This window comes from Bicyclus anynana, chromosome 5, assembly GCF_947172395.1.
Source record: "Bicyclus anynana chromosome 5, ilBicAnyn1.1, whole genome shotgun sequence".
NCBI classification, from domain to species: Eukaryota; Metazoa; Arthropoda; class Insecta; order Lepidoptera; family Nymphalidae; genus Bicyclus; species Bicyclus anynana.
In genome coordinates, this window is record NC_069087.1 from 12,703,978 (window position 1) to 12,776,066 (window position 72,089).

The following is a 72,089-nucleotide window of genomic DNA, read 5'->3' on the forward strand; positions in this document are numbered from 1 at the left end:
AGGATTTACCGACTGGTTAGATATAGATAAGTTATGTTGTCTTAGAATCGTGCGAAAATATAGGTAAGTACGTACCTACCATAATAAATTAGGTAAGAAAGAAAAATGAGAATTAGGCAATAAATTAATCATACCTATCACTTTCTATGAATAGGTAGGTATATTATGTACCTATACCTTAATCTGTGGGTATAACTAAAAATAATCTAAAGCGGTTAATAAATTTTTACATCATACTTACGTACTAAGTTCCTACACTAACTTATATACTTACGTGTCTATCAAAAAAGAAGAATTTGTTTAATTACTTTCCTAATTATGGGACAGAAGGCATCACAACATAGCATTCGTTATCACTTTTCAACACGAGCGCAAGTAAGTAGGTGCCTAATGATATTATTGTTCAATGCTTTTGCTTATTCCAAAAGAAAATCCCGCCGCGTACGCTCGCGTGCAAGACTAACGTTCACCGCCAATTGCATTGCATTCACATCGCATTGTTGAATGTTCTCGCGTGTTGTGTTCGGAATAAATATAAGCATTGCTCAGCGAATACATATAAACAGCCAACCATGTGTGGATAGGACGTGAGCACTGCTGTTAATAGTGTACCCAAACTGGGAAAGCGTGTGGATAATTTCAATTTGAGTGCCAGTGTTTTGAATACCAGCAATGCCGGGCCACGTGAACAGTCCATACTGGGCGGCAGTGGATTTCGACAGCGAAGGGGATGAAGAAAAGACTCCTCCACCAAGTAATCGAGTGTATTTAGATCCGTGGGATAACGATGCTTTCGGGATGTTGCAGGGAGAGTCTCCGGACTCCAGTCAAGAGCAAATGAATTCCTTCGCCGGGGAGCCGGTTAGCGCCAGCTTCTACTATGTGCCAACTAAGACTTATGATTCCGGAGAGGAGCCGAAACCGCACAAGCGCAGTTCGTACGCAGAGGATGTGACAGCAGAGTATCCTGTTTACGGGCGGAGGATGTCCAGACACATTCCTGATTACAACGATATGCCAGCTTATGCTCACAGACCAATGCGTGAGTAACCTACCTACATAAATCTTAATGTACAGGGTGCTGGGGGAGTATTTCCCCTTCTGTGAGGTTATATTCTTTACCGATAATTAATTAAAAATGTTCAAGAAACATGTGTTATAAAATTAATATTTTCGGGGTAGGTAAATAATATTTCTTTTTAAAGATAATATATATAAACCTCTGTATGCTATTCGAAGGGCCTAGGTTCGAATCCGGTCCTTGGTTTCCAACTTTTCAGTTATGTGCATTTTAAAAAATTAAATTACGTGTTTCAAACGGTGAAGCGAAAACATCGTGAGGAAACCTGCATACCTGAGAATTTTCATAATTCTCTACGTGTATGAAGTCTGCATTTGGTCCGCATTGGGCCAGCGTCGCGGACTATTAGCCTAACCCCTCTCATTTTGAGAGGAGACTCGTGCTCAACAGTGAGCCGAATATGGGTTGTTCATAATGAGACAACCCATAAAATCCTTCTTGTCTAAGAGACTAAATCTTAATATATAAATGCGAAAGATCATTCATCACGAAATCTCGAAAACCACTGGGCGATATAAAGATAAAATTTGTCAGTGAGGTAGTTTATAATAGGTATCCACTAAGAATGGATATGGCAAAAGGGTCGAATTAAGGAGGTCCAAGAGCGAACGAAGTCGCGGGCGTTCGCTAGTTTGTTATACTTTTAACGGTTGAGGTTCTGGAATCTGGACCCTTAAAACCTCTTAACGCCAAAGTCACCATAGTCTAAACTCAATACTACCGTACCTACTTACTTAGGGTAGGAGAAATAAAAAAAAATTATAAAATTGCGAAGGTCTGGCTAACACAGGCTCAGGAAGTATAGTCTGGAAAATTCGTTGATGACACTCCCTTGATATGCGGACGACGGGGGGAAAGACTGTGCGAAAGACTATACCATAGTGGGTCCAAGTTCCATTGATTTAATTTGATTTCATCCTACTAAATTCGGATTAGATATTCAGCGCAGGAATACGAGTAGATACCTATCTAATTATTTCCTTGTCTAACCTATATCTATATTATAAGCTATTCATTTCTGGCTATAAATAACCTATATAATAAAAAATCGTCATGGCCTATAGCTTAGCTAAAAACCATCAGCCAAAGACGTAAATACCAGGAGATCTAGCGTTCCGGAACGATGCTTTGTAGCAGCTAATTAGATATACGAGTTTAATGTCAATTAGGTAGTTTCATTAAACTTTTCTTTGGAAAGAAAAATTAATAACTGATAAATATTTGAACGTTTCACATAACAGTTACAGAGCCAAAGCTAAGACTTCTTATATCTGTGACTTAAACGATGCTAAATAAACATAGCTTGGCAAATTCGTTCGTAACACCCGACTGGTCGGGAGGGAGGTAGCGATGCCCCGCGCGCACGACTTCATACCCGCGCAGTCGTTCCCTCTGCCCCGCGCGCTCGACTTCACACCTGCACAGTCCTTCCCCTCGTCGCCCGCATATCATGGGAGTGTTATCAACGAACTTGTCAAGCTATAATAATAAATAGAAACCCCTAAACCTTTACGCCTGCCAGTAAATAACCATTTTATAACCCTATTAACGGTTTGGAACATTACAGTCTAATTTACTTAATTATTATTATAAGAGCCTTAATAAAATTCTTTATTTACGAGCTAGTCATAAAGAAGCGACTAATATTATACACCTAAAGAGTTTGTTTGTTTGGTTGAACGCGCTAATCTCAGGAACTACTGGTCCGATTTGAAAAATTCTTTCTGTGTTAGATAGCCCATTTATCAAGGCAGGCTATAGGCTATATATTATACCCGTATTCCTACGGGAACGGGAACCACGCGGGTGACACCGCGTGGCGTCAGCTAGTATATTTATAACATGAAAAAAATTATGATGAAATTTTATGGAGTGATTTATGGTTTAGACGTGCACTTCAGAGATGCAGAATTATTGTAATGCCTACTTTACCTACTCGTTAAGCACCTACCTGTTTTGGAGAAGGATTTTACTTAATACGGGTTGGTCCAACTCGTATTAAGTAAAATCCTTCTCCATTCTAATCTAAACAATTCCTAACAAGGAACCTATAAGTATATCTAGTATAAACCTAGGTTTCTTGATAGGAATTGTTTAGATGACGAAAACAGAAACTAAGAAAAAAAAATCGTAAACTTTGTAGTTACCTAGTACAATTTACGAGAAAATTACAAAACTGATAATGCCGTAGGTACATTATCCAATAATTCCAGTAATTTTATGAAAATGAAATAGGTAAGAACCTACTCACCTACTCGCATTACGCGTTTATTGCGTCAACAAAATTTCATTAGTAAGATTTATAATAAACATAAAAATTCACGTACCTAAGCACATTATTAATATTATAATAACGAATAAATCGCACCTTTACGATTATAAAGACCTAATGCAAGTAAAGTTTTTGGAAAACAGTATTTTATGATATGCATCTGTAAAAAAATCGTATTTTTTTACAGATGCATATCATAAAATACTGTTTATATTGCCATCCATTTTCTGTAAAATGTTGTGTTTTAATAAACTTTTGTAATTAATAATAGATAATAATGGTTAATAATAGTTTGTCCAGGAATTTTTGAGGCAACTCAAGCTTTATAAAAAAATTCTTAAGAGAGTTTGAGCTCGAGTCTCCTCTCAGAGTTAGAGGGGTTAGGCCAATAGTTCACCACGCTGGCCCAATGCGGATTGGCAGACTTCACACACGCAGAGAATTAAGAAAATTCTCTGGTATGCAGGTTTCCTCACGATGTTTTTCCTTCACTGTTTGAGACACATGATATTTAATTTCTTAAAATACACACAACTGAAAAGTTGGAGGTGCATGCCCCGGACCGGATTCGAACCCACACCCTCCGGAATTGGAGGCAGAGGTCATATCCACTGGGCTTTCAGTGTTAGATAGCCCATTTATCGAGGAAGGCTATAGGCTATATATAATCCCCGTATACCTACGGGAACGTGAACTACGCGGGTGAAAGCGCGCGGCATCAGCTACTATTTAATATTACGACCCAAGTTCTTGTGACCCATAGCCAACCATATTGACCACACGTGGACCAATGAGGCAGCAAGTGTGTACCCATACATTAACTTTACTGATACTTGTTTAATGTATATCAAGCGATTTAGCGTTCCGGTACGATGTCGTGTAGAAACCGAAAGGAGTGTGAATTTTCATCCTCCTCCTCTTTCAAGTTAGCCCGCTTCCATCTTAGACTGCATCATCACTTACCATCAGGTGAGATTTTAGTCAAGGGCTAACTTGTCAAGAATAAAAAAAAAAAAATCTACTGTAAGTTGTTTTATGTTACAGCGGAACGAAGAAGGTCAATGTACATCGAGGAGCCAGTATACGTGCCGATGGTGAACCCTATGGTATACGAAAGTCTCTACGGGCCAGTGCCGATGCCCAATCCGTATATACAACCTCCGAGGCCGAGGGTGTCGCTTCAACACCAGCCTGACTACGTAATGGCGAATGGTTACGGCAAGCAACGGAGACAATCCAGGTACGAGCTTGATATACGAGTACATACATCAATAACACATTTTTATAAATTTATTTTCTCTTTTTTAATTTTCAAAAAAAAGGAGAAGGAGGTTAGTTCTCAATTCGACGCGTCTGTTCTTTTTTTTATATGTTTGTTACCTCATAACTTCGTCATTTCTGAACCAATTTTTAAAATTATTTTTTGTTTGAAAGAGTATACTTTCAGATTGGTCATATTTAATTTTCATGAAAATCAGTGCAGTAATTTTGTGTTAAAATGAACATAACGAAATTGCCCGTACCTACTCTGGCGCTTTCATTACATAAGCTAGGATACACTTAAAACGGAAAAATTAAATCTTTTTTTAAAAAAATACAATCGACTTCAAAATCACAAAATAAACTAAAAAGCGGAAAATAACATCGTATGTGCTACCTTGTGATCATTTTGAAGGCGGTGTCAACACAGTGATGCGTTAACTCAAGCCGTTTAAATCATGAAGTTTTAGGATTATCAGACAGATTGGGTTTATAGTGCTCATTTAATCTACGGAACCCAAAAGCGCGTGGCCGGACACGTTCTTGGCCGGTTTTTATTTTTTATATCTTTTTGCCGTTCAAAACTTCAAATCAATGAACTGGTCGGACTGGTGTGAAAATATTAGATATAGATATAAACAGCTGGATATGTTTAATGCAATAATTTATTCTGCGCAAGTAGCTATGACTTGTGCCAGACAGTTATGCGCCAACAGTTTATATTTGTGTAGGTACCTACCTATATTTGCAATTTCACTTTTGTAAACTCAACGTTTTACTGTGGTATTGCGCAGTGTTTTATTTTGTTCTATGCCTTGGGACATCCTAATTCAGTATTTTTTTAACCGACTTCAAAAAAAGGAGGAAGTTCTCAATGCGACGCGTATGTTTTTTTATGTTTGTTACCTCATAACTTCGTCATTTTTGAACCGATTTTGAAAATTCTTTTTTTGTTTGTAAGAGTACACTTCCAAATTGGTACCATATATTTTTTATGAAAATCGGTTCAGTAATTTTGTGTTAAAATTAAAATAACCGAAATTGCTCCTACTGTGGCGCTTTCAATCACTATGCAAGGACACACTAAAAACAGAAAATAAAATCAACATATGTAACAAAAAAGTTGAACCGACTTCAAAATTACAAACATGAACTAAAAGGCGAACAATAACATTGTATAGTGCTACTTTTTGATCACTTTGAAGGCGGTGCCAACACAGTGATGCATTTGCATGTTTGTGATTTTGAAGTCGGTTCGACTTTTTTGTTAAAAAGATTTTATTAGTAAGATTTGTAGATCATAGTTTAATTTGAAAATTTTCAAACCTGTTAGGTAGTAAATATTTGCAGGTCAACCTACAAACCTTTGAAAAAGGAAACTAATATCATGAAACTATTTATTGTTGCAAGTACCTAACCAAAAAATCTACTTAGGATTATGAAATAAAGAATCAAAAAAAATATTACAGGATGCATACGAAACGTATCTGACGGCTGCGGACTGAATTTAGAATTAATTGAAATAAATTATAGTATGCGCATTATCATCTGAGTCGTCCGGTCATAAAAGTCAAAAAAGATAGGAATGTGCAGCGCGCCTACCTGCGCACCCTAATTATCGATAAACGGCTACCTGCGCACGTGCTAATGATGAGTCAATAATGATTTGGACGATTCTGATTGGTCGGTTTCTAATGTAATTGCATTGCGTATTTTTTTTGCTATAAATGTGTTTACTGCAATTAAATAAATACATTCATGTGTTACTCGTTGCGCACTATGGATACTAATATATAATAAATTTGGCAGAAGACGAAGATTCTGATGATGAAGACTCAGATGAAGATTAATTTTATTTAGTTAATAATTATATAATATGAAATATGTATTATATTAAATCAAATATTGTTAATTTTTTTAATTTTGTGAACAAGATACGATAATAAACTTTACTTATCGATAATATGTCTTTCATTGTTACACCCTTCACTAGACGGCTCCATAAGACCCATAAGTGCAAGCGAGATAGATATAGAGAAATGATTTATGGCCCTAAGACTCAGTTGTTAATGCTATTATACTAATATAATTAATAATTATACTAATAGCATTAACAACTGAGTCTTAGGGCCATAAATCATTTCTCTATATCTATCTCGCTTGCACTTATGGGTCTTATGGAGCCGTCTAGTGAAGGGTGTAACAATGAAAGACATATTATCGATAAGTAAAGTTTATTATCGTATCTTGTTCACAAAATTAAAAAAATTAACAATATTTGATTTAATATAATACATATTTCATATTATATAATTATTAACTAAATAAAATTAATCTTCATCTGAGTCTTCATCATCAGAATCTTCGTCTTCTGCCAAATTTATTATATATTAGTATCCATAGTGCGCAACGAGTAACACATGAATGTATTTATTTAATTGCAGTAAACACATTTATAGCAAAAAAAATACGCAATGCAATTACATTAGAAACCGACCAATCAGAATCGTCCAAATCATTATTGACTCATCATTAGCACGTGCGCAGGTAGCCGTTTATCGATAATTAGGGTGCGCAGGTAGGCGCGCTGCACATTCCTATCTTTTTTGACTTTTATGACCGGACGACTCAGATGATAATGCGCATACTATAGTATAGAAGATCTGTTGCATACTCAGACTAATTACATAAGGACCTGCCTCGCTAGACGTTATTTTCAAAGTATATGATCAATGATCTAATGCGATTATAAAAACTGTCTATGAAACGATGTTTCATAGTTGTAATCGTGTTCGTCGGCTAAAGAGCTCCGTGAAAATACCTTTTTGTGTATTTGAATAATGTAAAATACAGTTAAAAAACTTCTAGTTTAGTATCAGAATTATAAAACCTAATCTAAGCTCGTTTTCCTGGCAAAGTGACAGACAAATCTGTTTGTGAATTTGGGTGCGATATTAGTTCTTATGTAATTAGTCTCAGGCTGCACACCTACTAACAAAATATGATATAGTACTGTACCAACGAGTCTCAACATATCCTCCTCAAGATTATATCTATCACTCAAAAGCACGCAATCGCGCTAAATGCTAATGCAATCTCCATAATTATTTAAGCTACCCACATGCATCGAGTTTCTAATATTTGTCGCGGTCGAGGTAAAACGATATCTTAATATGACTCAAGATTATTTATTCAACCACGCAATTGTAATTAATCTGCAGGAGCTGAACGGTAAAACATTTATACATACAATTTTTAAAACTAGGTACCGCATTTATATCCATTTTGTACATTAAGATCACGCAACTCTTGATTTAGTAAATTCAAACAATAAGTATCGAGTTAATGTTTTTTTTTTAAATTTCCATAATACTGATGATTTAGGGAAGTGTACTATTGGAAAACTAATTGTTAGTACTTAATAAAATAAATTACATTCTCCAGTCCAGATCGTTAGATGAAATTATAATTAAAAGAGAATTGGCTGCCAAATATGATTGCTAGGCACTTAGTACTATGTTATATACGAAACATAATAATCGATTTTGAAGCCAAAATGTTTTTATTTTTTTTTGTCTGTCTGTCCGTCCGTGATTTTTGTTGGCCGGGCATCACGCTGAAACTACTTAATGAAATCAAATTAAATTTAGCACGATTTGAGAGCAGAATACAAAGAAGGTTATAGGATAGGTAGGTACTTTTTGTCGCGAAAATAAAATCAAAATGGGGTGAAATAGGGGTTGAAAGTTTGTATGGAAAGTCCAAATGTAACTTTTCAAGTTACATAAAAATTAGTATCTGTTCTACCAAAAAATACTAAAAATAAGGCATTATACATTCAAGACTTTTCAAGATTCTACCCCTGACGGGTTGAAAAGGGGTTGAAGAGTTAGTGGGCTATTTGTTACCTGTATAAAAAAAACATTCAAAAATATACATAGAAGGGGGTGAAATAAGAGTTCAAAGTTTACGTTAAGTTTCATGCGGACGAAGTCGCGGGAGTTTGCTACTATTATATTATAAAAGCTAAAGTTCACGAAATATCGAAAACAGCTTGACTAAAAAAATTAAATTTGACAGGGAGATAGTTCGTAGTTGGTAGGCGTGGCGGTCGTAGTCGCGGGCGTCCGCTAGTATATTATGATCCTATCCTACGTCACGTGCAATCTTTATACCTAAGTTTTATAGATAGCACGAAATATAATATTTGTCGTAAGCGTTAGCTTTTAGCGTTGCCTGTTCTGTGGTCGTAAGTAAGTAACTAGCATAAATTATTTTTAGCATTTTTTAGCTATTGACCGCGAATTCTTCCGCTATAGGCTTTACAAGTTCTTACGCTGCATACGAGTAGCTTATCGTAACAAGGAACAAACAAAATTAACAGTTTTATACAGTAAGTCAGTAATGCCTAATTATAATTAGTATGAGGTACAAGATGACGTACCTACTTTAAATTTAACTCCTCTTAAAAAAATATCTAATCTATAAAGCTAAAGAGTAATTTAGTAGTTTTTACAACTACTCTGTTCTTAAATTTTCATCTTAATAGTGCTAATATCTTGAAAATCTTTATATTTGTAACAAAAAATAATTTAAATGATGAACCCATTTAAATGATAAATTTTAAATTAATTTTTGATTATTTTTTTAAATTATGTAATTACAAGTACATACTTAATAAAGAATGTCGTTTAATTTGAGAGCATTATTAAACCGCAAAATTTTGCAACCAATTTGTTACTTGTATTTTGTGCGGTGTGCCACTAATCATTTCTATGCGTTTTACTCCATTGATTGTATCGCACATCTGTTTGTTTATGTCTAATAATAGGTAATTAACTTTTTATTTACTTTTACTTACTAAATTGAACGCAAAGTTCCCATTCTCAGCAAAACCTCGCGGCGAGGCGTTCCGCGGAAAACATAAAACAGTAGAAAAACGCAAACCATCGTGGTCGGGCTAGCAACCACCTATACATGAGTTTCTTTGTACCGCAGTGAAATGTTACAACACTTAGAGGGACAGTCCATAAGACCAAGTTAGCAAACAAAACAAGACGTGTTTGGAACCCTCATAACTTTAATTTAAAGTTTTTGATGACTGTAGTTATCACCAAGAATCATTACATAACCAGATGTTTCGTTTGAAAAGTGCTTATAAACTAAGCCTAGTTAAAGCCCAGTTCAATAAATGACTTTTGACTTTAAAACAGCGGCGAGTAGCATTAGGTAATACTACTCGTAAAACTAACCAATAACTGGAAACTAGAGAAAAATAACTAATAGCTGTAAGCTTTTTACTCGTTTAATCGTATTAGTATGAATTTTGTTTTTAGAAAAGAAGTAATTAACAAAATCCTTTAAAATAATAATAAAAAAAAAATAATTGAAGAGCATCGCCAAAACAATTTTTAATTTGAAAGTTAATTTTTCTGGTTCAACATTTTTTGTGCAACTTAAATTTAGTTTAGTACTATCTAAACTTAATAACATCTCACTGGTAATATAACGTTCGTCTATCCATCGTGTGAACGTATGCCAGTTTTTGCTAACTGCAAATGAAAGTCGCACTTGTGAGAATCTAGCTCGTTTCTTGCTATCACACAGTCACAGAGAAACTTGTTCCTAGCATTGACCTCTAGATTGCATCATGAATAATGAGACATCTTTAGTCAAATTATTATTATGAAAATGTCAAATCTCGATGCATTGTAATAGACGTTATTAATTAACCTTTTTGTTACACAATAAAATACTGCAATTTTTTTTTAACAAATCGGTTTTGATAGAATTTTCCGGGAGTAAAGTACCCTTTTGTGTTGCTCAATCACCTCATCTATCTTCCAGTGTAATTTACATTAAAATTGGTTCAGCCGATCCAGAGATTACCCTATATATAATATAAGTATTGATAGAAAAATGTTTAAAATCCGAAAAAGAAAAATAACTTGGTCACCCTAGGGATTTTTGGAAAACTATACAAATTAGTTTTAGATAATTAGGTGGTGTATCTACCTTATGCGTTTTATCCATTAATTATGGGCCACCCTGTATGTCTAAATAAGTAAGTAATTATAGCAATTGAGAACTTAGAAGATAGTTTAATATTTTTGAGGTATGTCTAATTATGAGTTGTTTTCAAACTGTTAGAGTAATTTATGAACATTTAATAAACCGTCACAAAAATAAGTACTTTCCTAAAGATACCTACATTATTGTGTGTAGGTAGATACATAGGCTAAATTGATTAAATCACCTAATCTAATAAAAATAATTTAGTAGGTACATAGAAAGTAATACAGGCCACGAACCTGTGTGGTTAGAAATTTTACATTTTGGTGCGAAACGTAATGAAGAAACCAACTGTATAATACTCGTACACATTATCTAATCCATCTTGTATTGACACGGATGAGGGCATCAAGCAATTGCAAATATTAAACTTCGTGCACATTGTTATTTTATTTTTATTTATGAAGTCCATAATTCATCATATTGCCTTGTTGTGCTATCGGAACCATAAAGAGATAGCTAGTAATATTTTCAGGGTGTCCCGATTTACACGAGTGTCTCGTCTTGCCTTTTCGTCGTTGAATACTTTTTCTCAGAAATATTTCTGTTTTATCAAGTTTTATTTTTTTTTAATGTTTTAGCAAGCTTAATAAGCTTTAGTTTCCATTTTGTGACATAGATTCACAGTGATGACCTACCAGTGTCGAAGGTAACCCAAAGAAAAGGGAATTCATACAGCGACCAGCGTATTAAGGTTTCTTATATACTTATCCATACATACGTACTATACATATATACAATATTCGTTACAATAATGAATATATTGTATGGATTTTTAAACGGTAACACGTCAGGAATCGGCTTGTATTGATTCTTCGCCGCTGTGACCTACGGATACTAACATTAAAATTACTTACATAAGGTTTTTATAATTTTTATGTTAGAGAGAGGAACAGGGGAAAAAACAGATTGAAATATGTATGAATGACTGTTAAGAGAGATTTCCACGCAAACGACATCCCAGGCGTCTCCTTGTATACGCGAATGTTTGTATGGATATTTGTTACTCTTTAACGCCGCCACTACTTAAGCGATTTGGCTGAAATTTGGAAAGGAAATAGATTTTACTCTGGCTACTTTTCATCCCGGAAAAATCCATCCCGCGGGATTTGTGAAAAACTGAATTAATGAGGAAGTCGCGAGCGTCCGCTAGTTAACTATAGGTATGTCAAACGAGTTAAGTGGCTTTCATTTTCTAAAAGCGACCCTATTAGCGAATAGCACAGCTGGCTAGAACGTATAGGTAATTGTGAACGCATCCGTATACCTGCGATGCTTAATGCATATTATTATTTACCTGGCCCCAATTATCGTAATTAGTGTGAGTTTGTGGAATGTAAAAAGATTGCGGCCGCATTAAGTTTTGGTTGTCTGACACGATATTAAGTAACACCTAGTTAAGACCTTGTTTTGGTATCTAATTTGTTAATTTACTGGTATACTCGAACCTATGGCCAATCTGGTTTTAATTAGCATGTTTAACAGGCGTTTGTTTATTAAACTGTGCACATTGTTGGGTTGTAGGACTTACAGTGCCACTCACCATCTAATAAACTGCGCTAACGGCTTGACATCCAATTAAACTGATCGTGTGTTGGTCGCGATGTGCATGCAGAGGACAACTAACTCACGATCAGCTCCTGTTGCCAAGCGGCACGTCGATTCTTTTTCTATGATCGCAAACGCTTTGAAAACTATAAAAATGAATGACAAATATTGGTCACGTGACCTGTCGATAGCAAATGTCATTCCTATACATTTTTATAGTTTTCGGAGCGATTGCGATCGTAGAAAGAGACTCGACTTGCCACTCGGCTACAGGGGCAGGTTTATCGCATCTCAAGTTGTTAGCGCTGCAGGCATGGGGGTTAATAGGATGGTGAGTGGCTAGCACACTTCACTTCCCTATCGACCTCCTATCAAATATACCGACAAAGTTTTAAACGAGTCCTGTCCCTGGGTCTCTTGCGATTTATGTGTAATATAGATATATTAAAATTTCAAGTACTTGTACATATTTTTTCTGTGGTATTACTAAAAGTTATAATCTGTACCTACTTATAAAAATATTTTAAAAATTAAAGATTTGTGCGTTTGTTTGTTTATCACGCTATTCGTGAAAAACAAATAAATAACCTGACCGATTGTTCGCTTTGAAATTACAAGACCGATTTGAAAAATACTTATATCAATGAAAAGCTACATTATGAGCGAATAACATATGCTATATTTTATCTCTGTATTCCCATGGAAATAGGAATATGGAAATAGCAGGATTAACTACGAGCTACTGCTATTCTATACCTAATACATATTATACGAGTATTATATAATATTTTAAAGAGATAAAGTTTGTGGTGAGAGGGTAATCTCTGGATCTATTGCACCGATTTTGAAAATTCTTTTACCAATGTAAAGTCACGTTATTTTTAAGTGTCATAGACTAGCATCCCACTATTACGGAAGCAAGAACTACACGGGTCGAGGAGTTTACTATATTTTTCAATAAATACCACAATAATTTCATTCCAGATTGACAGAAGCGTACGAGCAATACGCGTACGAAACTCTGTCACCGGAATACGAAGACTGGGCGCGACCAATGCCGAAATCAGTTCCTGATAATTTCCATCTGTCACGATATGGGCACCTACAAATTGATTACTCTTGCAGCTGGAACTCTCTGGATAGAATTATTCGGAACCAACAATAATAATCCATACTTACTATAATTAACCGGCTGGTGGCACTGTTACCACCCTACTGGCAAAGACGTACCGCCAAGCGATTTTGCGTTCCGGTGCGATGACGTGTAGAAACCGGAAGTGGGTTTTAATCCTACTTCTTACAAGCTAGCCATCTAGGATTGCATCATTACTTTCCATCAGGTGAGATTGTTATCAAGGGCAAACTTGTAAAGAATATTAAATACTACCTACAATTAATATTTACCTATAACACAAATAGATATATACCTACCATGTATTTTTAGTTTCTGCACTTCCTGGGAAAACTACTCATTATATATATATATAGATAGAATATTAAGGTACGAATGCTCAAATTAATTTCGCATAGTGATACGTCTGAATGAAATTAAGGCAATTGGTGACTTGTCGCCTCAGTTTCGAAGCGCTAGTGCTACTTGTACATCTAATAGTATAAAATCATTGATGAAATCACTTTAACAAAAATATTCTGTATTTTTATTTTTTTTTATATTTTCTGAATTTATCTTTGACCGCCAAATTTACCTAATTTAAATCATCTTCGTATTTGCTATTGCATGTATAGTTGTAATTCAGAATGTTATAAAATAATTATTAACGAAGGCTGTACTCCTATGATTTTGCAAATATAGTTATTGAGTTATTGAACAACTGTTGTATTTATGTAAGTAATAGAATTGAATGCATTGTATGTAAGAATAATCTGTATTTCCTTTAAGTAAGTCAAGGAATTATGAGATTTTAGAGTTACTAAGTAGTGTAACAAAGGTGTGTAACTTCATAATTTTATATTATGTTTTTATTAGTATTACCGAAGAAATCGTAGCATGCACATTATCTTTATCAGGCTAAGCAAATGGAAAATGCTTCTAATTATGTATACGCTAAGATTTAATAAAAGTTGTAATGAATTGAAACGTTAAATCTATAGTTAAATTGATTGTTTATGGTCCTGGTGAGTGCAAGCCAAATAATTTCTTTCAACGAATTAATTAATTAAGTATTAAATAATAGATACTATATATTAAATAACATTAAGATATTCAAAAATTATATAAAGAGAAGTTTCCTCACTATGTACTTATCATCATATTTTAGAGTTAATGTAAATCTTTTATTGATAGTTTTAATGTAAATCTATTATTATCTCATCTTTTAAAATTAATGCTATGGCCAAAGATAATAAAATATGATTGTTTGAAATTGAGTTTCTTTTTATTTTCAATTTTATTGCACTATAATCGTAAAAACAGATCTCGAAAACTAACGTGTTCTGTTCAAATGGTTCCTATCTTATTATTTAACTAACCATTTAAATAGGTATCTATCTGCGGATATACCTACGTTTTAATATTGTATCAATTATATCATAGATCTGCTGTGATTCAAAAATGTTTAATTAGTGGGTATCTGTAGCGAAAGATGAAATTTTGACTAAGTTAAGCCGTTTAAGAAATTAAATATCACGTCTCAAACGGTGAAGGAAAAACAGCGTGACGAAATCTGCATACCAGGGAATTTTCTTATTTCTCTGCATGTGTGAAGTCTGCCGACCTGCATTGGGCCAGCGTGGTGGACTATTGGCCTAACCCCTCTCATTGTGAGAGGAGACTAGCAGTGAGCCGAATATGGGTTGATAATGATGAAGTCACCAAAGAAAAGGAAAATCACACCGCTTGATACAAACTCCGGTTTCATCGGTACATCCATACATATTTATTACAATAATGAATATGTATGTATGGATTTTTAAAACACAACACAAAGCAAGGTTAAAAAAGGGAATCGGCTTGTATGGACTCTTCGCCACTGGTACCTACCTATAAGTATTATTATCCACTGTAAACATGGAGTAACTCTCTACTTAGTCGCAGTAATAGTTTTCATTTCCATAATATTAAGTAAACTACAGCGTGGTTAACTTTCCATGCTTTCCACATAGATTATAGTGAGAGACACGATTTTAATGGATGACAATTAGTTAAAGGTATAATATAATATAAATAGGTATCTACTTAAGTACTTACTTTCTTTTTCTATTAGATTTATCTGGCATCTGAATAAATTTATTTTGCAACTAGATTGTATTTTTTGAGAATACTTTCAATTTTATGTCAGCATCATCTATAGTGAGGTAACTTATGAATAATCATGTGCAAACTGCAAAGATGGTTAATTACTAACATTTTTATAGCAACGTGCTTGTAACAAATTGCTTTTTTCGTATCATTATTCACTACATAAAAAAACACGATCAAAAAAGAATGTTTCTTTATTATTGTAATGACGAAATGGCAGAAGAGTTTTACGTAACATAAATTATGCTATTCGTAATACCTATTAGACACATTGCTCTAGTAATTATGGAAATAGCAAAAAATACGTTTTTTATATTACGAAGTGATTTATTATGCATTGCAGTAGCGTAGGTACCTAATCAAAACGACCAAAACGATTGGAGCATAAATAACATCGATCGTAGATCGTTAGATGGGCCTCAAAGCGTCGCGGAATTGTCTTTGGTTTCGCACATTGAGTACGTCATCACTCGTAACACATTTCTCTTTATTCATGTTGTTGCTTGTGTTTTTACACTTCCAAAATGAACACGAAGGCATAATTAACGGATTAAAATAAATATTTTTTGAAGTCCACGTCCACTCACACTAAGATAAGATGTGCGTGCACGTCTTTGGGTAATGACATAAAAATGTGCGTTCTTCGATGCGATCTATTATATATCATCAAATAGTTAGTCTATTTGATGATATATTAAATTTTACCAACTATATAAACTGTAGTTACCTTTAACATTTAGTATTTTAGATAAGCCTACGGGATTTAATATTTATGAACCAAATTTCATGTTCAAATGGTTCGTGTAAAGACGCTACTAGTAATGTATTCTAAGTTCATAATCTATAGAATTTGGCACCTACTTAGATATCATCTCTTTTGTTGGCATACTCGATAACGACACACATTTGTGATATTGAATTTGGCCCCCATTTTAACATTTATATTGTATTTTATTTAGGCTCCTATCGTTTTGGTTGTTTTGAGTACTAACAGTACTTGTCGCTGTTATCTCTAATTTGGCTGACGCTCTTCCGCGCGTCTCTATATATTTAGTAATATTTTACATTTTCTAGGATCTATTTCTAATACAAACAACTAGTAGTTCACTAGAATGAAGTTGTAGTTATTAGGTTACAGCTACCAACAATGTATTGCGTAAGACCAACTAATTAATATTGGGATAGTGTACTGAGCAATAGAACCCAATCATGACCTCGTTGCACATATGAATGACAAACGATTTTTTTATTAAGCAACTTCGTAGCTAATGTAATCTTCTGTAACTATATTGGGTAGCAAGTATCTATAACACTAAATAACTGCCTATTGTGTATATAATCATTTAGTTTCAAACATAAAAGCAGAAGAACAATTCCCTTGGAAAATTTTAAACGTTTTGTTTAGATACATCAGTCTAATAATCTAAGAGCCCGTGAACTCCAGACCTTCGTCATTTTATAAAAGTTGAAAGTTTGTCAGCTCACGCTCCTACTAAAGGTAGCCACATAAGCAGCCCCTGTAGCCAAGTGCACGTCGATTCTCTTTCTTTGATCGCTAACGCTTCGAAAACTAGAAAAAAAATATGGGAATGACAGATCTTGATCACGTGACCTGTCGATAGTAAATGTCATTCCCATAAATTTTTCTAGTTTAAGAAGCGTTAGCTATCGTAGAAAGAGAATCGACGTGCCAATTGGCTACAGGGGCAGTCTGGACCGTGGTGGCTTTGGAAGGTAACAGGTTTCAAGAATCCATACCTTCAACCTATTAAGTAAAAAGTGTAATTTTTTTATATTTTCCTCGGCATAATATAAGAAATTATATCCTCATTCGGCAGACACGTAATTTCATGGGAAACTCTTTTCAAGAGACCTTTAAAGTTTTATCTTGAGTAGTGTTTTTCGAAGGGTTGCCGCGAAGATAAGTGACTGGCGACTATTTATAATATATTGTCGATAAAAATAAAAAATTACACTATACTCAGACGGTTCAGGGTCTGAATCCTTGAAACCTTACCTCCCAAAGCCACCACGGCCCAAACTCCATAATTGGCTACCTTACTTACCTATAGAGTCGTGATAGCCCAGTGGATATGACCTCTGCCTCCGATTCCGGAGGGTGTGGGTTTGAATCCGGTCCGGAGCATGCACTTCCAACTTTTCAGTTGTGTGCATTTTAAGAATTTAAATATCACTTATCTCAAACGGTAAAGGAAAAACTTCGTGAGGAAACCTGCATAGCAGAGAATTAATAATTCTCTGCGTGTGTGAAGTGTCTGCCAATCAGCATTGGGGCAGCGTGGTGGACTATTGGCATAATCCCTCTCATTTTGAGAGGAGACTCGAGCTCAGCAGTGAGCCCAATATGTGTTGATAATGATGATGATGACTTACCTATGGTAAGAGCAATAGCTAACAAATTTCCAGCTTATAAAATGATGTAGGTCTGGCTGTCTAGCTCTCCGTCTATAAGTATGCGTAATTATTTGCGGTAACAATCACGCTCACAATGTCTTTTTTCTGTGATCTATTCTAATTTTTCTTTTTTTGCTCTAATCCAACAATGTATGTACACACGGGCGTATAAGAATGAAGAATCAACAAGTGAAAGTGCATAAGGAAATGAAAACAACGCCAAGACATCTCTAAACGTGCATTTTATTTTAAATTGTATAGCGAGCGTTTTTAACCTGCAATGGCTAGACATATTTACATTATTTTCAGTGGTGTGCACAAGGTTTTTAGCTAGGGTAGGGATTCTACATACAAATTATAAAAGTCGGAAAACTTTTCTCCAATACAAGTTCGTACTGGCTTCTCAAGGGTTAGTTGTGCATTTTGCATCTATGGAATGCACGCCACTTATTATTTTAGGAAGGCTGAAATTGAAATTGCCCATCTCCGGCCCTGTTCTACCCTAACTAACCAACATTTTACATAAATCTTAAAAAATCTTGTTAGTCCTACTTTAATAATGAAATCATTACTTTAGCAAAAATAGTTTGCCACAACGTTTGACGACATATTCAATTCACCTTTAGTTTCTCCCTAATGGGACAAGCAAAGATCGTTGGTCATACATCCTGAATTTACGACATTTTTTTAAGGCATAAATCTTTTCAGCCTTCCTATAAAGAGGTAGGTCTCGCTATCTCAGGTTCATTTTACAAAAATAAGTGTCCCGCTATTTGTCAGTAAAAATGATGCACCCTACTGATTTAGATAGTCCTTGTCGCTATAAAGTTTTCTCTTCTTAATTGAGAATGTTTTCTCGTCTTTCTGTACATTCTGTACTTTATTATCACGGTGCATAACTTGTAGTGTTGGGGTTTTATTCCAGCTTGACGCTTGATTGGGTTTCGGGTAAGAACGAATAGGGACGGAATTGACTTTGACAGTTTGCATATAATTTACTGGAGTGGAATTGACTTTGACAGTTTGCATATAATTTACAGGAGTGGAATTGACTTTAACAGTTTCCATAGTTCCGTGCTTGCTCTGCGCGGAATACGGGCGCTCTACCTTATTTTCGACTTGTGACTGTGAACTTTGAGAGGCATAGTTATTTTGAGCTAAATATTCTTTGAATCGCTTCTGTTTCAACTTCTCCTCCAAATCTTCGATTTTCTGTGGCAGGTGATACACAAAAATGTTTATACAATGTTCTAATGTACAAGCCTCAATATATAAAACTACCAATATGGTAGTTTTCCTGTTCGATTTCCGAAAATGAGGTCTTGGATACAATTAAAATTAATTGAATATGCAATTTCGAAAAAGGCACATGTCGGATATTTTGTACATAGGTACATCTTAGAAATATAAAATATCTAATAATATATATTTAGATTAATTTAAAATAAAATAGTATTGGTAATTTTTGCAAAAAAACGCAATATGTACCATAATTGAACTTTTAGAAATTATACACTGGTTTGGAAAATCATTAGATTTTTGTATCTGCTAATAAATAAATTGATTGATTGAGTGATTCAATTCCTGAATATTTTTTTCGAAATTGCATATTCCATTATAATATTGTATTTTTATTGTGCGTATTTTGAAATTGATTTCCGTGTGCTCGTTTTTTTTCTCTCAGTCGTCTGAAGTGCCACCCTGGACGGGATTCCCTAAGCAATTAAATAGCTTATAGGTTAATCAGTACTAAGTTTCAAGGATGTCTGAAGAGAATCTTTAAGTACTTCCTGGAGAGCCTACTTTAAATCTTCTTTAGAAAAGAACAAACTCTGAGAGTTTACCCTACGGTCTGAACCTTCTCCTCATGCTCTAGCACCACTACGTTCATATTTAGGTAAGGAGAACAAACCCTGAGAGCTTACCCTACGGTAGACTTCAATGTTGGCATCAGAACGCGCTGCCAGCAGTCTCAATTGCTCCTGCAGCTGGCTCGTCTCTACGGCACTCCTCTGAACCTTCTCCTCATACTCTAGCACCACTACGTTCATCTTGGGAGAAGAATTAAAGAATAACATTATTTTACTGGACGGAGATGGCTCAAAATTGTATGAAGTCTATAGGACTCTATAGGCCTTAACGTAAATGTTTGCTTTGTTGGTTAATCATGAAATACTGGTAAATGGATTTGACTGAAAGGAGATACTTGGAAGAGGTTGATGTTTATTTTACCTTTACCTCTGACGGTCTCTACGTGACATTTTATAGTAACGCTAAATCGTTTGGCGGTACGTCTTTGCCACTAGGGTGGTAACCAGCCACGGCCGATTCCTACCACCAGTCCAGACCTGAGCCAATTTAGAAATTATTAAATCCTAAACTGATCCGAGCTGGGAATTGAACATAGGACCTCTCATTTGTGAACCACAGGCCTGTTAACTTCGGCAGTAAGGAAGGCAAAAATACGCAAAATAAATCTGTAGAGAGAGTAGCCTAATTGGGAATTTGAACTATCATGAGTGTAATTCAAAAAAATTTATTATGAAACACGGCAAAAACTAACGTGATTCAACCTCGTGAATCGTGCCCCGTTAACAAGAACCAGCTCATGACTAAGGGCCCCGTATGGTTTCTAAACTAGTAGTAAGTCGGGCACACTCCGACGTTGTATCACGTGAGTTGTAGCCGTGTTCCATAATAAATGAATACCTTATCTCTATTAGCCTCTTCTATTTCCTTAAATTTGTCTTTTAGTTCTTCGATGACGCAGGTGAGTTCAGCTATCTTGGTGTCGGAGTCATATTGAATCTGTTGAACTAACAATACAAATATTTTCTCCATTCCTCTCTGCAGGGCTAGGCGTCCCTCCTTATAGGAGAGGGAATATTATGGAGCTTCGACCCACCACACTGCTCCAATGCAGGTAAATTCATTTTAACACGCAACGCAATACAAGATTTTAGGTAACAGCGGCATCATAAAAGGGCGACGGCATCACCCCGCGCGCGACTTTATTGACTTTATGTATGACCTGCGCGTTGCGACGAGCTGATTTCCGAGACCTCATAAAAATTGCATCCGACTATACTAAACTGCTCTTAATACTTGGACGGTGTGAACATTTGAAACCTGCTCCTCCTCAATCTCCCAAAGCCACCACGGTCCAGTAATAGGAGTATGGGCTCGCAAACACTTCTTTATAAAGTGACGAATATCTGGTCATCACAAGATCAACATAGTATACTAGCGTGTTAGCCCTTAGACCCCTAAATCCGGCCCTATTGCAAAATCCGTTCTCAGCGGAGTTTACAAACTAAACTACCTCTCTGCCAAATTTCATCTTTATACGTCAAGAGGTTCTCGAGATTTCGTGCTTAGTGACCTTTCGCTTTTATATAAGTTTGTTCGTTATCAACCTATATTCGGCTCACTCCTGAATCCGAGTCTCCTCTCAGAATGAGTGAGGTTAGGCTAATAGTCCACCACGCTGACCGAATGCGGATTGGCAGACTTCACACACGCAAAGAATTAAGAAAATTCTCTGGTATGCAGGTTTCCTCACGATGTTTTCCTTCGCCGTGTGAGAACGTGATAATTAGTTTCTTAAAATGCACACAACTGAAAAGTTGGAGGTGCATGCCCCGGACTGAATTCGAACCCACACTCTATGGAATCGGAGGCAGAGATCATATCCACTTGGCTATCACGGCGCTAATTCATATAAGTAATAAAGTTAAAGATTAGACAATTACGTTTTTTGTCGTTGATGACTGTTAACTCTTCGATTTGACTGTCGTGTGTTTTACGTATCTGTTCCAGACTTTCTTTGCATGCTTGTTCCATATTTTCTTTATCCTGTAAAACAATCAGATTCTCACAGCCTTGTGAGGTTGTTGTGGGTTTTTCACGGACCAAGGCGAGTTTGGAACCTTAACTTTAAGTTTTCGACTTTAATTAAATCATGACATAATGAATGAATATTGGATTTGTTTGAATTTTATTTTAACGATTCACGCCAGGCCTCCCTCCTTATACGAGAGCGGATATGGTGCTTAGACCCACCACGCTGCTTAATGCGCGTTGGCAGATTTAGGGAGATATTGTTAAATTCTTTAACGATCACTGTTTGATGTTAATGTTAGTGACCGGGACCGATTTTTTTTTATGCATTAAAAGCTGTTCTGTTCATGCGGAGATCCGCAGAAACAAAGTAAGGGACACAGCACAGCGATTCGCGAAGCTGAAGTGACAATTGGCAGGCCCATACAATTTGTACCGAATCGTAAATCTATGGGCAGGCCACATAGTTCGAAGAGCCGATGGACGTTGGGGTCCCAAGGTGCTGGAGTGGCAACCCCGCACCGAAAAGCGCAATGTTGGTCGACCCCCCACTAGGACTGAGGAAATCAAGTGGGTTGCAGGGAGCCGCTGAATGCTGGCAGTTCAAGACCGTGTTGTTAGGAGGTCCATACAAGAGGCTTAGGTCCAGCAGTGAACGTCCATCGGCTGTTAATGTTGATGATATTTTTTTTTTATTCTTTACAAGTTAGCCCTTGACTACAATCTCACCTGACGGTAAGTGATGGTGCAATCTAAGAAGGAAGCGGGCTAACTTGTTAGGAGGAAATCCACACCCCTTTTGGTTTCTTGACGGCATCGTACCGAAACGCTAAACGCTTGGCGGTACGTCTTTGCCGGTAGGGTGGTAACTAGCCACGGCCGAAGCCTCCCACCAGCTAAAATGATCTATATACTAAAAATATATGAAATTTTTAATTTATTTACAAGTTAGCCCTCGATTACACCTGATGGTAAGTGATGAAGCATGAATGATGAAGCGGGCCAACTTGGTAGGAGAAGGATGAAATCAACAACCCTTTCGGTTTCTACATATCGCACCAGAACGCTAAATCGCTTGGCTGGTAAGTAAGTCTTTGCCACCGAAGCTTCTCACCAGCCAACGACTAATATTAACTCTTTGTAGTTATGCTCGTACCTTTTGCATTGATGCAATAGTCATATCTTTTGAAACAAGTTCATCGTTAATTCTTTTTGCGTCCCTTTTGAGGTATACTAAATGTGATACAGTGTCTTGGAGATTACCAATCATTTCACGAGAAGTTTGCAAATGATATCGATTGGACTTTTCAAGTTCTCGTGTTTCTTTCAGTTCTAATTCTAATTTTGAATTTGCTTCTTTTAATTTCTTGTATTCCTCCTTTAGACTAACAAAATCCTTAAAAAGAAATCATCATTATCAACCCATATTCGGCTCACTGCTGAGCTTGAGTCTTCTCTCAGAAAGAGAGGGGTTAGGCCAATAGTCCACCATGCTGACCCAATGCGGATTGGCAGACTTCACACATGCAATTATGAAAATTCTCAGGTATGCAGGTTTCCTCAAGATGTTTTCCTTCACCGTTTGAGACACGTGATATTTAATTTCTTAAAATGCACACAACTGAAAAGTTGGAGGTGCATGCCCCGGGCCGGATTGGAACCCACACCCTCCAGAATCGGAGGCAGAGATATTCACTGGGTTATCAAGGTTCTAAAAAGAAACAATTACTTCAAACTCTTTTTCAAGTTCAATAGATACCTGTGAGAAGAGTTTATTATTATTGTTCGTTTTGTCAAAATACCTTGATAATATTATTAATTTGAATAGCCTTATATATTTAATACCTGTAAACGTACACAGTAGGTAAACCATTTTTGTTAAACATTGGTTACCTAACTTTATTAATGTTAATTAATAAGTGAAAACAAATAAATACACAAAATAAAATTAACCTTACAGTTTTACATTTGGTAAAAGTTTTTAGCATGTTTTCTAGACGTTCCATTACTTTTTTCTTCAAATGAATAAATTAACTGTGTTTCAATCGGATTTATACTTTTCCGACCTTATTTAATTACACTTTAGATGCATGTATTTCCCGCCTTTTTTTCGAGTACCAATATTTTTTATTAATCAAGGTTACCATAGACAAAAGCAAATACTATTTTAAATGCATGCTAACATACCTACTGGCTACTCATATACATTAATTTGCAATTTTGCTTAGCCTATCCAGTCCACCACAGACTATGTTTGATGTACAAGTAACTATTTGAAAGAAAAATAAAAAAGAATAGAGGAAATATGTCTTGATCATAGAATTATTAGGTACTTGCATAGATGATACATTATATATTGAGATAGATACGCAACTCTCATTTCGGTTAAAAAAAGCTATGTACCGTGATCACTAGATGGCGCATTCTAATTAGATTTATTGGCTACCCATAGATGGCGTTCTCTCTAAGAGTACAATCTATATTTTAGTTGTATTGACTATTGCTGTTTGTTTTCCTTGATTCTTATATAAGAATTATTAATGAAAAAAAATTAACATAAACATAATATTTACAAAATCACCTATTTCACTATATAATACTAATGTACCCAAATATTTAAAATAGCTTTTTATAAATATATAGAAATAAGGAAACAAATTGCAATAATCCTTCAAATATTCAAGGATTTTTAATCAAAGAAAGAAAAGAAGATTCTTATTATTCAACGATTTATTTTTTCTTTTGTGATTATGAAAATATCTTAATGCACTTCAGCAGCCTGATAACATTAGTGCACCAACTATGAATATTGACTTTTATGATTATAAATAACCACTGATCACCTTTAAGAATTCGTAAAATTGCTGGCGACATTTTCGCCACGCCGTTTCGCGACACACCGGGCCGCCTTCTGAGCATAATTCCGATGGTGGTCGAGCATGTTCCATGGTTAATTATTCACTATGCACACCAAATCCACAAGAAATACCCATTATAAACACTTATTTGTACCGATTACATCTTATTTTAATATTTTTCGTTCACCACTTGTTTTAAATTAAACTCTGATCCCGATTGTGTGCTGACTTTTTATTGACATAACATAAACATCACTATAGCAACAACAGAAAAAAATCAAAGACGTTTAGCTGTCATATTTGAAACTATATTTTTTTAAACTATCATAGACTGAACAGGAGTGATTTTAATCAAATAATGTGCTTCATGCGTGCCATCTATATTGTGCCTGAGAAAACTTCGCTTAAGTTTTTGTACCGTGAGCGCTGGAAGACGGCACTTCATACAAAATATTTTACGTAAGCGAACTGTGCGGAAGTTTCACCCCCTTGGGTACTTGTACCGAATCGTAAATCTTGATTGAGTTGAGGTTATTTCGTTACACCTGCTGGTGTTAAATAATTAATTACATAGTACCTACTACACTACTCTACAGTGCAGTATGTTCAAAATATCCACCTTGTGCATCAACATTGAATAATGTTGCACAAATCTATTTAGTTCTTCTAGGACAAAACTCATAGAAACAAACAAAAAATTAAATAAAAATAGAATTTATTGATATTATTTCACTATTATTTGAGGATTACCAGGATGTTCACTAGGTCATCAATATGAATTATCTAGTTATTTGGTTTGAGTGTCATTATGAATAAATGATTGTTTAAAATAAATGCATATAATATACAAACTTATTTATTTTATATTAGGTAGGAATCAACAATTTATAAAATTATTCAACTTGGAGCAGGATGTTTGTTGGCTGTAATGTAGCTTTTAATTTAAAGGGTTTAGTTAAACTTTCAACATTGAAAACCTCTTCAGCAAACTTGTCATTGTCCGGATCATCATGAAGCGTAAAACTGACATCTTTTGCATCCTTTTCCACATCTATATTACAAACATTTTGAGCAAATTGAGGTGTCCCTTCTTTAAACAATTTCACTGTTTGGTCCAAATATTTCAAGTAAATATCTTTGCCCAGAAATTCAATTTCAGTACTTGTATCAGTTAAGGATAACTCGGGCAAGTCCAATATCATTCCTGCTTGCTTAGCACAACCTACAGCAATAACTTCATCTGGATTAATGCCGGAAAGCACTTCAGCTTCCGGTAACAAACTTGCTATAGCTGATTGCAATTTAGGTATCTTCATACTGCCTCCACAGAGAACAATTTTTGTTATTTTCCCATCAAAACTCTCAATTACTTTTTTAGCTGGTTCTATGTACGCAGAAATCTTTGATGATATAATGTTTTCGAACCTTGCTCTGGTTACATTTTGACTCCAATCTACACCATCTAAAAGGGACTCTATAAACACATGAGCGGAACTTAAAGTTGACAGCACATGTTTACAGTTATCAGCATGCTGTAACAACTTTGCCATGGCTCTACGGCTTTCATGTGGGTCTAACTTCCACCTTTGTCTGAACTCTTGAGCTATATAGTCAGCGAGGTCTTTAGTGAGGCATTGTCCACCAAGATCGGCTCTGAAAATATTCTTCTCTACTGACATGAAACCACTTGACACTTTGACAACTGATGCAGCACATGTTGAACCTCCAAGTCTAAATACAAGAACATTAAGATCCTCAGATGATTCTTCTATATTATATGCTAGTAATGCAGCTGCTGGCTCACTGATGACTTGTAAAACATCAAATCCAGCTAGCTCGGCACATTTAACTAACCTTTCTCTACTAGTACTGGACCAATTTAATGGTGCAGCTAGAACCAGTTTTAAATCTCCTTCGTTTTGCACAGAATGACTTGCTATGGTGTATAACTTTGCATAAATCTTTGTTGCGATATTATCAGGATTAGAATAAAGCTTTGTTTCAGATGTTTCAAATTCATACACCAGTTTGTCGTCATTTTGGATCCGACACGACGACGAACTTTCGACATAGGTGAGATCATCTTCGTTGAAGTCATTGTTCATGAGACGTTTGTTATGTTTTATTATTGACTTCGAGGAAGCTTGTCCTGACTTAGCTGGGAGACCAATTTCCCATTCGACGCCGTTTAATGCAACAATAGCTGGTGTCACTCTGTCTCCTGCATCATTAGCCAAAACCGATGCAGCACCATTGGCAAATACCGCTAAACATCCGGAACTATTGCCTAAATGTATTCCGTATGCTGTCGCCATTTTCAGTAGTTCACTTGATAATAGTTTAGTGTCTTCGTTTTCTAAAAACACATTTATCTCATAAACAAAATAAAATTCTAAGTAAAAAAATTAAATTGTAATGAAGTCACAAAAAGTTTAGCTAACCTCAAAATTCAAAATCAAATTTAAAAACCACAGAGAAAATAAAAAATTAAAAAATTATTCATGGACACAAGTTTTGTTTTTTGTTAAACTACACTAGCTTTACGGATCTAAGTTCTAACCATTTTGAGTTTCAAATGACAAAATGTGTCAAGTCAATACGTTCTAAAAGGCTAGAGCTCAGTGCCTTAGAACCAGTTTTTAAAAAACGTATCAAACCATAGAGTACAATTTAGTATTCGTATTAATCTGTGCTGTGCCCACAGGTAATAATAACATACATATGCTGTGCGTGTGCCTTGCCTTTTGCTTTTGCCAACTGTCAGTGTCATAACAATTGTCATTATCGCATTTTTATTTTTTGTGCAAAATTTCAATTTTCAAATCGAACACAAACAAAAAGCAAAAACAATATTAAATTCTTTGTGAAAAATGAAACAGTGCCATGATATCATTTTCGTTATAAGTTTAAGTCTTATCGTACTATTCTGTTACAATTTAACCGCGAGCGCTCTAAAATCGGATGATATACGAAATCACCTAGGAACTCGCACCCCTTACAGATTTAAATATAACAAAGACGACAATAAGATATGTTTTCAAAGTAAGTAGCCTTATTTATAATAACCTACTTATATATACCTCTCAAGTTCCATTATAGTAACATGCTTATACACACTTGGTTAATAACGAATCTGAGTATCTTGAAGTCTTCATAATAACCTTCGTTTTCGGCATCTAAACTGTTTTGTAATGATCCAAAAATTTGCGAGATGCTGGTTAACTGGTTAGGTCTAGAATCTTTATTGCCTAAGCATGAATTTGTAATTTATTTTGATTAAAGTGACTGGTTATGTTAAAACATTCTGGTTGATACTAAACTTGTGAGATGGTGATAACAAGAAAAACCGGTCTGAGCTTGGTGATCTCAGACTAGAGATTTTCAGCTAGAGTTTTAAATATTAAATAATTTGTCCACATGGAAAATAATGTTAAATAGTTTATAAGCATTTATTTTCCTTATTATACATTTTTTGATTAGTTATAATACTCTATCTGATGATAAAAATGGCATTGAAATCTGTTGTATGGTTTAAAAGATCTAAGTGTAAAAACAGCAGCAGGAGCGTTTTATACTATGTAAATGAAATAATAATATAATAATTTATGCTACATTCACATCACCTACATATTTACTATGAAAATAATATTAAATTTTGAAAAGCTAATAATTATGTTTAATTAATTAATTGTAAAATACTCTTTTTATAGATTGCAAGGATGACAAAATTTGGATGGTGCTCAGACATGGCACCAGATTGCCAAATGACAAAGATATAGTGGGCATGAATACTATATTGAAACAGTTGAAAATAGACATTTTATTAAAAAATCAAAATGGAAAAGGTAAGTATTTATTAATAGTCAGGGATCTGTAGAATATTTTTTACAACTGATTACTATCAAGTTAATTTTTCGTGAGTAGGTGGCTGGTGGTGGCTTTCGGGCTGGTGGGAGGCTTCAGCCGTGGCTAGTTACTACCCTACCGGAAAAGACGTACCGCCAAGCGATTTAGCGTTCCTGTACGATGCCGTGTAGAAACCGAAAGGGGTGTGGATTTTCATCCTCCTCCTAACAAGTTAGCCCGCTTCCATCTTAGACTGCATCATCACTTATCATCAGGTGAGATTGTAGTCAAGGGCTAACTTGTAAAAAATAAAAAAAAACAAAAAGGTTCATCTCGATAACACAATCAACTTTTTATTTACGAAAATTTTTAATTCTAACTGACTGGTACTAACTGAGTCAACAAGATAATGTACCATGCACTCTGAATTAACACATAGGCATTTCATTCATGGTCCCCATGGAATTTGGGAAAAACTGTTTGACATACAAACTTGAAATTTCCCTGCCAAATTTCAAGGTAGCTTATAGTCCGCTTAAAAAGGATTTTGCGATGCGGCCGGATTAAGGAGGTCTAAGGGCAGATGAAGTTGCAGGCATCTGCTAGCTACGCTAGTTGCATGTAATACATCAATTATTCTTTTTACATTCAAGGACCACTGAGTAAGGAACAATTGGATTGGTTTGAAAATTGGAACAACAACACTCCACTGGCAAAGGAAAGATATCTCACTATTGAGGGACAAGATGAAATGATACTGCTCGCTGAGCGCATGCAAAAGAGATTCCCAAATGCTATTAAAAAGAAGTACAACAATGAGACCTTTTTGGTAAGGTTATATATTTTTTTTGACCATAATATGTTTCTTTTACCAAATACCTGCTACACAGATCTGTTTATATTTATCTGGGTGCTATTTAGTGCAAAGTAAGAGAGCAGCACTCCAACCTGCATTTTTTTTTATTTATTTATTGAATCACTTACAGCTACCAGCTGGTACAAAGGACATATCAATAAAAAGTAAACAATGTGTGTCCAGCAATTTACAGAAGTATACAGCATTTAATAAGAGCTCCCGCTCACTTATAATTCTTAGTTGGCCCACTAAATCTAAGAGTACTACTAACATAACAGGTATAGCAATATATGACAGCCCTAACATCTTCAACTAAATCGTCCAACTAAATGTTACACTATTCCCGAGTGCTATAGGCTATATTTTATCTGTGTAATCCTACGGGAACGGGAACCACGGGGGTGAAACCGCCCGGCGTCTGCTAGTACAAAAATAAGTTGAACCTGTCCTCCTTATCAACCCATATACGGCTCACTGCTGAGCTCGAGTCTCCTCTCAGAATGAGAGGGGTCAATCAAAAATCCATGGTTTCCGAGGGATTTGTTATAAATTTAATTTCACACGGACAAAATGAAAATTAACATAGAATTGTAAATTGTTGACAATACAAAACAATTTGGTGATATTTAATATTGAAGAATACTCAATACTCAATATTTAACATATAAAGCTCAAGAGTTTGTTTTTTTGTTTGTTTGCTTGAACGCGCTAATCTCAGGAACTACTGATCTGATTTGAAAAATTATTTCAGTGTTAGATAGTCCATTTATCGAGGAAGGCTATAGGCTATATATTATCCCCGTATCCCTACGGGAACGGGAACTACGCGGGTGAAACCGCGCGGCGTCAGCTAGTCTGTTAATATAATAAAGGTAATGCTTTTTCCGATTTTTTTGGGAAGACGACATCAAAAAGATAGCAGGAATAACTTTGCCGCGGAAAGCACAGGACAGATATTTGTGGAGAATACTTGGGGAGGCCTATGCTGAAAAGCAAGACCATCCAAAAACCGGTGTCTAAAAAAAAAAAAAAAACAAAATATGCATTAATTTACATAAACCTGTTTATATATTTTACGTGTTAGATTAAGATGAAATGTAAATTGTAAGATTGTTAATAAAGGCTTTATTATTATTATTATTATTATTATTATTATTATTATTATTATTATTATAATGCTTTTTCCAGTTCCGATACACAGCAACACAAAGGGCTCAACAAAGTGCAAGATACTTTACAATCGGTTTATTTGACAGTAACAAATTCCAGCACATACAATTTGAACCAGCTCTGGAAGTTGACACCACATTGAGAGTAAGGACATTAATAAAACTTAATTTATTACCTAATTAAATGAAATTAATTTAACTTTTTATTATGTGATGCATTTTACGATTGCTATGAAATGTGGTAATTTGGGACTGAATGCGTTTTTTAAAGCATGTATTAATTTTATTTATGGTATTGAATTATTACCCAAAAGTAGTTAAAATTGTCTGACTATAACTATTGTTAAACGTCCATATTTAATTTATTTCAATCAAATTATAGTCTGTGACATCTGGGAATGACATCTATAATTTTACACAAATACTGTTTAAAACAAAAACATTATTATTTAATCTAAACTTTTAAAACAAGCATGTTTTATCTAAAACACAAGTTGAATAGTAAAGCATTTGGTGTATTAAAAAATATAGACATAATTTAATCCATTATTAACGCGAAAAAAAGTCTGTAAGTCTGTCTGTCTGCTATCTTTTTATGGTTAAAGCACTGAACGTATTTTGACGAATTTTGTTAAATATGCAAATTGGACAGGGAGCAGACCATAAGCTACATTTTAATTCGAGAAATGCATGGTTCCAGCAGTCAAATAAAATTAAGAAAAAAACTAATTTTTGTTATAAATAACATTAGGTGGGCTTTTCAGTTCTACAAACACTGTGCAAAGTGGCAAAAGCAAGTCAAGAAAAACCCAGACACATATAAGGAGGTAACTTTGTTTGGCCAGAGCAAAGTTATGAATGACACTCTTCTGGCTGTGACCAAAAAACTGGGGCTTGACAAAACTTTGACCTTGGGTTTGTGGATTTGTAGTAGTTAACATGCTTCGCTGGTATACACTTTTGAGCAAAGAAATTGACCCACCTGCATTTTCTATTTCACCAATATTACATTATAGAATTAGAGTCCAGCGGTATGTGGCTATTAATTACAAGGATTCCGAACTTTTGTTACTTCTAAGAAATTTTCAGTTTCTTAGCTCAAAATTCTCAGAACAGGGCTGATCTCCTTATAGGAGAGGACTGTTGGTAGTCTTTAAAATAGATAATGTTATTAAATTATACAAAAACGGCTAAAACTCACGTGATACAACGTCGGAGTATGCCCGACTAGTTTCGAACCCATACTTCACTTCCACCTCCCAGCTCTCCCAACGCGCGATGTGAGCGGCTGCGCCGCCGCTTCGCAGTTTGAATGGTGCCGCGTTGCAAGAACCACTCATGACTAAGGGCCCCGTATTAGTCGGATATACTTGAAGTTGTATCACGTGAGTTTTAGCAGTTTTAGTATAATAAATTAATATGAATAACACTCACGATAGTTTAAATTCCAAGATAATGTTATTGTTATTGAAAGTTTCTGAACCAAGATTCTTTTAGATTTATTATTAACCTGTCTTAGAGTTTTGATTCCAAGTTATCTATTTTTAAACAGTATTAAATAATTTTACTAACAGTGTATGTTTCAATTTAATATTACTCAGGTGGCTCAATTTCTTTGCTTCCAAGTAGATTGCTTTGGTTTATGAAGAATGTCAGGCCGTGCTTGTAATTTTAGTAACAGGTGTGCTTGTCTGTGAAACTATAAATATCAAAGTATTTTAAAATAAATAGCTCATACATTGACAAAAACTTCGGATTCTTTATTCCACTGTATCTATTATGTTTTTCAGATCAAGTTGTATTAATGTACAGAGTGTGTGGATATGAGACATCGTGGCACAAATATATGAAGTCGCCCTGGTGTTTCGGTTTCGACGAGAAGACTATTAAGGTTAGTCTAGCATAATATTTTTAAACTATATCGGACGCCAGCGACTTCGTCCGCGTAAAACTCTATGTAAACTTTGAACCCCCATTTCACCCCCTTCGATTAATATTTTGCATGTTTTATATGTTATAGACAGTCAGTAATCATTTATATTAACGTAGTACACACACCAATTTTTACAAATGTAACTTGAAAAATGAAGGACTTTACTTACAAACTTTCAACCCCAGCTGATTTTATTTTCGCGACATAAAGTATCCTCTGAATTACATTTATTATATCCTTACTTGTTGAGAAAATCTCTATAGGTAACCCAAAAGTTATTGAGATTTTCTTTATTCCAAGAATTGTCAGTATAAATTCTTAGCCTGTATAGTTGAGAAGTTGGTGTTGTTACTGCTCCGTTATTCTTCACATAGTTAACATCATTATTCTTCACGATGTTTTTCTTTATGTGTCTGAAGTGAAGTCTGCCAATCCGCAATGTGCCAGCGAGGTGGATTGTTAGTCTTACCTCTCACGTTCTGAGAGGAGACTCATCCTCAACAGTGAGGCGAATATGGATTTTAATGGTGATGATGATGATGATTGATGTACATTTTCAGGTACTAGAATACTTTGAGGATCTAAAGAAGTATTGGGTCGACGGTTACGGCTACACACAACGCGCAGCGTGTATGATCATGAAGAATATGTTCCACACTATGAGGTAAGAATTGAATTTTGAAGTTTTTTACGCGCGTATATGCTACCCTACCGCTAACACTACCCCTACCCCTACCCTACACTACCCACCCTAGCCTACCCTACCCATACTACCCCACTACTACTACTACCCCAATTTTATAACTTTTTCTGCCATAAGAACCTTCTCCTGACAATAACAAACACCAGCCGTTCACGCGTGATGGCGTGACCAAGGCATATACAGATTCATTTATATATAAATATAGATTTAGGTATTATTTGTTGAAATAACTGTTGTTTACTATGCGACTCAGGAAAAAGGAGGAGGTTCTTAATTCGACACGTATGTTTTTTTAGGCGTTTGTTATCATAACTTCGTCATTTCTAATCAATTTTGAAAATTCTTTATTTATTTGAAAGAGTATGTATGTTACAGCGATACTACTGTAAGGGATTAAAGATGTCTAAAGGTGGACGAAGTTGCGGGCGTCTGCTAGTCTCTATTATAAAATGTTTGGTTTCAGTAGCAATGGTCCAAGCGCAACATTCCTGTTCGCGCACTCGGGCACAATACTAAAGCTGCTCACCCACCTGCAGCTGTACAAGCCGCAGTGCCCTCTGCTGGCCGACGCGGTGGACGAGGGCAGGCCTTGGAGGACGTCGGACATTGACTGCTTCGCGTCCAACATAGCTTTCGTGCTGTTTAAGTATGATCATTTTAATGTTTTTTTTTTCTTTTACAAGTTAGCCCTTGACTACAATCTCACCTGATGGTAAGTGATGATGCTGTCTAAGATGGAAGCGGGCCAACTTTTTAAAAGGAGGATGAAAATCCACACTCCTTTCGGTTTCTACACGACATCGGTATTGGCGGTACGTCTTTGCCGGTAGGATGGTAACTAGCCACGGCCGAAGCCTCCCACCAGCCAGACCTGCTGTCAGGAATACAAAAGAACATATATATATGTTTTTTTTACAATATGAGCCAAAATGCCTATCGGCCATGATGTATATTTCAACTGCTTCATGACGTGACGTTAACAAATCCCTTACAAACGGAGCGTTTGACATAAATATTAGTCAAGATTTAGTTTGACGTTTAGTACAGCAAGTAACTTTGTGACGTCACAAAATGGACGACAATGTTTTTGACGTTTGGAAAATTTGTTTATTATATAGTCTATTATTAATATTATAAATTTGTTTATTATATATCTATATTTGTATATTATAGTTTATGTATATTTTATACATGATAAATTGAGTTTTATAAAAAATCCTTAACTTTTATTAACTAATATCGATATATGTCGGACCCTTATTCCATGTACTATTCGAAATTAATATTGTTTTTATTAAATTTGATATGAGTCAACTACTCTATTATCAATTCCTGAGACGTCACAAAGTTTGCATCCGACTATACCAATAGCGTAATACTTGAAGACCGTTTAAGGGGCTTACAGATAACTAAGAATTAGATGTTTCGTCAGTTTTTAAGTGACATTTTCTACATGATTGTGCGTTCTTTAAGAGGTCAATGGCCGGAAATAAATAAATTACCATTTTTGATTGCAGATGTAATGACGGAGACAAGATATTGACGCTGCACCAGGAGAAAATTGTCAAACTGCCGATGTGTGACACTGAGCTGTGTCCAATGGCCGACCTCGAGAAACAATTTCACAACACTATACACAATTGTAACTTCACTGACATATGTAGCATTGATTAGTTCACTGGCAACTAGGAGTTTATTCAGCACCCAATTTCATTGTAATGTCCGGCCGCTCAGAGATTGCGTGTCAGATAACTGTCAATGTCAATGAGATATTTAAATATATTTTATTAACCTTTTAAGGAGTAATAACATTAAAAATTTAATGTTAAATTCAATTGCCAACTTACAATAAATGTATTAATTAATTAACAAAAATATATAAAAAGGTGACATTGACAGGTGTCAGAAATGCAATCTCTGAGCGACCGGACTTTACTTAGTTGATATTATACACTGATCAGTAGACAGAGAAGTCAATAGACAAATGATTAACGTGACATTTAAGTCAAAATGAAAAAATACTAGATATGTTTGCACTATACATCACACACCACTATCTAGTATTAAAGTAAGCGTGTGTTATGGGTACTAACTAGCTGACGAAAAAACATTATACAATACATATAAATACTATGAATATACATAAAAGTTTACCTAGATACTGGAAAACAGACTTATTTGCAATTTTAACATTTCGAAACACTACACTGAATCATTTTGTATATTTCTAGCTGCGTTTCTTATAATTTGCAAAAACTGGAGATTGTAATTTCGAGTTCATGATACATTTTTAATCTTGTTTGTACCATTGTAGTGTCTGTAAACAAAAAAAAATCTACTATAGATATGTTACGTGTCATGTATGTGTGTGTGTAATCATCGCGATAAGTGACCCAAATTCAGCTATGCCACTGAGCGCACACATGTACACTTTTGTGTTTACTTACATTGTATTATTTATGTATATTTAATTAGTGGCATATCTGATAGTATAAAATATTTTTTGTAAACACGGCCTGAGCCATTACACCAAATGTCTAATCACTTTGTGACTTTTTTTACAAAATCCGCAGAATACGCAGATGTGTTTTTTTTTGTGGAATGTACAATGTATTTGTCTATTGACTTTTCTATCTACGCACCGCACACTAGTTACTAATAGTGAGATTATAATAAAATAAACACACACAGCCTAATAAAGAGATGCAGGTTATTTAATAAAACAACGCGTAATAAGTTAATTACCACTTCACTATTTTCGTTATGTATACATATAATATGTAATACTTCACAACTTCATTATACTATTGAAAGCTAATAACGCTGCTCAATAATCTCCTCTATCTTCCAGTGAAAGTCCCATTAAAATCGTTTAAGACGTGCCAGAGATTAGCCCAGACAAACGAGACAGACAGTCAGACATTTTTTTTAATATTTTATGTATCCTGTAAATAAAGAAAATACAATTATTTTCAAACCATATAAACAAAATCATGTTGAGTATTAATTTTATATTGAAATCGATCAAATCGTTTTTGATTATTTTTTAAATATGTTTAGAGAATATAATATTCTTGTGATACTAGAACCTCATTTACAGCTTAAAGCTTAGGCTTTGTCTATGTCAATTTATAGAAGTAGTTTATAATAAAGAATTACGTACAAACTTTTGTATTAGTGATATAGTGGAACTACAATAATATTCGTGTGTATACAAAGAGAATTTCTGATTATTTGTAATATTTATATGCATTGGCATATCTAGGATTATTTCCTAGGGTGGGCCTGGCCCCCGACATCAAGACTTTTATTAGTATATCCATATCAGTATCCCAGAATCCTAGGATAGATCCATTCTAGGGTGGGCACAGCCCACCCGACCGCCCTATGGTACTCGGTCAATTTATGTACAGATCAAACTTAAAAATATATAATAAAAATAGAATCTCCAAAGCTGAACGGTAAAGGGCCGGACTCACGGAGAGGTTATGGTTCGTTCCTTATACTGTCGTACCCACTCCTGAAGTGTTTTTCAGATAGCATGGGTACGGTGACAGTCGCCTGCATGACGTTCATAATACTTACTATTATCGTGAATCGCGGCAAACATTCAAGAGTGAAACGATCTGTAACACAGTGTTCACTACTTGGAAGGAAATGGAAATTATGATCTTAAAAAAAAGTTATGGCAATGCCTATTGATGTGATTTCACTATACTGGTAGGTAGGCTTCTGTTATTTTTTTTCATGTATTTACAATGCGAGCTTTAATATTCAATTGTTATCATATTATAATGATTGTAAACAGCTAATATATATTTATAAAATTACTTAAAATGATGTTGTTTTATTTTATTGTACAATGAAAAATAATAATCTTAGAGGCGCTGTACAGTTTTATCTAATCGCTATCAAAATCATCAGAAACAAATGTACAATAAAAAGTAACGGACACTACACACAGACTGAACAGGTTGACTGTTCAGTTAAAATTCAAGTACTTATCTAAAACTACATAAACTGTAGTTATCCACAGAATACATATATGTGAGTACAAGATAATCCCGTTTTTGAAAATACTTAACTGTTAAACTTACAACTACCAGTGAAGTAGGTACCTATTTGGAAGTTGTTACTCAATACTTAAAAACAAAAACATGACTTAATTCAGGGCACAGTCAATTTTTATGTAATTTCTTTGACCCTCGAAAATTTTCACTTGCTCCCGCCCTGGGACCCTTTATTTTTTGGCATTGGAAAGGTCTACCGTAACGACTCCTAAGTATATGGATTAAAGAATGTTGATCTAATCCTATGATGTTAATCGCAACTGCGTTTCATAGAATGATGCTACCCTGAAGACTCATTACGAACTGCCAACTGGGTTGGAGAAGGAATTTTCAATTCCATTTTGTAATGTACCTACCCATACCTGCATCTGGTGTAAAAGGTGTGTGTAGGTACGCATACGCCACTGTTTCATCGTCAATATTTCGTTTCGTTTAGTTTGCTGTTCATTTATTTTCTCGAGCGCAGGGCCCCTCTAGACGCGAGGCCTGTACCTGTAGCAAATGCCACCTACCACCCTATGGCTAATCCGGCACTGGGTACGCTGATTGAATGTTAATATTTCGTTTAGTTTGCTGTTCATTTATTATCCAGAGCGCAGGGCCCCCTTAGACGCGAGGCCTGTACCTGTAGCAAATGTCACATACATTGCTAATCCGGCACTGGGTACGCTACTGGTTGAATGTTAATATTTCGTTTAGTTGGCTGTTCATTTATTTTCCCGATCGCGGTGCCTGTAGCAAAAGACATCTACCGCCCTGTATAGCTAATCTGGCACTGGGTACGCCTCTGGTTGATGGTCAATATTTTGTATAGTTTCCTCAAAGTGCATGGAATGTAGATAATCATCATGTAGACACAAATCACGTGACGCATGGTGACGAGTGGTGATAAACACATTGTTCCAGTATGACGCGGTAACGACGTTGATACAACAATATAACGCCCAACTGAGCAGCGCATTTCATAATAAAACGGTCGCAGCAAAACACTATGAAAGTTTATGGGCCACGCATTCACCTGCTTTCAGACGCGTAAAGTTGATCGCCCATTGCATTAGCGATAATATATCAAGTCATAATTATCACTGTCAGGACCAGTTTAGGTAGCCACGTGACATTTCGATTCTCTTTCTACAAACGCTACCACTCCGAATACTAAAAATATATTTGGAAATACAGATCTGATCGACAACTTGATCCCGTGACCTGTCAATAAAGAATGTCATTCCAATACATTTTTTAACTTTGCGAAGCATTTTCATTTAAAGAAAGAGAATTGTTGTGAGCCACATGGCTGGATTAGAGCTCGTTAATGTCTGTCCGTGCTCTCCGAGGCACCTAACGTTATGGTGTACCTAACACCATAAAACTTCCCAACTTTGGGCTTAGAATTTAACTGAAAATTTTGTAGAAGAAAGAAAACTCATTATCTCAGATTCGTATCCACTGTATCTAATCCGAATCCACATAAGCTATAGCCACTGGACCAACGAGGCAGCATTATTAAGTATCTGCTGGTTAGATACTAATATTCTTAGATTAAGAGCTAATATTATAAAGTTGTAAACTTTATTACTGGGTAGTTGGTACTTACAATATGAACAACTTGAATTTTGAACAGGTATCTTCTTCTTTCTCCTCACATATTTTCGTTAGGTAGATACACGGGGTCTGCTCTCCCAATCAATCGGCACTACTTTGAACGTCTTCTTCAGAGAGAGATGAAGTAAGTTAATTTCTACTACTGTTATCGCTATTTTTAGGAACTAACTTAGTAGCTTATCGCTAATTTCGACGCCGACATCTATCGATCTGGTTAATGTTACGAGTACCTAAGTACCTAGATAGGTACAGATATGTAAGTAGATAGGTAAATTTTGTAAACAGAAATTCTATATAGTTAAGATATATTATCAATTCAACTTTAAAAGTATAGCCTCGTTTCAACTTATAGCTTATAAATAGCAAAGAAGTGTGGTGGTAATGCAGCATTACGGTGGTCGTGAAAAATTTAATAAACACTGAGTAGCTACAATGTGTTACGAGAAATGGCTGGCAAGGGTCGCAGCCTTCCTTGCCATTAACGACCCTATAACCCATGTAGACCGTTGTGATAAATACCTACTCTACTTTGTTATTTAGGTACCTACCTATGTATCTACCTACAAGTGGCGTGCTTAAGGTTTTTAACGAGGATAAGGATTATAGGTAAATAGGTACTTACCTACTTACAAAGGGTTTGTGATCGACCTCGTCCATGGAAGCACCTACTATACAACCGTCTCGTTTATTTTTGTCGGCAAACAGTATTGCTGTGTTCCGTTATGGAGGGACCACAACCATTAAAATTCCTGAGGGGTAAAATTTCTGGGGACTTAATACATCCCTCAGGATTAGAGACGCAAGGCAGTGTAGGACATGTTCTCTGCCGCGCCCTTCGAAATATAAGAGACCATCGATGACAGTCACGCATTTGACAACCTCTTTGGTGCAGTTGGTAGTGCTGTGGTTTTCTATAGAGAGGTCCTGGGCTTGATTCCCAGCACGGAATTTTCGACGGCCTCCGTGGCGCAGTAATATGCGCGGTGGATTTATCAGACGGAGGTCCTAGGTTCGATCCCCGGCTGCGCCGATTGAGGTTTTCTTATTTGGTCCAGGTCTGGTTGGTGGAAGGCTTCGGCCGTGGCTAATTGCTGACAAAGGCGTACCGCATAAGCGATTTAGCTTGCCGGCACGATGTGTAGAAACCGAAAGGGGTGTAGATTTTCACCCTCCTCCGAACAAGTTAACAGGGTCCCCTTAGGTGTGAAAGCAAAAGTTAGTAAAATGTAATCCATAATACTAATTAGTCTGGTGCTTCCAGAAAAAACAAAACAAAATAAGTACCAAAATATTTGTTATAACATACTATAGTAATATATTTTTTTGGGTTTGAGTCGTCGTCATCAACCCATATTCGGCTCACTGCTGAGCTCGAGTCTCCTCTCAGAATGAGAGGGGTTAGGCCAATAGTCCACCACGCTGGCCCAATGCGGATTGGCAGACTTCACACACGCAGAGAATTAAGATAATTCTCTGGTATGCAGGTTTCCTCACGATGTTTTTCCTTCACCGATTGAGACACGTGATATCTAATTTCTTAAAATGCACACAACTGAAAAGTTGGTGGTGCATGCCCGCAACCGGATTCGAACCCACACCTTCCGGAATCGGAGGCAGAGGTCATATCCACTGGGCTATCACGGCTTACTGGGTTTGAGTAAGGGAATTAATTGGGAGCTTTTTGGGATTTTTTTTCGGATTTGCAGCTTGTCTATTGGGCCCATAACTAATTTTGATACAGGGTTCAACAGTCAACTCTTTATTTTGAACTAGCGTCAGAGAAAAAAACTGCTGCCTTGCTTGCTTTATTTTCAAGCAACAGCAAGACAGCAGTTTCGATTCGACCTGAATATAAAACAGAACGTAGGTACATAAAAGCATCCTAAAAGTCGGAGATCGATAAACATCACCCTTCAGACGTGAACGTAAACAGGAAACTTCAAATTAATGCGAAGGTTTGCGGGAGCGCGTGATACCGGATGTGAGTCGCTAATTCCATCCATTAATCTTCCTTAACTTTCTGATGCTTTACGACTTTTGCGAATACGCTATGGGGACAAATGTCATGCTAACTGTGTTAAAATATGGTTCAAATTAACACAAATTACCGTTAACAAATTAAGTTTTTAATAAGTATAAGTAAGTAAAAAAGGCTGTAGGAACACTTGTGTAATTTGATTTGAAATTTTCTTTAGGCTTCTGTGTTTATATTTAGGTACTGGCGTATTTATATTTAGAGAACGAAAAGCTTTATTGTTTGATTATTTGTTTTTCTTTTATTATTGAATCGTTCATAATAAAATGTTGCTAATTATTATCAGGTATAATAGATGAAAGGTCTGCGCAGCATTGTTCGATAATATTATTGCTTTGAATTCTTATTTTTTATACATTCTCTTTAAAGGTAAAAAGTATATTTTTCAGGAGTAGATTTCCTTAACGGTATAGAGTATAGCCTCGTTAGAAACCTTGTGCACGCCTCTGTACTGGTATCTATATATATATCAATACTAATATTATAAAGCTGAAAAGTTTGTTTGTTTGAACGCTTAGCGCGTCTCAGGAACTGCTGGTCCGATTTGAAAAATTCTTTCAGTGTTAGATAGCCCATTTATCGAGGAAAGCTATAGGCTATATATTATCCCCATACTCCTACGGGAACGGGAATCACGCGGGTGAAAACGCCGCGTCAGCTAGTAATGGATATTATCACTCCAATTTCGTTATCACAATAGGTTTATGTGGGTGCTTTTGGGATACATTTTATCGAAAAATGTTAAAATTAAACGGACAGATGTTTAAATTATAATTACCAAAAACAATTAAGGTATAATGATGATGTAAATATTCCGAAGTGTATCACACAATAGGTACCCAATTTCCATATCAAAGGTAATTTGGGTAATCAGGTCAAAAGCGATTTAAAACGCCTGTAAATTTCTCTCATAAAAGCTCCTCGGAACATTCCGTGTCTGACACTTTTTATGACTCATTAAAATAATACATTTGTTTAGAATTGAACGCCGGCACCTCGAATACAAAGGTCTTCAAAGGTAATAAGTAATTTAGACAAAAAGGCACATTTTTGAAAGCTTTCAGATAAAGCTTTATTAGTTTATTATTCTAAGAACCGTAACTAACACCTGCCTAGGCTTTTGCTTATTGTCCTTGATATTTTTGTGTTACGAAAATTGTTTTATACGTGTACCTAAGTACTTACCTAGTAATAACCAGCCTTCCGAACCGGTGGTAGAATCTTTACAAATAGTCAACTGACGTATCAAAAGTGTTTGAAGGCTTGTAAACTGAGCCTACTTCAAATAAATGAATTTTGAATTTTAACAAGGCTAGTGTAGTACATAATATTAATTTAACCAAATAAACAATCAAATAAAAAAATACCGACAAAGACGTACCGCCAAGCGATTTAGCGTTCCGGTACCATGTCATGTGGTGTGAATTTTCATCCTACTCCTATCGAGTTAGCATGCTTCCATCATATATTGCCTCATCACTTATCATCAGGTGAGATGGTCTAACTTGTAGAGAATAAAGGGTTCCTTGTTGACGGAACCTTAAAAATGCATGTTCTTTTCATGCTATAACTTTAACTTTAAAACGGATAGGATATCTTTCATCGGTCTTTTATTGCTCCGCAACGGATATCTAGCATTATCTCTTTGGCAGCCGTCGCCAGGGCTGAGTTATGGTGTCATAGTGTTGGCAAGTGCGTCGGGCAGCATGCCACAGTTCAGTGACATATACTTAACACTGAGAGGCTAGGCCTGGTGTCCACGAGAACGTCGAAGACAAGATGTTTCTACCCGATATATTTATTTAAAAAAATTATTATATAAAAAAACCCGACTGCCTAAGCGTAATGAACTAAAAATAGATAAACAAATATCACAATATCTATATAGTCATAAAGTTGTGACTAAATTCTTTGTGTTGCCGCATGAGGTTTGTGTTTTTGTGCGATATTGTGTTGTAGTCTAATTAATCAAAATTGTTTAGTGTGAGCATGGAGAACATATCGGGCAGTGGAAACTAGTGTTAATGCATTCTGAAAAGTACCTTTAAACCCTCACCCATGGTCACAAGTCTTGGGACCTGTTCGAGATGTTTCCTCTACCACAAAATAATGATACAATCCCAGTCGCTGCTACCCGCCTCGTTGAGTGCAGGGGCAAATTTTTCGCTGATCGATCACATATAGTATACATATAGTGCCCAGGATGCTAAATTTGCAGTTACTAAAGCGTCATGGGGGGACCAATTACATTTGGTAAATTAGATGATAGGAAATTTAAATAGAAATGCGTTTTTCGCTTTCAGCGGTGGTAAAAAAACTTCAGACTTTAAAGGCAATTTTGATTACTTGGGCTTATTTGAAAATATTAGCGATTATTTTTGAGATTAATTCCTTTAAAATAAGTAAAAAATTAATCGCGCTTGTGGCTCAGATATCGAAATGCACACCTTTTAGCTATCAATTAATCCACTTTATACGTATGTGATATGCTGAATGAGTATTTTTGAAGTTATTTTTTTTTAGTTGCTTTATACGTATCCACCAATATTGAGATACTCATACTTGGCGGAGGGATTCAACAAAGTGCAACTGCCGCGCTCGAGTAACTGCAAAATTGCCCTCTTCCGCTCACCTACATTAGATTATCAGTGGAAACACAGCCTAATCTAACATTTAGTGTGTGTCTAACCTACTTATTCAATCATTTGTCTTATTAATAAATCAAAGTGCGTTAAATTAGAATAGGTTGTCTGGTACTAACGACGTGCGATATGCGCTTTGTGACGTACAAGATGCGTCCAAACAAAACAAATCGGTCCTATGTTTAGATTGAGTTGCGTTAGACCGCGTGACAATGTTCTGTTTAGTAGGCCTTCTGTTATAAAATTAACTATATGACGTCATCATCGACGCCTTGTTAGGTAACCACCTACGTTATTGGTTACATTGGCAGACCTAGTACCAATCTAATACCAATGCAATGCACTTTAAACATCCGAGGTTACACTAATTTCCATAAAGCTGAAAATTGGTAAAATTAAAATTTCAAAAACATTTAAAGTCTTTCATCAATACGTTATCTGGAAAAAATCTTCTCAAGGTTGAAAAATGGAAAAAAACCGCAAGGTTTAGGAAAATGTTAATAGCTGTTAAATCTAATCATCATCATCTCCTTACCCTTATCCCACTTAAGTGGGGTCGGAAAAACATGTCAATCTTTTCCATTCGTCTCTATTACTCGTCAGCTCATTATCCACTCCTTTTACACACATGTCCTCTTTCACACAATCCAATCTAATATTACGTGAAAAATATCATTGGCGTAACATAATTATTTGGGGCCCCAAAAAAACACAAAGTCGCTACTAGCTGAGTCTAGTTGATTTCTAGCAAAAACAGTTGATCTTGATGGAACAGGCTTCAAACTTCGCTCAATGAAAATTTGTTGCTCCAGAATATTTTTGTCTCACTGTACTGAAGTGCTGCTTACGAATTGTGTAGGTGTTATTAACGCCGCTGGGTTCAAGTAAGCGCTTAAAATCAATCATCTTTCAAGAAAATTCAACTAGGTAATCAGTGTTTGTTTTTAAAGTACTTCACAAAACGTTAAAAAAGAAGACCTTCAAAGAGGTAAAAAAAACATTTTCTTCTCAGTAACGCTCTGTGCACAACACTTAAGAGCCTTTTTAGTAATAAGTGAAAAAATCATGGAATAATGAACCATATACATTGTAGATTAAGTACGAGTATAAAGCTACTGTTACACATGCCTATTTCAAGCACGAAAGCATGCTACTATTAAGCAGTTGCCTCTTATTAGCATGTGTATCGCACTATGCTAATAATGAGCATGCTTATTTAAAGCTTGCTCAAGAATCAACAGTCGTGCGATTTATGAGCATGCTACTTGCTGCGCGGGTGGAATAGGGCGTGCTTTTAGCGCGTCTGAACAGGTTTGCTTATTGAGTATGCTAGTCGATCAGCATTGCTATTTATTATTCAGCATTATTCTTTTCACCTTCATCTCTTCCTGTCTAACACGATACTATAGACAGAGAGCGATAGATGCAAATTAGCATGTGTAATTGGAATGTTTGCTTTGAGCATGCTTATTCAGGAGCATACTTAAAAATAGCATGCTTATTGCTAGCAAATGTAAACTGATGATAAGCATGCTCATATGGAGCATACTTAATAGCACGTTTTTAGCATGCTATTTTAGAGCATGTGTAACAGTACCTTTATGCTCCGTGAAAATCTTTTAATACAAGAAAATGGTAGTCATTTTATTTAGGCTCTTTAATACTGGAATGATCTTTTACTTATTTAGGCCGTATATTAACGACTAAAGGACATCATAGAGTGTTTTGGAAGCAGGAATGATTAAGCCAGCCGACAATGTGGTGGTGATTGTCATGAGGAAATCGTGAAAAGTATGAATTATTATAAATTCGTAGCACTTCGTAGCCGCTCAGTGTGTTTGTTATTTTCATGTAATTTCTGGCTTTATCTAATACTAGTTGACGCCGCGCGGTTTCACCCGCGTGGTTCTCGTTCCCGTAGGAATACGGAGATAATGTAGCCTATAGCCTTCCTCGATAAATGGGCTATCTAACACTGAAAGAATTTTTCAAATCGGACCAGTAGTTCCTGAGATTAGCGCGTTCAATCAAACAAACAAACAAACTCTTCAGCTTTATAATATTAGTATAGATAAAACTTTACTACTACTCAGCACCTGACTCAAAAGGTCGATCTATCTGGGTTCGATCCCCACCTGGGCCGATTGAGGTTCTCTTATTTGGTCCAGGTCAACGCAATCGGACAACGAGAGATTACCAAGCGATAAGGTGTTGGGTGGTTCCAATGATCTATGATCTTTAATCTGTACTTCTGGGTGATATATCTTGCACCCTCTGCAGATAACTAGTTAAAAGGTGCCCCCTTAATCAACAAATATGTTGTTTATATTCGTATAGTACCTTTCTGTCAACCACAGTGAAGAGCCTGATGCTTTTGCGAGCGTCATTGACTGGGTTAAGTTTTTGTATGAAAAAAAATCCCGTTGTGAGTCAGTATGAGTCTGACAAAATCATTCATTCTCCAATTTCATCCAATGGTACACTAAACAAGTGAAGCTAATATAAAGCGTGTAAAAAGGTGTATTTTTGATGCCGCAAATGACGTAGCCAATCACGTGGAAGTATCGATACCCATTCAATAAAATCATAAAACTTTATTGTAAAATAAACTCGCCAATATAACCCGAAAGTAAAGGGCTGAAAACAATATTATTTTCCCGTAAATCGTTGAGTAAAATCAACAAAACCACCCCAGACCTAGTTATACAGTTTAGGTAAGTCTAAAAGACAATAGAATGATGGAAAAGTTTCAAAGTCCCGTCCTCGTGGAATGGGGTGCTATTCTCGACTCATTTGTTTTAACGATCGCCAGAGAGTAACGACGAGATAAGTAGATGTAAACGATGACGCGTTATGACTTTAGTGTAATTATAATGACGTAAGTTGTAATTATAATGACGTAAGTTGTAATTATAATGACGTAAGTTGTAATTATAATGACGTAAGTTGTAATTATAATGACGTAAGTTGTAATTATAATGACGTAAGTTTCAATTATATGAGCTTTGACGACCTCCGTGGCGCAGTGGTATGCGCGGTGGATTTACAAGACGGAGGTCCTGGGTTCGATCCCCGGCTGGACCGATTGAGATATTCTTAATTAGTCCAGGTCTGCCGTGGTTAGTTACCACCCTACCGACAACGAGGTATCGCCAAGCGATTTAGCGTTCCGGTACGTTGTCGTGTAGAAACAGAAAGGGTTGTGGATTTTCATCGTCCTTCTAACAAGTTAGCCCGCTTCCATCTTAGATTACATCATCACTTACAATCAGGTGAGATTGGAGTTAAGGGCTAACTTGTAAAGAATAAAAAAAAAAAAAAAAATTATATTGACGTAAGTTGCCTCGTTGGTCCAGTTAGCCTATGAGGCTGTTCGAGTTCTTGGTTAAGGCACCGAGCATTTCTTTCTTCTGATAATTTTTCAGCTCAAATTCCAAGTCTGGAGTTGGAAAGCTAGTTCTGTTGCTCTGTGGCCAGTGGCGTAGCGTGCTTTAGCGGGGCCCTGTATAAAAATGAGTTAAGGATCCAATAGACGAGAGGCAAATCGCGAAATATCTTTTTAATTTTTAATTTATTCTAACTCCTTCACTACAAAGTATCTATTGCTTTTTATATTTTTGTATTTTCTGCAGTTTTTTGTTTTTTTTAGCAAGCACTACCAGACTTAGTAATAATGTAGATTACTTTTACTAATATTTGCTTTCACACGTAAGGGGCCCCTGTAATCCAGGGGCCCCGTATTAATGATACGGCTGATCCGGCGGGAGCTACGCCCCTGCCTGTGGCTCAGAGAGCACGTTAAGCTATCGGTCAGCATTAACATCTAGTGATCGTTAACGTCGTATCCCTTTTCCTATAAAGTGGAAAATAGTGTCAATCCATTTGTGAAGCACTGGGTGCACTTGCTTAAGCACTCAAGGTGCTTGGTATGAAATACTATATCTATGGTAGATATACTTTATCATAACTAACACTCTAAAATTATTTAATTTAGTTGTAAGTACCCATATCTATACCAATATTGCTAACAATATATAAGCGCTTGGAGGCCATTGGATCAGCTTCCACCTTCACACAGGAAACTATAAGAAATTGTAATTGTTATCAATTGTAAATTATAATACTGTATGACTTTTTCAAAAGAGCAACTGTTGAGTATCTTGCCGGTATCTTCTCAGCAGAACCTGCCTTCCGAACCGGTGGTAGAATCTTTACAAATAGTCAACTGACGTGTCAAAAGAGCTTGTAAACTGAGCATACTTGAAATAAATGATTTTTGATTTTTGATTTGATTTAACATTAGGCTATTAAAAGATTGATTTCATGCAATTTTATAATTTTATGGATTTATTAATCAGAAACATAGAATATTATGTTATTATTATAAGGGAGGCCTGCAAGCTAATTCACTATCTTTGACGTATGCTAGTTGACATATAGGATAATGAGATTCTATGTAAAATGACATCCGGTGCTTACACAATATGTAGATGATATTTTGTTAATTGATTTGATGTTTATTTTATTAGGTGGTTATTATAGTCACTACTCATATCTATGTATGTACATAGTTAAAATTATACGTTAAATTGCCAGAAATCTATTTAAGATCGCTTTGTAACTTTTAAGTGACAAGTTGAGCTTTAGAGCCTACAAAGTGTTTGCCTCTTGCCGCTTTCTTTGTTTAGTTTGTACACAAACTCCACCTACCTACAGCAAACTCCAAAACATGCAACTATTATAAGTACCTGGCACCCCTAGCCAAGATTCTATTTTTACGATCGCTAACGCTTCGAAAACTAGAAAGATGTTTGGGAATGACATATGCTATCGACAGGTCACGTGATCAAGATCTGTCATTCCCATATATTTTTCTAGTTTTCGAAGCGTTAGCGATCGTAGAAAGAGAATCGACGTGCCACTTGGCAAGGGGGGCTGCAACCTCCACTGACGTTTCCATTTTTTATTAAACCATGGATAGTGCAGTGCAATGATATTATACTTCCCTACAAAATCACCGCAAATCGTGATCCGAATTCAGAATTTCATATAGTTTTTACACTTCCTGAACACACAACTCGACATTGTAGACAATATTTAGGTCTTATTTGTTTAAATAACTTTCGTTGCTTAATAAGCGACTAGATGACAGATTAAGACAATGGGGATGATGACTAGGTTTGAATTTATTGATTTTTATGATACATTCGGGTAAATAGGGTCAATGTTAACTAATTTATACATAAAAAGCAAAGATTGTCTGGATATTTGCAAAATAAATGAGATTATAAAATTTCAAAAACTATTAAAAAATTTTTATCGTAATTAGATGAAAATTTATACAGTTTTAGCTTCCTTACATTAAATGTGACATTTTTTAATATATGAACTATAAAGATAAACGCACAAATAACAAAGATATTAGTAATTTTGTTTGAACGCGCATACAAATCTAACGATCATTACATTGCCTATGACGTCATTTTTTGGAGCCATTTTGTATGGAGCGTTTTTCAGGGATCCGCGGCAGCGCCGCAAATCTGACTCTTTAAATCCCTGTAGCTCGGAAAGTAATGATCGCAGATATCCTGTTCCTTTTACAAAATTGCTTTACTATTAGTATACTCTTAATTTATATACAATTTAAAAAACTGTCATCATCCCTATTATGCACATTTGTCCGCCTCAGTTTTGGTGCGCTAGTGCTCTCTCTCTAGTATAAAAAAGTGTATGTCTGATCTGACGTGTGTATGGTGTGTTTGATCTTTTTGACCTTAGATTTCAAATACAAACAAGGTAGCTGTGTTTACACGTAACCTTCATAGCTATTTACGCGAAAACCTAAAGGAATTTCTATTATAGTGGGTAATCACTATAAACACCACCTCAACGCTTGTGGAAATCGCTAACCATCACTCCACACATGGCCGACGGAGCGTGCAATTTTCGTATGTGGCTTCTTATATCGTAAATCGCCGGTGTTAGCAAAAATTGTTTATAGACAGCCAGTGGGATGGTTAGCATTCTGCAGTCAATAAAAAACCGCTCTGGAATATTTCACGGGCGATCGATAAATTTACGTTCACAATGATTAATTGCACCATTGTAGGGAGTAGGAAGTCGGGGCTGCAAACCGCCATTTTTTTTTATTCTTTACAAGTTAGCCATTGATTACAATCTCACCTGATGGTAAGTGATGATGCAATCTAAGATGGAAGCGGGCTAACTTGTCAGGAGGAGGATGAAAATCCATACCCCTTTTCGGTTTCTACACGACATCGTACTGGAACGCTAAATCGCTTGGCGGTACGTCTTTGTCGGTAGGGTGGTAACTAGCCACGGCCGAAGCCTCCCACCAGCCAGACCTTTTTTTTTTAACGTGGGGAAATCCTCATGGATACCTTCTCGCCACGGGGAGGCAAGAAGGTTATGTCGGACTTCAACCGACTAAAACCCCACGGTGTTCCGACTCGCCGCCTGATGACTGAGCCATGGGAACATTTCATAAACTACCGCAACCCCACCAGCCAGACCTGGACCAATTAAGAAAATCTTAATCGGCCCAGCCGGGGATCGAACCCAGGACCTCCGTTTTGTAAATCCACCGCGCATACCACTGCGCCACGGAGGCCGTTACGTTCACAATGATTAATTGCACCATTGTAGGGAGTAGGAAGTCGGGACTGCAAGCTGATACTAAAGTCGTGTTCTGTGAATGGTACTGGGTTACTGTTCGCTGAGGTTTACGCGTTTTTAACGAGCGAAGTAAATACGGTGGAAGATGATTATGCATTCGCGTTAATTTCGCAGTGTGCCGGCGCCCGAGCGAGCGTAGATACGCGCATACGCACTGCGGGTGGAATATCGTATCGTATCGCACGCGAGTTTGTAAAAGTTCCACACTGTGAAAAAAATAAACTGAATAAATTACCATTTAAATAAAAGGTACAATTTTAGTTACAATTCATTCTGTCAAACAAATATAATCAATCTAAAATCATATTTTGTTTGCATACTGAAAAGAAAGTTAAGTTAACGAGTGTGAACATCACACAAATGAATGTTATTATTTTATTTTATTGCAAGGAATTACTGAAATAACAAGCTTTGATAAAATGTAATGGTGTAGTTTACATTGCGTTTTATAGTGTTTATTATTTGTTTTGTTAATCGTGATTTTACTTTGACAGCGCAATGAACTTGAAACTAACCAACGAGGTAAGAAGCTCAGTCAACTTGCTACATAACGCGCCTGTCTCTTCTGTAAAGGTAATTGTAATTTATTGTACATAAGCTTTAATCACTAATATAATTATACTAGCGACTTCGTCCGCGTGGGTATCGATGTATACTTTCAACCCCTATTTCACCACTTTAGGGGTTGAATTTAAAAAAATTCTTAAACCACATTATATTTCGTATTTTTTTAATGATTTATTAACAAATTTTTAAAACTGTAACTCTAACTTTCAACCCCTATTTCACCCCCTTCTATTTTTATTATAGGGTCAAAAAGTACTCTATGTTTCGCTCCAATGTACTATTTACCATCATACTAAAATTCATCTTGATCGGTTCAGCCGTTTAGCCGTGAAAAGGTAACAGACAGACAGACAGACTTACTCACGTTTAAAATATTAGTATAGAAGTATACAGATTTATTACTTCATATTTCTTCCGGGTTCCGGGTTTATCTACGATCAATATTATAACTAAGGTAGTGGCACCAAAAGATGAACGTTTACGCGTTTTATACAATATTTGTAAATGAAACATATAAAGACTTAAATACTTTATACTTTTATCTGTTATACGATATCAACATTCAACTTAATGTAATAATTGTGAATCTCCTCCTTTTTTGAAGTCGGTTAATGACCGCAGACCTACCCGATACACGCACATTCACCAGGTGCACTGACGACATCAAGCGAGTCGCAGCGATTCGCTGGATGCAGGCGGCTCAGGATCGTGATGTTTGGAACTCCCTACAAAAGGCCTATGTCCTGCAGTGGTCGTCCATCGCTGGTATGATGATGGTAATGATGATGCCTACCTAAATTATTTCCAACATTCGTGAGTTTTTTTGCGCTTTTTTAAAAGACGGAGCTTAGAGAAATTTTGCATGATTAGTTGTTTAACTAGCTTCATTTATCACTTTGAGTTTAACTAATGTAACATAGTTTGTCATATACGGAGCAGACTTACGGGCGGATTAAGAGGGACGAAGCTTAGGTACAATAATTCTGAACATTTAGTTTAATTATGCTATTATTTTTCATTAAAAAAATAGAAAGCCAATTAGGTATTTTTTTTAGATTCAGTAGTTGCGGAGAGTCAAGTGTGAACCAATCTTGATTATTAACATAAAAACTATTGATTACAACGTGTTCTTGAGGCCCCTTTAACAAGCACTTTCATTTGATGTATCATACGATGCAGTTTGCCAAGTTTTTTTAGACTTTTAATCATCATATTCATCATCATATCAGCCGATGGACGTCTACTGCAGGACATAGCCCTTTTGTAGAGACTTCCGAACATCACGATACTGAGCCACCTGCATCCAGCGAATTCCAGCGACTCGCTTGATGTCGTCAGTTCACCTGGTCCAAGAGTAAATTTTTAGTAGGAGTAATTTATAACTTGATTTCATTTAAATTTAAAATATATCAATATTGTAAAATAATGATATTTATATCTGTTACTATATAACACTTGTAACGAAACACATGTAATACCAAAAAAGTGCGTTTAAATTACGCGTGCAGTATAAATCGTTTCTCTTAAATTAAGTTTGTTTATACACACGACTTTTATTTAATGGACTGGACTGTTAAATGTTCACATTTAACACGTTGCTATTATAAAATGTATAAAAACGAAATAACTTACAACAACGCACTAAAATATTACTTACCTACCAACATAAGAAAAATCATCCTCTTATATGTTTTTTAGAATAATTCTTTAAAGTCATGAAAATGTAAATAAACTAACTCAGTACAATTTAATTGACGCATGACTTTGTCTATAAGGTTAGTACACATTACAAACATCAATGTCAATAAAATACATTTTTAAAGTCACCCTAACAATTTAGGCCCGGGAATAAAATATTAAATCATGACCGTAATGTTCAAACCTTGTGTGATGCCATGAAATGATTCATGGCAAGGCGGGGAAAAATATCAACGTAGCGAACCAAAGTGTTTTCCTTCCATCTTCCATGGGTTATGCATGCATTTTATGGAGCTGATGAATTACGTTTGATGGAAAAGATGTATTTTTTATCAATTAAATATGACATGATTTGATACGTAGCAATTCTCACCACGGATAATTTAATTGTAATTTATAGGATATAATAATAATTAATAGGAGCGTAATTGTTAGGTTGAAACGTAAAATCTAATGTTTTCTATAATTAATTTAAATAGAAATGAAAATTTACTGCAAATAAAATGCCAGTCAAAAGCAAATTAATAGATAGTTAGCCCTCGTTCGCACAAGCGCTTTTTTAACGGACGTTTTATGACGTTCAAATAAAACAAATGCATTCCAAAGTACATGTTCACACGTCAGCATTTTAAAAACGCGACGCTTTTTTTCGAGCTGTGTTGCATTTTCAACTATATTTAAACGCTTTTTAACGCCCGTTAAAAAACACTCGTGCGAATGGGGACTTACGGTGTAAAGTATATGCATGTACATTTTGTTTTATTGTAAAGTGTGTGTACGTCACTAACCACAATCAAAAGCATCCAATGTTATAATTACTTATGGATTTTATGCAAATTGCATAAACCTATATTGCGGTCAATTACCTATTCAGCGTCAAAAGTTTCGTTATTCGCGAATGTTATGAAAGTTACCCAAACACGCTAATCGATTTAACCGGACGTGTGCATTAGCTTTATGATTCTCGGCGGGCGAAATGATCTTGTTAGTAAAATTGTACAATACCTGAGCCACGTGTTGTGATTCCCCGCCTACGATATTTTTACAGCGAGCTTTCGGCAAATTCTTTACGGGCGCTAAACATTTCGTGAATAGCTTTCAGATTAATCGTACGTGTACTTACGTAGCTACTCTAACAATTTCGTATCTACTACATTTAATTAGTTTAGGGCTATGACGTACCTTATCTTCAACAGTCTAAGGTTTAGTAAATATCTGTCATACACGATTGTTTCATTCATCGCCATTCATCTCCTCATCATATCAGCCGATGGATGTCTTCTGCAGGAAGACCTTTTGTAGGTATTTCCTAATATTACGATCCCTGCGATTCGCTTAATGTCGTTAGTCCATCTTGTGGGGGGCCGACCAACAATGCGCTTTCTGGTGCGGGGTCGCCATTCCAGCACCTTGGTAGCCGAACGTCCATCAGCTATTCCAACTATGTGCCCCGGATTTCTTCATTTCTGATGCGATCACGCAGAGATACTCCGAGCATAGCTTGTTCCATCGCGTGCTGTGTGACTGAGCCTTCTTTCTTCTAGCATCACCTATTAAAACTAAACTGCTTGATTGATCTAGTGGTTTCGGATCTTATAGCTTAGATCTTGGGTCGGGCTATGAAATATTGGGCGACTGTGACGGGTAGCAGCGACAGTACTTGTGACTTTGGGAGTAGGTTTAAGGGATCCCTTTAGGATACATAAACACTGACCTCCCCTGCCCGACTTGTTTCCATGACCACACTAAACAATTCATGATCAATAAATAAAACAGAAAATATTATAAATAACTAGCGGACGCCCGCGTGAAACTCGATGTAAACTTTCAACTACCTCTACCCCTACCCTATCCTACCCCTACCCTATGTTGAAATTTTTCCCGAATTTTCTTTGCTATAAACCTCACTGAGCCCGAGACCTTTCCAACGAATGCAAAACCGTGGAAATCCGTTCGTGCGTTCTGGAGTTATAGCATCAGGAAGGAAAACCCGACTTATTTTTATATAGTAGATTACAGCACAATACATTAATAATAATTACAACAAACATTATTGCACAAAATCACTAACGCGACTGGCAGCGTGACGGTGTCCATGCTGCCTAACAAACAACCGAGCTCAAGTCATCAAATACCCTTTTATTTATACCACCACTGATTCCTCCCCTCCACAATAACATAAACAATGAATGTTAATACCTCGCATATTCGAGGAACTTGTAACACTATATTCTTTTATGTAGTTCCCAATAAGCAGCAGTCCAAAGCTGGCCCAGCCCCTTGCCTGGCCGTTAGTCCCGGTCATTGTATTTAACATCTGATATAGATTGTCATATAGTTGTACATGACGATTCTAAATCCGCCAACCTTCATTTGTACAGTCCGGCGCGTCTACAAGCTGAAAATTCTGATTGGCAGTTTTGTGACTGTGCTGTTGCACATTGATAACTTTTTGTCGTCGCGGAATGCTGTATTGAAATCGCATTTTCAATACAGTATTCGTTCATTTCATTTTTTGCGATCGATGCTGCATTGTGTCAGAGTTTATAGGTTTGCCTGTAAATCGCAAAACGTGGCGTATTCTGAAATTGCAAATGTATTATATATAACTTGCGATAAGTTCCCAAAACGCTACTCGATTACTGCAACTGCACAGTTATTTAAATTGTATAGATTGGAACGCTTAATTTTCTTTATCTAAGTATACAAATACTAATGTTATAAAGAGGTAAAGTTAGTGTGTTTGTTTCTTTATGAACCTTATTAACCCTTACAGGGTTAATATCTACTGAACAGATTTAGATTTGTTTTACTTACCAATAGACATACTCGTTATTAGTGTGTGTTAAAGGTCAAATAACGTCGCGCTTCCGGTGCGTGCGTTGCGTAATCGGCTAGTTGTCACTTTTTTTTTATGGTTTTAAATTGTTCATTATCGTTCTATTTAATTAATTTTTTTTTCATATTTTTTTGAAATGATGAAATATGAAAATTTTAGTTTTTACGTATGTTTTTGACAATGTAATGACAGTCTATATTTCAACTGTTTCATGACGTCATTACTAATAAAATCCTTACAAACCCTTATTTTGGACCCCTATTTCATGTAAGTACAACACGAAATTGACATTGTTTATATTAAGTTTGATATGAGTATTGGTTTGCTTTAAAAAGTCTATAGTTCCTATAAATGTTAATAAAATACGAGATATAAGTAAATAGATTTATTAATGTTTCATAGTAGAGTTGCTCTTAAGCCATATAAGATCTAATGGAACTTATCTAATCTGCAATAATACTGTAACTGTAAGTAAAAAATATAAAAGTATACATATTAATATAAACAGGTTTATTATATGAATTCATGTATTATTTCATGTTGACATGTGTGATATACCTACTTACTTTAATAGTTATCTATCAATAGTGTAATTGTCTTACAGATCTAGCTAACATTTAGTTTAGGTATGTCTAGGAACGTGGGTAGCTGGATAAACTGGCGAAATTTCCATCCAAGCTCAAACATTAAACAAATAAACACCGCGTCGGTGAATCCTGAATATTTGGCGTCGTCATAGACGTAATACAATCACTGGCCAATTGGATATTGTTACTTTGAACGGCATCTGCCAATGTGTCGAAGCAATACATGCGTACCTAGATATAACCCATCAACGCGCTGTGAAGAAGAGTGGTGGTTCTAAAATCCGAATAGTGCTGCTTTTGCTTTTTTAGCAGACTCAGAAGTGATTACAAAAATAAGAAAACTAATGTCGAACAAAGGTTATGATTCACAACATTTGTCAGGACAACTGAATTAACAAATCAAACTGTAACCAAAATAAGACCCTAGAATGGCAGAGAATGATCTTGAGTGAAGTCACGCACTTGTGAACATTGTGTGTAGGGTTAAAGGCGCCTTTGAGTGTTAACCTTTTCTACTCAAGTCACTCTCCCCGCCTATCCCAAGTAACCCATAAAGAATTACACAACAATAGATGTGGACGGCTCGAACGCCACGAGCACTGAAGCCGTCCGTACCGCAAGTCGTTGCAACGCGGCGATAACAGCTTGTGATTTATTGTTAGATAATAAACATTAACAACCCATATTCAGCTCACTGCTGAGCTCGAGTCTCCTCTCAGAATTAGAGGGCTAACAGTCAACCACGCTGCGCTGGCTCTATGCGGATTGGCAGACTTCACGCGCGTAAAGAATTAAGAAAATTCTCAGAGCAAGTCTCCTCACGATTTTTCTTTTACCGTTTTAGACACGTGATATTTTATTTCATAGAATGCACGTACTCCTAACTTGATGTTGTCAAAAGTAAAAAGTTGGAGGTGCATGTTCCGGACCGGATTCGAACCTACGCCCTCCAAATCGAAGGCAGAGGTCATATTCACTGGGCTATCTGTCGTACTTTGTACTTTATAGTGGCGCCTATATTACACTAATATTATATAGGCGAAAGTTTTTGTGTAAGTGTAAAAGCGTGTAAGTGTGTAAGTATGTTTGTTCCTCTTTTACGCTGCGGCTACTGAAGCGATTTGACTGAAATTTGGAATGGAAATAGATTTTACTCTGGATTAATACATAGACTACTTATTATTCCGGAAAAATTCATGGTTCTCATGGGAATTGTGAAAAACTAAATTCCACGCGGACGAAGTCGCGGGCATCCGCTAGTATGCGCATATAATGATGATGTGTGTAATGTTTTACTAAATATGTTTTTCTGTGTGGATAAAAAATTTCAAGTATCAAATTAAACCTCCCTTGACTGTGAACTTCAGTCTAGTAGATACATTGACGACCTCCGTGGCGCAGTGGTAGGCGCGGTGGATTTACAAGACGGAGGTCCTGGGTTCGATCCCCGGCTGGGCCGATTGAGATTTTCTTAATTGGTCCAGGTCTGGCTGGTGGGAGGCTTCGGCCGTGGCTAGTTACCCTACCGGCAAAGACGTACCGCCAAGCGATTTCCGGTACGATGTCGTGTAGAAACCGAAAAGGGGTGTGGGTTTTCATCCTCCTCCTAACAAGTTAGCCCGCCTCCATCTTAGACTGCCTCATCACTTACTATCAGGTGAGATTGTTGTCAATGGCTAACTTGTAAAAGAATAAAAAAAAAAAATACATTGACTTGTTTCATTGTTTTCAGGAAGAAAGGCAACGTACTGGTCGCCTGATCGCTTTGCTCGTGGGTATCTGCCTTCTGATGCTCGCTATATACCACGCGTGGGTGCGGCGGATCCCAGTGGTTGCCAGCCTGGTGGTGCCAGTACTCATCATGTTCGTGTACGTGGGATGGGTGCTCTACACTGCGTCCAGAGACAAGAAAAGGGTATGTTCACTTGCAAGTGCAAGTATTACCTCTTTGATTCAGTAGTCGGCTAGTGTCGGATAACGGAGATTCGATTTCGGGGTTCAAGTTATGAAATATCGGGATTTTATTAATTCCAAGAAATATTCGAATTCCAAATTTATTTAATTCAAGTAAGCTTACTCAGCGGGCGATGGAGGCGTGATCGAATTAGAAATAAAGAGATGCGCAGATGAACTAAAGTCAGTAATATAGCTCAGCGAGTCGCGAAGCTAAAGTGGCAATGGGCAGGCCACATAGTTCGATGAGCCAATGGACGTGGGGGTCCCTAGGTGCTGGAATAGCGACCCCGCACCGAGAAAAATAAATTGTAATGATTTAAACAATTGTAAATTATAATCTATTAGGTGCCGTGAAAGCCCAGTGGATATGACCTCTGCCTCCGATTCCGGAAACCTGCACACCAGATAACTTTCTTAATTCTCTGCGTGTGCCAATCGCATTGGACCAGCGTGGTGGACTATGGGCCTAACCCCTCCCATTCTGAGAGGAGACTTGAGCTCAGCAGTGAGCCGAATATGAGTTGATAATGATGATAAATGATCTTTATTATTAAGGAATTCATCAATTGCAGTAACCTCGACTTAGTTATTGTTTTATTAAGACATTTTATGCTGTTTTGGGAATCTTGTTATAAAATTGATGCATAGGTAGGACTTTTTTTAACCCCCGACGCAAAAATAGGGGTTTTGTGGGATGAAGCGATTTCAATTTAGCATTTTAAGATGGAAGCGGGTTAACTTGTTGGGAGTAGGATGAAATCCACACGTCTTTTCGGTTTCTACACGACATCGTACCGGAACGCAAAATCGCTTGGCGTTTCGTCTTTGTCGGTAGGGTGGTAACTAGCTGAAGCCTCCCACCAGCCAAAGTAGTTTTCTACTAAATTATTCCTATTATCTAATTCCATTACAATTTTTGTGTAATTTGTGTAACAATCATTCACAATTTCTCATTTATGTATTAGTAGGATTCCGTAATAAACAGATGTAACTGAAATTAAAATGTAATCAACATCCTGTTGTTTATCTAAAATAAACTGGAATAACCAAAGTTTTTAATTTATACATCAATCAAATGTATTTTCGTAACGTTTAGGTGGTTCAAATCAGAAGCAATTAGAACTACGCAGGGAGAAAGTTCGGATTTATTTAAACGTTTGTTTCAGTTGTTATTGTTCCGAGTTTTTTTTAACAAAAACGGTTATTTTATAGGTTTATTTCAATATTTTTCTACACTTATCTATAATGTCTATACCTACACAGACAATAAGATTTACTTTAGTATTTATAATATTAGTATCGACAGAAATCATCATCATTATCATCATCATATCAGCCGATGGACGTCCACTGCAGGACGTCTGATGATCGAAATTTGAGAAACATCGATGATCGATCGATCGGAATCTCGATCGATCGATCGATCGATCGGAATCTCGATCGATCGATCATTGATTCCGTTAACATCGATGTTACGATATATTTCGAATAGCAACATCGATGTTTTTCCTTTCAATATCGATTATTATCATCGAGCATCCCCACACTGGGCTATCAGCGCTTAAAATCCAAGTATTTAAAAGCAATTTGATCTTTCGCTTTGTTTTTATTTGCCTACGTTCTTGCCTTTGTGTCTAAAGATCGCAGAAACCATTAACTTGAATCAGCTTTCTATGTAGTTGTGGGAATGTCAATTATATAAAACGATTTTCACACTCTGAATATAACAGACGCTAATCCTTACGTAGTAGCAATGTCCGATGAGATATTAATTTATAAAGTTTCATTGGATTATGGCACTAATTCTCTAAACAGTAAGATTTAGAGTAATTTACGTTAGATGTTACCTTTATGTGTGGAGTGAATGGGAAAGGTGGTGTGAAATAAGGTTTTCTAAATCCACACAGAATAACTGAGTACTATTCAAAAAGGGAAAAAGGAATCGCCTTCTTGCGAATAATAATCTAAACGCATATGGTTCCGCTGCCTCGCTGGTTCAGTGGTGAGCATAGCTGGTTTCGGAACACGAGTTAGTGATAATTAATATCATTAACTGATAGTAGTCAACGATAACGGTCAATGGTAATAATTAATGTCATATCCATATCCAGAATGCCCATCAATATTCTATCTTTGAAATTTTACTTACGGTCTAGGTCTTATTTGTTTACGTTTAGTTGCGAATATTCAGAACAAGGCTAACGTTAAAGTAAACAATATTGGTATTGGTACATTAGGTAAACTATAAAAAACAATACCCTGGACTTATAAAGAGCGAAAATTTGAATTTCTGTGTGTAATGAACATTAATGTATGTGATTAAGCCATTCTCATAATATGTACATATGTATGAAATGAACTAGATCAAAATTTTCATTTAACAACAAGTAAACTCTTGAGTAGGACTAGTAGGGGGTAATAATCTCTGTATCTACGTCTCCGATTTTGAAAATTCTTATACCAATAGAAAGGTACTATCTTCAGCGGGTATTTCCCCAGAAACAAGAATTACGCGAGTGAAAACACGGGGCATCTACTAGTAGTTTAATAAACAGTGTCACTACCCACCAAACTAAGTATAATTATTATTAGTGCACAGTCACTGTCAGTCACGATTTAGCGTTCCGGTACGATGTCGTGTAGAAAGCGATAGGAGTAAGGATTTTACTCCTAACAAGTTAGCCTGCTTCAATTAAAAAAATCTAAATCGGCCGAGTATCGAAACTAGGACCTTTGTCTTATAAATCCACTGTGCACTCCGCTGCGCCACGGAGGCCGTCACTTGTAAATAATTAAAAAAAGTCCGTTTTCCGTACTTTCCATACAAACATAAAAGCAAAATACAAAATGTAAAAGCAACAGTTAACAGCCAATTATAAAAAGGTAGCCGGCCAGTCTGCTCGCGAAACGAAGCGTTGAAAAGAAAAGCGAGTATAGTTTATAAAGTTGGGATAAAAGCTCGTTTAGAAACGTTCATGCACGCATCGATCGTAGATCGTTAGATGGGCCACAACGCGTCGCGGAATTGTCATTGGTTTCGCACATTGAGTACGTCATCACTCGTAACACATTTCTCTTTATTCATATAATGGCTTGTGTTTTTACACTTCCAAAAGGAACAATAAGGCATAATTAAGGGATTAAAATAAGAAAAATCAATAAACATTATATTAAGTCCACGTCTACTCACAGCATGCGCTTGTTACGTACTAAGATAAGATGTGCGTGCACGTTTTTGGGTAATGACATAAAATTGAGCGTTCTTTAATATGGAGGGGCCCATCTAACGATTTATATCGATGCATGCACGAATATAAACAGTGGGGGGCTGATTCATTTACCGCCAGGCCGTCCATCAGTAAACAGCTATCTAATGTAGAGTGATGCCGTTTTGACAGACTGTTTACGATAGAGGCAGGTACGGTACCTGCTTTGTGGTTTGAGCTTGCAATTGCCAGACCTTCGTCATTTTATAAAGGTATAGGGATTTATGTTATAAATGGTTTGTTAGCTTATATTCATAGCTACCTATAGATATAAGTGCGGAAGGTAAATATGGAATTTTGACATTGGTGGCTTTGAAAAGTAGCAGTTTCTAGGGTCCAAACCCTCAATAGTCCAAGCTCTACGAGTATTAACGGTGAGGGCTGATTCATTTACCGTAAAGGACGTCCATAAGAAAACAGCTTGTAGAGTGATGCTGTTTTGATAGATTGTTTACGATAGATGCAGGAACGGTACCTGCTTTCTGGTCTGGGGCTGCAATTGCCAGACCTTCGTCATTTTATAAAGAAGGTATAGGGAGGTATGTTGTAAATGGTTTGTCAGCTTATGTAGGTAATCAATATAAGTGCGGAAGGGAAGTATGTGAATTAGATATTGGAAGCTTAAGAAGGAAGTAGGTTTCAAGCTTCCTCTTCATCCCTAGTGATGCCGTTTTGTCAAAATAGAGGCAGCAGGTATGGTACCTGCTTTGTGATATGGGCTTGTGTTATCCAGAACTTTATAAACGACAAAAGTTAGTCAATTGATGCTCTACCATAAGTAAGTATTGGTATAGGTATACGATGGAGTTTGAATAGCAGTGTCTTTTTTGAATTTTAAGGGTTCAGATCCTCAAATATTATCCAAATGAAAAACGTATACATTTTTGATGTTTTCTAGAAGAAGAAGGTCTGGCTATGACAAGCTTTAAATCTATTAGCTATTGGAGGCGTTCACTCAACGTCAACACGTTTTTAATCAATTTCCGGAAGGTTCTAAACTCGAAAATAGGTAGGTAGGTACGAAGTCCATACTTATGTTTAAGTATGTCTGTATTTTAAAGTCAAAGGAATTATTTTATTTCGATTTTTGGCATGAAACAACATTGTAAATATTTTACAGTATGTATAAAAATAATATAACTTTGCAAAAATTTAAGTTTGACAAAGTATCGTTCAACCAAATCCAAATCCTGTAAATTCAAAACCTGGCCTTTATTGAGAACGTTCTGTACCAGTTTTTCTTAGTTAAGGCCAGATAAAGAGTGCCCTAAACCGATGAACTTGTATGAAAGGATCGATGAAAATGGAAGCACATGGTCGCTATGGGAATCAGGCGTATATAGTATGTGTACATTTTCAAGTATTTTAGCTGCATTTAAACTGTAAACGGGATAGTAGTAGTAGTATTTTTTTGATTAAATACATTTTTAACCGAATTGCAAAAAGGAGGAGGTTCTACGTTCGGCTGTATGTATGTTTTTTTTATGTATGTACAGCAATAATTCCTTCATTTATGGACCGACTTTGAAAATTCTTTTTGTTTTGAAGGGTTTGATTCCACGGAGGTCCCATTTTTTTTCATGTCAGGATCTGATGATGGCATCCTGGAGAAATTGAACTTTCAAAAATTGTAGATAGAAGCTGCACTTTCTCAGACGAAGTGTGTCACAAAAAACGGTGCTTAGGAATTTATTAAAATACTAGCAGACGCTCGCGACTTCGTCCGCGCGAAATTTAGTGCGTTCACAAATCCCTCGGGAACCACGGATTTTTCCGGGATAAAAGTAGCCTATGTGCTAATCCATGCTATAATATATCTTAATACCAAATTTCAGCTGATTCGGTTCAGTAGTCGAGGCGTAAAAGAGTAACAAACATTCATCATCATCATCAAAATCATCAGTTTTCGCAAATCTTGGGAAACCATGAATTTTTTCGGGGTAAAAAGTAGCTTATGTGTTCATCCAAAGTAAAATCTATTTCCATTCCAAATTCAAACATCCAAACAAACATACATCCAAACAACCATACACACTTATGCGTTTATAATATTAGTAGGAAATGTATGTTGGTAATTAAGAATATAATTTTATTTTATTTAATTGTAAATTTCTAAACTAAGAACCTTCTGAATCCTTTCATTAAACAGTGACATTAAGTGATGGCTTTGGGAGGTAGCAGGTTTCATTAAAGATCGTATATAGGGCAAAAATAATTTTGTACATAGGTACTATATACATACTAATTACACATGGGTATTTAAATTATGATAATGGGCTAGCGGCAACTCGCCTGTTACATAAACAGATAGAAGCTCAAACTTGTTTGTTTTCCCTTATTGTTTATAATACTAAGGAATGCCGCAAGGTTATGGCAACAAACTATACGATCATATATTAAACTATACAAGTTTTAATAATCGACGCTTATTCAAGTATGTAATAATTGAAATATCGTCGAAAGTTTCCGGCATTATAAACCAAACAGAGATTTATTAAAATGTGAAGAATAATGCTGTACAAATAAACTAACTCGTAGAATACGTTTAAGATCCTTCATTACACTATAAAAAGATCAAAAGGTTTTATGTTATTATATTTTGAACTGATTTTTTTACTCGACTTTTTTTTTTAATTCTTACAAGTTAGCCCTTGACTACAATCTCACCTGGTGGTAAGTGAAGATGCAGTCTAAGATGGAAACTGGCTAACTTGTTAGGATGAGGACAAAAATCCACACACCTTTCGATTTCTACACGACATCGTACCGGCACGTTAAATCGCTTGGCGGTACGTCTTTGTCGGTAGAGTGGTAACTAGCCCGAATGTGACTCTAGTGCTAATGAGGGCTTATCTTAGACCAATTATCGTATAGGACCTGCCTCGTTAGACGTTACTTTTCTATCAAAGTATATGATCAACGATTTAATGAGATTATAAAAACTGTATCTATATAATCGATGTTTCATAGTTGTAATCGTGTTCGTCGGTTAAAGAGCTCCGTGAAAGTACCTTTTTGTGTAATTGAATGGTGTAAAAAAAAGGCATAAATTTCTAGCTTAGTATAAGATATATACCAAATCTTAGCTCGTTTTCCTCAGAAAATGACAGACAATTTTGTTCGTGACTATGAGTGCGATACAAGTCCTTCAATAATTGGTCTGAGGGGCTTATGGCTTCTTTTAAAAATATCACTGACAACCTGATCATGACAGACAATGAAACAGCTCTTTAACCAATCTTGTATGTTAGAACAGATATAGAAAGACGTGATTCATCAGCCTTATAATACACTCGATCTCTATTTTAAATCTAAAGCAACACTAAATGTACGTATCTGACTAGCGTAGCCTAATCCGTCTCTAAATATTTATGCAATTCCAGACACTGATTAGACCCTCCATCTTGTGAAACATTCTTAAATCAACGAAAGGCGTTAAACACACCTTGCAACGTTTCAAGTTTCCGATTCCTCGGCCTTGATAAATCAGTGTAGAACCTCTATGTTTCTTTTTAAGGTTCCGTAGGTAAATCGTATTGGAATAAAAAAGTAAATAAGGTATGCTTGGATGGCTTGGGCACGTAGAGGGAGCTTTTATGAAGTTTATTAATTGTTAATTGTTATTGTTGTTTAAGAGCAGTGATAGCCCAGTGGATATGACCTCTGCCTCCGATTCCGGAGGGTGTGGGTTCGAATCCGGTCCGGGACATGCACCTCCAACTTTTCAGTTGTGTGCATTTTAAGAAATTAAATATCACGTGTCTCAATCGGTGAAGGAAAACATCGTGAGGAAACCTGCATACCAGAGAATTATCTTCATTCTCTGCGTGTGTGAAGTCTGCCAATCCGCATTGGGCCAGCGTGGTAGACTATTGGCCTAACCCCTCTCATTCTGAGAGGAGACTCGAGCTCAGCAGTGAGCCGAATATGGGTTGATAACGATTAATTGTTATATTTGTAGATATAGTTTTGAGAGTATTTATGTTATTGCGATTACCTGTCTCACAGATTTATATGCTTCTTCAAGTTAGGTAACCTGGAAGAGATCACTATTAGTGATAAGGTCGCCTCTTGCACTGCATTTTATCCTTAGTTCAAAGATTTTATTTTTACCTATATGTTTGTTACAATAAAGTTATTAAATAAATAAGGGGATGAATGAGAGGAGACTGACAAAATTGATTAATAAGCGTTAAAGCACAACGAGGAACGATGGTAACAAAAGGGGATGAATGAGACGAGACTGATAAAATTGATTAATAAGCGTGTTGTTCCTCCTGCTTCTCATGCTAGGTGGGGTCTGCACAACAATATTTCACAAGTTGTCCTAAGATTCGGCTATATTTTTAAGATGTGTGTTTATTTTTTTTTTCTCGATCGTCTCTGGTGGCCCCTAATCAGGATGCTATATGCAATACTAGCTGACGCCGCGCGGTTTCAACCGCGTGATTCCCGTTCTCGTAGGAATATGGGGATAATATATAGCTTATAGCCTTAATCGGTAAATGGGCTATCTAACACTGAAATAATTTTTCAAATCCGACCGCGTTAGTATAGATGATGCCTCCATAATCGGGATGCTCTATACAATTGCTTAAATAGCTTACTGATAGGCTAAACCAGAATTGTTAATAAGGCCACGGGAATGAAAATGTTGGTAGGGGAATCAACAATTAATCCTGAACAAAATCCAGGTCATTTTCTATTAAGTCCAAGTCAAAAGTCCTAAACCGACGTCCGACAACTTTGTATGAAAGGATTAATGAGAATGGAAAAAGCAATGAATGTTCCAATTTTAATTCGATTCAGTTCTGCCGTTCTGGATTTATAAATGGTGTTACTAACCGACTTTCAAACATTTTTAATTTGAAACAAGTTATAATTAAAAATTTTGAAACCGCGATAGTCATTAAAGTGGCTCGAATAACGACTATCGACGGTTTATGTCTGAAATTCTTTCGTTCATATATAAAAATGCTGATATCTTCAGATTGGCTTACCAGATCTTTATTCTACCGGTAGCCTTTCAGTTTCTACACGACATTGTACCGGGAAAAACATCGTGAGAAAACCTGCATACCTGAGAATTTTCTTAGTTCTCTACGTGTGTGAAGTCTGCCAATCCGCATTGGGCCAGCGTGGTGGACTATTGGCCTAACCTATCTCATAATGAGAGGACACTATTGCTTAGCATTGAACCGAATGTGGGTTGATAATGATGACTCTAGGCAGCAAAATTGATAAAAGATCCTAGTCGATGTTTCTTATTCGCTCCTGACGGTAGACATTCAATAGAAATCGAATTTATTCTAAATCTGCACATTTCTCCAAGAATACCACGCACCTACGTGTGAAAACCTTTTCGATACGTGTTCGCAATACTACATCGGATATCAAAGGGCAAAGATAACGCAAACGATTTATATGGAAAATATATTTTCAAATCCAGTGAAAATGTGCTGTATATCCTATAGTACTAATATTTTAGTTATATTCTGCTAAATGTAAATCTAATTTGTATTGAAAAATGTAAAGTCTAGTTGTGGAAGAAATATTTTTTTATGAAAAATTATAAAGATTATTAAAAATATTACGTATACATACTTATTAGTTACATTAAATCGTAATAACTATAGATCTCTGTCTATAGTTATTACGATTCAATGACATTATATATGTAAGAGTCCGTAACCCCAGACTGTCGTCATTTTATAAAAGTTGAATGTTTGTCAGCTCATACTCCTACCATAAGTAAGTACGGTAGCCAATTATGGAGTTTGAACCGTGGTGGCTTTGGGAGGTAGCAGGTTTTAAGGATCCAGACCCTCAACCGTCTAAGTATAAAGTATATTTTTTATATTTGTATCGGCATAATATGAGAAATAATATTCCCATTTGCCGGACACTTGGTTCCATAGCAACTCTCCGCTAGAGACCCTTGAAGTTACAAATGAAATAGTATTTATCGAAGGGTTGCCGCGAAGCTAAGTGACTGGCGACTGGGAATATAATTTCCCATATTATGCCGAGGAAAACATGAAAAAATTACACTTTATACTTAGATGGTTTAGGGTCTGGATCCTTAAAACCTGCTACCTCCCAAAGCCACAACGGTCCAAACTCTGTAATTGGCTACCTTATTCATTTATAATAGGAGCATGAGTTGACAAACTTTCAGCTTTTATATAATTTTAACAATCTATTAAAAAAAATCAACTGACATTATAAAACACAAAACTGTAGTACATTAAACATAATAAACAAAGCAGAAATTTTAAATTACGAGTATTAATCAAAATCTGGACAAAGAAGCATCACCTAAAAAACAACTGAAGAAAATTTACCGAAGTCGGAAAAAATAAATGACGTTCTTATTTAGTTTACTTAGCGATAAAAGTTACTTTCAAAGACTTATCTTTGCTTGAACAACATTTTCCACATCTTGATAAAGTTCCCAATTTAATGAGGGCGCCCTCATTAACTTGCAAGGTGTCGAAAATTTGATTTTCAGAAACGATAAGCTAACAAGATTATGATAAGTTGAAAATTATTAATTGTACTAGCGGACGCTCGCGACTTCGGCTGCGTCAATTCAGTTTTTCACAAATCCCCTGGGAACCATGGATTTTTCTGAGATAAAAATTAGCCTTGTGTGTTATCCAGATGGATGATGGACAGACAGAGGATGTGTTAATCCAAAGTAAAATCTATTTCCATTCCAAATTTCAGCCAAATCGCTTCAGTAGCCGCAGCGTAAAGGAGGAACAAACACTACACACAAACACTACACAATACACACTTACAAACACACACTTAGGTACACAAACTTTCGTCTTTATAAAATTTCTGTGATAACATAGTATATACAGACTGAAGTTATTTTTGGTAAATTTATTTCTCAAAAGTGTCAAATATAATTCTCTGAAATTTTTGGAGACTATGTTATGTTGGTATATCTTTATTTGGCCATGAAAAGGCCTTTTTTGAAAGCTATTTTGTTACCAACATTCTACAGGTAGTCAAGTCGTAACCACCTTATATTCGGGATACGAGAATTTTATAGTCGGTCCTCCTAGTGGGGGGTCGACCAACACTGCGCTTTCCGGTGCGGGGTCGCCATTCCAGCACCTTTGGACCCCAACGTCGATCGGCTCTTCGAACTATGTAGCCTGCCCATTGCCACTTCAGCTTCAAGACTCGCTGAGCTATGTCAGTGACTTTGGTTCGTCTGCGGCTCTCCTCATTTCTGATTCGATCACGCAGAGAAACTCCAAGCATAGCAAATACTCGACACCATTATTATCTAGGTGAATTTATAGGATGTCAGTCAAAGGCCAGAGATCAATGTGCGTACAACGTTTATAAAAGCGTAAAATATGGGGCGCTGACATTTAACAACCTTCGACCTTTCGGTGAATCTAATTGTTCTTAGTCGATTCACGCCGACAGCCACGCTGTTAAGCTCGTTAGCATTAACTACATGAAAGTTTTAACGGGCGTAACGATTTTATTACCCGGGTTTATGATCCAAATTGATTATACCTTATCTGTAGTATCATCAGAATCAGACGTCTGTCTTTTAACCTATTTCAAAAAGGGAAGTCCTATTCTACATTGTGTCTAGAGTTTTAATACTGTTACTATCGCGTTAACGTAAACGCGAATTTATATGGAACTAGCGACGCCCGCGACTTCGTCCGCGTGGAATTCAGTTTTTCACTAATCCCGTGGGAACCATGGATTTTTCCGGGATGAAAAGCTTATGTGTTAATCCAGAGTAAAATCTATTTCCATTCCAAATTTCAGCCAAAAGAGGAACAAACATACTTACACATTTACACACAAACTTTCGCCTTTATAATATTATAGTATGCGCATTATCATCTGAGTCGTCCGGTCATAAAAGTCAAAAAAGATAGGAATGTGCAGCGCGCCTACCTGCGCACCCTAATTATCGATAAACGGCTACCTGCGCACGTGCTAATGATGAGTCAATAATGATTTGGACGATTCTGATTGGTCGGTTTCTAATGTAATTGCATTGCGTATTTTTTTTGCTATAAATGTGTTTACTGCAATTAAATAAATACATTCATGTGTTACTCGTTGCGCACTATGGATACTAATATATAATAAATTTGGCAGAAGACGAAGATTCTGATGATGAAGACTCAGATGAAGATTAATTTTATTTAGTTAATAATTATATAATATGAAATATGTATTATATTAAATCAAATATTGTTAATTTTTTTAATTTTGTGAACAAGATACGATAATAAACTTTACTTATCGATAATATGTCTTTCATTGTTACACCCTTCACTAGACGGCTCCATAAGACCCATAAGTGCAAGCGAGATAGATATAGAGAAATGATTTATGGCCCTAAGACTCAGTTGTTAATGCTATTAGTATAGTGTGATGTGAAGTGTGATAGTGTGATCGTTACATCACATTATTACCGCTATTAAATTCTATTAATAATAAACTATCTCTCTACGATGAATTGTTAAATGTCCTACCCCAATTTAGTAAGATATTTCATATTATATACCGGGTAGAGAGACAAAGCTGCGAAAATCGTTTCCAATTAGATTAAGCTTCGAGAACTAAAGAAGTGATTACATTTTACGATGGAGTGTAAAGCCGAACGTTTCTCATTTAAGCTCATTGCCCAATTCTCTGCAATGTGATGACCTCTTTACAGTGGCGTAGCTAGGTGACCAAGGGCCCTGGTGCAATTATAAAAATGGGCTTCACTACCATCTTAACTGGTTAGGTTTTATGCCCCGGGGTCCACAAGCTCAGGGGTTTGAGGGACCCTGAGCTTGTGGACCCCGGGGCATTGCATCGCCTAGCCTTTGGGTAGTTACGCCTATTTATCGCATTACGCAGAATAAAATGAAAAGTCGACATATACGTTACCTTATCAGCCGATAGACGTCTACTGCTGGCCATAGGCCTATTGCATGGATCTCCAAGCACAACGATCTCGAGACGCCAGCATCCAGCGGCTCCCTGCAACCCGCTTGATATCCTCGGTCCACACTGCGCTTTCCGGTGAGGGGTCGCCATTCCAGCACCTTGGGACCCCAATGTACATCGGCTCTTCGAACCATGTGGCCTGCCCATTGCCACTTCAGCTTCGCGACTCGCTGAGCTATGTCAGTGACTTTGGTTCGTCTGCGGATCTCCTCAGATATAAATACTACAAATTTAAACAATACCTAATGAAGTAGGTAAGGCCACTGCGAGGAATTGAGTGTGTGTAATATGAGGATCGCATTCTGTTCACAGTTTTGAACTCAGAAAAGCATGCAGATTATGATTCTGGATGTTGTTTGGTGGTCTTAGTGAAAGTGACTTTCCATGCAAACTTCCAACCCTTATTTCACCTCTTTCTATTTTTTATTTTCGCAACAAATAGTAGGTACCCTAACCTTCTTCATAGTATCTCAAATTCAAGTTGTGTCAGGTTTCATTTGAATGCATCCAGTAGTTTCGAATTGATGTATGTTTTAAATAATTCTAGTTACTTACTAATTTTTTGTGTGTTTTTTATGAATTAGCTGTTAGTGTCTTTAATCATAAGAAACAATAGGATATTTTTAAAACAACGTGGAATAAAATTGTTGCAAAGCACATGTTTAGTTCATTTAATCGATGTTGAAGTGGGTTTAAAAAAATGGACCAACAAATCTCCTGGCAACTGTTAACAAAATGCGGTCCTCAAATTAGGCACATTACTAAGAGTACTCACAGCATCTCATCTATAAATAATTTTTTAAATTCCCTCAGACATTTATTTATACTATTTTTTTTAATTTTCAACATTGTATAAAGTACAAACAAAACATTGTACAAAAGCTATCTAAACAATAATAAAAATCTTAAAATAATAACTGCCCTCCTGTTGTGGGCTATTTAAATTTTTAAATAAAAAAAATAAATTAAAGAAAACATAGACGTAAAAAGACGTCTCTAGAAAATCTTTACTAATTATTTTATCTGATATTGACATTTTAATTGTAAAATATTTATTTTCTCATTAGGTAAAGCATATTGAATTTTTTCGCTTTCGGTTAATTGATTTTGAAAACATTTTTATTACCTTCGCTCGCTATTGTAGTAAACAAGTAATGTTAATTATTTAGGTATTTGCCGCAAAACATTTTCAAGTTTAGCGCGTTTGTAGAAGATACTTATCTACTTTGAGAATAGTATGTGATCAATAAGCAAAGTTTCTAAGAAGGACTATTCGAACCATGTCTTCCAATATCATCGAATATCTCTCAACTACGAGTAAAGTCTTCAAATACTAAAAGTTATGAAGTTTTAAGGTTGCCGACACCTGACTTTCTATTCGCGGTCTGCTGCCTTAGAATCGTAAACCAGATACTCAATAAACTTTTACAATGGGTAACTACTCGTACAAGTCAGGGGCGTAGCTACCGCCGTATCTGCCGTATCAAAGATATGGGGCCCCCGGACACAGGGGCCCCTTATGTGTGAAAGCAAAAATAAGTAAAATTCAATAAAGTCACACTCTCTTTTTCCCCTAGTTAAGCGGGCGCCCAAAAGTTAGAGATATCCTACATAGTCACATCACAAATATCATATTTATTATAAGCGAGCATTTTTGCTTCTTTTGTTAGAAATCTTTACCCTTCGTTTGGCCCCCCACTGCTACAAGTTATAATTTTACATTATACCAGCGTATACACTGGCACATCTTTCAAAGTGATCAATAGGTAGAAAATATTGTTATTTTTTCCATTTTAGTTTTGTAGGTATGTTAATATTTTAAAGTCGGTTGTATTCCAAAAAAAATCACTGTCATAAATGTATTTCATACCTACCCATAGATTACGAATATACACCTGAGATACATGCATCGCATACCAGGTTCACCCTATCTGATTATAGGTAATAAGTGGGAAATAGCTAGCGTCTCCTCCAATAATGAAAACTGTATTAGAAATGGTGGATATAAAACGTGAATAGAGTAACTTATTT

General features: G+C 36.1%; 5 protein-coding genes across 7 annotated transcripts in view; 3 read left to right on the forward strand and 2 right to left on the reverse strand.

The window, feature by feature from the left end:
- Positions 1-222: 222 nt before the first annotated feature.
- On the forward strand, positions 223-14,617 carry LOC112043740 (uncharacterized). 2 transcript variants are annotated; one of them, XM_024079290.2, is made up of 4 exons: positions 223-375; positions 808-1,042; positions 4,398-4,593; positions 13,218-14,617. In XM_024079290.2, the coding sequence occupies exons 1-4, from the start codon at positions 319-321 to the stop codon at positions 13,396-13,398; spliced, it is 669 nt and encodes a 222-aa protein (XP_023935058.1). In that variant the 5' UTR covers positions 223-318; the 3' UTR covers positions 13,399-14,617. The 2 variants fall into 2 exon arrangements, with proteins under 2 accessions (XP_023935058.1, XP_023935057.1); XM_024079289.2 differs by lacking the exon at positions 223-375 and having other exon boundaries at positions 408-1,042.
- LOC112043760 (uncharacterized) lies at positions 14,319-24,695 on the reverse strand. Its single transcript, XM_052881869.1, has 6 exons — positions 24,648-24,695; positions 22,904-23,143; positions 21,660-21,762; positions 20,617-20,723; positions 19,833-19,958; positions 14,319-19,119 (listed from the first exon to the last, which is right to left on the reverse strand). The coding sequence occupies exons 1-6, from the start codon at positions 24,693-24,695 to the stop codon at positions 18,703-18,705; spliced, it is 1,041 nt and encodes a 346-aa protein (XP_052737829.1). The 3' UTR covers positions 14,319-18,702.
- A 750-nt stretch (positions 24,696-25,445) lies between these two features.
- LOC112043726 (heat shock 70 kDa protein 14) lies at positions 25,446-27,085 on the reverse strand. Its single transcript, XM_052881612.1, has one exon. It carries the CDS (start codon positions 26,918-26,920, stop codon positions 25,499-25,501), a length of 1,422 nt encoding a protein of 473 aa, XP_052737572.1. The 5' UTR covers positions 26,921-27,085; the 3' UTR covers positions 25,446-25,498.
- Positions 27,086-27,354: 269 nt separating this feature from the next.
- Positions 27,355-36,949, forward strand: LOC112043741 (multiple inositol polyphosphate phosphatase 1). 2 transcript variants are annotated; one of them, XM_024079292.2, is made up of 9 exons: positions 27,355-27,647; positions 28,316-28,450; positions 29,105-29,280; positions 30,496-30,621; positions 31,241-31,391; positions 32,267-32,367; positions 32,970-33,073; positions 33,579-33,758; positions 34,630-36,949. In XM_024079292.2, the coding sequence occupies exons 1-9, from the start codon at positions 27,476-27,478 to the stop codon at positions 34,784-34,786; spliced, it is 1,302 nt and encodes a 433-aa protein (XP_023935060.1). In that variant the 5' UTR covers positions 27,355-27,475; the 3' UTR covers positions 34,787-36,949. The 2 variants fall into 2 exon arrangements, with proteins under 2 accessions (XP_023935060.1, XP_023935059.1); XM_024079291.2 differs by having other exon boundaries at positions 27,356-27,647; positions 33,576-33,758.
- A 13,325-nt stretch (positions 36,950-50,274) lies between these two features.
- The window catches only part of LOC112043730 (uncharacterized), a 24,939-nt gene continuing 3,124 nt past the window's right edge, over positions 50,275-72,089 (forward strand). The window contains exons 1-3 of the mRNA XM_024079266.2: positions 50,275-50,406; positions 50,652-50,730; positions 57,581-57,763. Of these exons, the coding sequence (XP_023935034.1) occupies positions 50,656-50,730; positions 57,581-57,763 (258 nt within the window). The 5' untranslated portion in view covers positions 50,275-50,406; positions 50,652-50,655. The remainder of the gene's footprint in view (positions 50,407-50,651; positions 50,731-57,580; positions 57,764-72,089) is intronic.

What these genes read in the sequence shown, in the direction of transcription:
- LOC112043741 (XM_024079291.2), top strand. Translation starts at nt 27,476, where the DNA reads ATGAAACAGTGCCATGATATCATTTTCGTTATAAGTTTAAGTCTTATC. An exon ending in AAGTTGACACCACATTGAGA is followed by an intron (nt 30,622 to 31,240) that starts GTAAGGACATTA and finishes TGGGCTTTTCAG; the next exon opens with TTCTACAAACACTGTGCAAA. An exon ending in AATATGTTCCACACTATGAG is followed by an intron (nt 33,074 to 33,575) that starts GTAAGAATTGAA and finishes GTTTGGTTTCAG; the next exon opens with TAGCAATGGTCCAAGCGCAA.
- LOC112043740 (XM_024079289.2), top strand. Translation starts at nt 673, where the DNA reads ATGCCGGGCCACGTGAACAGTCCATACTGGGCGGCAGTGGATTTCGAC. An exon ending in TTATGCTCACAGACCAATGC is followed by an intron (nt 1,043 to 4,397) that starts GTGAGTAACCTA and finishes TTTATGTTACAG; the next exon opens with CGGAACGAAGAAGGTCAATG. An exon ending in AAGCAACGGAGACAATCCAG is followed by an intron (nt 4,594 to 13,217) that starts GTACGAGCTTGA and finishes ATTTCATTCCAG; the next exon opens with ATTGACAGAAGCGTACGAGC.
- LOC112043726 (XM_052881612.1), bottom strand. Translation starts at nt 26,920, where the DNA reads ATGGCGACAGCATACGGAATACATTTAGGCAATAGTTCCGGATGTTTA.
- LOC112043760 (XM_052881869.1), bottom strand. Translation starts at nt 24,695, where the DNA reads ATGGAACATGCTCGACCACCATCGGAATTATGCTCAGAAGGCGGCCCG. An exon ending in CTATTGCATCAATGCAAAAG is followed by an intron (nt 21,763 to 22,903) that starts GTACGAGCATAA and finishes ATTGTTTTACAG; the next exon opens with GATAAAGAAAATATGGAACA. An exon ending in AAGAGGCTAATAGAGATAAG is followed by an intron (nt 19,959 to 20,616) that starts GTATTCATTTAT and finishes TCTTCTCCCAAG; the next exon opens with ATGAACGTAGTGGTGCTAGA.